The sequence below is a fragment of the Mya arenaria genome, chromosome 10 (genome assembly GCF_026914265.1).
Source record: "Mya arenaria isolate MELC-2E11 chromosome 10, ASM2691426v1".
In the NCBI taxonomy this organism is placed as follows: Eukaryota; Metazoa; Mollusca; class Bivalvia; order Myida; family Myidae; genus Mya; species Mya arenaria.
Genome location: NC_069131.1, coordinates 52,156,051 through 52,215,771, shown reverse-complemented (window position 1 = coordinate 52,215,771; position 59,721 = coordinate 52,156,051). Strand labels below are relative to the sequence as shown.

General features: G+C 35.8%; 4 protein-coding genes across 5 annotated transcripts; 3 read left to right on the top strand and 1 right to left on the bottom strand.

Annotated features, from left to right (window-relative positions):
- Window positions 1-4,564: 4,564 nt before the first annotated feature.
- On the bottom strand, window positions 4,565-11,450 carry LOC128204798 (perlucin-like protein). The gene is made up of 5 exons (XM_052906206.1): window positions 11,438-11,450; window positions 11,088-11,191; window positions 9,747-9,939; window positions 9,282-9,405; window positions 4,565-4,662 (listed from the first exon to the last, which is right to left on the bottom strand). Exons 1-5 carry the CDS (start codon window positions 11,448-11,450, stop codon window positions 4,632-4,634), a joined length of 465 nt encoding a protein of 154 aa, XP_052762166.1. The 3' UTR covers window positions 4,565-4,631.
- An 8,075-nt stretch (window positions 11,451-19,525) lies between these two features.
- Window positions 19,526-27,588, top strand: LOC128206139 (uncharacterized). 2 transcript variants are annotated; one of them, XM_052908414.1, is made up of 6 exons: window positions 19,526-19,709; window positions 22,698-22,852; window positions 23,710-23,903; window positions 24,133-24,375; window positions 25,016-25,269; window positions 26,727-27,588. In XM_052908414.1, the coding sequence occupies exons 1-6, from the start codon at window positions 19,648-19,650 to the stop codon at window positions 26,890-26,892; spliced, it is 1,074 nt and encodes a 357-aa protein (XP_052764374.1). In that variant the 5' UTR covers window positions 19,526-19,647; the 3' UTR covers window positions 26,893-27,588. The 2 variants fall into 2 exon arrangements, with proteins under 2 accessions (XP_052764374.1, XP_052764375.1); XM_052908415.1 differs by lacking the exon at window positions 19,526-19,709 and adding an exon at window positions 22,088-22,171.
- A 5,771-nt stretch (window positions 27,589-33,359) lies between these two features.
- On the top strand, window positions 33,360-36,917 carry LOC128206140 (uncharacterized). The gene is made up of 2 exons (XM_052908416.1): window positions 33,360-34,025; window positions 34,278-36,917. Exons 1-2 carry the CDS (start codon window positions 33,881-33,883, stop codon window positions 34,949-34,951), a joined length of 819 nt encoding a protein of 272 aa, XP_052764376.1. The 5' UTR covers window positions 33,360-33,880; the 3' UTR covers window positions 34,952-36,917.
- Window positions 36,918-44,016: 7,099 nt separating this feature from the next.
- LOC128206138 (major surface trophozoite antigen 11-like) lies at window positions 44,017-53,508 on the top strand. Its single transcript, XM_052908412.1, has 7 exons — window positions 44,017-44,138; window positions 44,544-45,281; window positions 45,643-45,742; window positions 48,778-48,827; window positions 51,174-51,307; window positions 52,008-52,127; window positions 52,944-53,508. The coding sequence occupies exons 1-7, from the start codon at window positions 44,087-44,089 to the stop codon at window positions 52,983-52,985; spliced, it is 1,236 nt and encodes a 411-aa protein (XP_052764372.1). The 5' UTR covers window positions 44,017-44,086; the 3' UTR covers window positions 52,986-53,508.
- Window positions 53,509-59,721: the final 6,213 nt, after the last annotated feature.

Genomic DNA, 59,721 nt, shown 5'->3' with positions numbered 1-59,721 from the left:
GTCGGGGTAGTTTCTTCTAAGGCACAGTCGGCTGTATGGAAGAGAGCTGGGTCAACGCCACCTGTGAAAGCCCGGTTTCACGTTCCGCCGGTAAACAGATGTACATGATGTTTGCGGATTGACGGGGAATGATCCTGTGTTATGCGGTGCCTGTTAGGCGGACGTTAGACGCGGAGTATTATTCGAAGGTAATATTCATTTAGAGTAAATAACAATGATACATTCAGTAGAAGTTCAATTAACTATACTTTGCATATTACATTTTGATGGACATATTCAATAATTGGGGTAAATCCATTTTTCGCAAATCGCTCAATTAAAATAGAGATTATCATATTGATCTTGTAGTTGCCAAACACCTGTCACGAATATAAACGCAAATAAATAATCAAAATTTTCACTATAATTTGACAGTATGACTTTTAAAACGTTTTTAACATTTTGAACAGGTACTCGACCGTGATCTCATCCGGGCGCTTAGAAAGAAGAGGAGTGACATCCCGGTTGATCATTTCACCTTCCATCAGGATAATGCCCCAACTCATACTGCGGCGACCACACAAATTGTGATTAGCGTCCTGGGACTTGAGGTTCTTCCATATACGCCATACTCACCTAACCTGGCCCCGTTTGACTTTATTATTTGACTTTGCTTTTTCCCACGAGTTGAAGTCCCACCTCAAAAGTCGCCAATTTAAAAGCTTACGGGAGCTACAGTCGGCTGCAAACACATTGATACACCAGTACCCGGCAGAGTACAATCGGGATATCATCTTCAACAAATGGTCAAAGAGACACGGACGCTGCATTTTGACCTTTAAATTAGACCGGCTGAGTGAACTTGAACTATATAGACGATAGTATGCACCACTGTACTGACTGAATGTCTGATCATATAAGATGGGTCAAGTTTAAGTATCATATGGCCCTTGAACCACATATACGATAGTTTGCAAAATTGTCCGAACTGTATCTCGGGTTTAACTATGGTCAAGATCGACTACATAGATTATAGTATACAACGTTGTCCTAACAGTATTTCAGGTAACTACTGAAATACTGGGTAATATTCAGCTCGTGTAAGGCTTATGTAATATACAGACGATAGTATTCAACAATGTCTTAACTGTATTTCATGACCCATACATCTTTTCAAACTCAAGTGTCTTATGGTCCTTGCCTACAAAATATTTGGTTTTAAAGTCGTATAAACACGATATGCATGTGTGCGTGCGTGTGTGTTTGCGTATGCGCATGTGCGTACATGCGTTTTTAACTTGTGGTAATCTCTGTTGCTAAAGGCATTTTGCATTGAAATTGTTGTCACCCGCATGTCACATGTAAACATGTTATAAATACAAAATTGTATAAATTATCATATTGAACGACCGTATACTTTGGTTCTAAGTGCCTGTTTCTGATGACCTTTTAAAAAGGATACAACATTCTACATCTGTACATCCTTGTGAAACACAATTGTACACACATATCGTCCGACTGAATCAATGATTAGCCGCAATTTGTATTAAAATTCGTTCATGCCTCAATGTGACCAGAAAATAGTGCCGTGTCGTTTTGAAAATGGTGCAATATGTATAATGACAATTAAAGAGAGGTCAACCATATACATGTACATATCCTTATGAAAACAAAGATGTACAAATAATCGTTCTGAATGAACTATTGGCTAGTGGGAATTTGAATTGAAAATCGTGCATGCCGCAATATGACAAGAAAATAGTGCCGTAATGTTTGGCAAAAAAGTGCCATGTTTCTTATGACATTCACTGGTGTACAACTGGTACCTTAGTTTTAGACGTTATCTGATGCAAAACATTACAATGCGCTAATGCTTTGATGATGTTATATTTCATTTGGTATACAATAACTGATCCATGGTGCTTTGAAATGAAACTAGGCATTGTCTTTATTAGACATTTTCACGATTCGCCCATTCACCAGCCGATGAAGAACGAATGTGGCTTGATTATGGTCGGGGTACAACTCCATCCAGACCAGCTGTACATCGGCATCTGTCGCAAGGACTGGCAATGATACTGTCCTCCCAGGACCTCTCGGATACTCTGAAATGTCTGAAATAATGTTAAATGTTATCATATGTACAATTGAAATAAAACGTGCTATTCCATACGTCTAAACCATTGAGCCCAAATCATGCTTATTAAAGTCTGGCTTAGTGTCCATTGTATATTGAAACTTTATATAAATAGAGGAAGAAAGTGAAACCCTCGACCGAAATATTGCTTGATTAACTTGGCGCTGCACAATTATGTTTTATTTTAATTAACAAAACGTCCATTGGAATTCATCAAGTTCGAAAATAGCATTATTGCAGCGAATAAACGTCACAGAAACGGGATGTGTATATTTTAATGAAACTCAACTACTTATCCGTACAAACATCTGCATGATATACATGGAATTTTTTTGCAATAAAACAAATATTTGCTAAATATTTCCTAAAACGTTTGTCGACCAACAAACATATTTTTACTAAATCTATTATATAAGGAATAGAAATCAGTTTCATCTTTTGCAAGTTTATTAAAGTTTTCAAAGTATTTGTCGTACGAAAAACAAAACAATGTCGCTTAAGATTTGAACGTTAATTATCAAACGTAACGCGTAAAGGTTACTTAAAACCTTAACTTCACCTTTTAAATCACCTAAATGTTTTCTTTTCCTTAGAATATTATTATAATATAAAATCACTTGATGAATATCGCGATTTTCCGCTCTCTCAAGCTTAACTCAACTCATTGAAGACAATATGAGCGATCTCATACGATACAGGTATCGTTTGATAAGTAAACTCAACGGCTTTATATACGCTCTTGATTTGACAAAGTTTTGACAGTTTGACGTATATTGTTTTATTTAAAATCAATCTCTGGCTTAAAATTAAGCTGGCTAATTATTCAAGGCACATAAATGAAGTTTGCGTTGTATCAGTATATGTTCATCCTATAATTTCTCAAGTTATGAAACGTTTCCAAATGATACAAAAATATCATTGGGTCACCAGACCTGTTTATCGGACACCTCAAATACAAACTGCACGGCTGAGAGCTGAATTGATAAAGTTAAAGACGCATTGTTGAGAAGTATAAATAGCCACATTAAACCCAGTCTAGCTTATTCCATAATTTGCAAGGCAATTGCATTTAAGAACGTTTACCAAAGGCGCTATGGAAATAATGTTCTTATTCTTGTAAAGAAAAGACAAAATATTCAAACACGAAGTTCGAAATGGTTTGCATTCCAGAAACGGAAGTATGATAAAACAAAGTTGTATAAGAATGAAACTCACTGACCCCAGTGTGCTACTATTAGATCGGCATGTCCGTACCAAATAAATTGATAAAATGTTCGGTGGCCTTGCATGGGTGCTGTAAACAAGTAGTAATTGTACTAACCGAAGCCTCAAGAATGATATGTCTTAATCAATATGGAATCTCGACTAGCCCAATTTATCTTGGGGACCGAAAACTTATATGGAAGAAGATATAACTTCAGTCATACAGTGGTTCCAGATGGCCCTATTCTCCGTTGTCGTGCCCTTTTTGTTTTGTAATGACGGTCAGGAATCCGGCACGATTGAGCAGCTAACGCAGCAAGACTTCTTTCATGGTACAGTAAATATAATATTATTAAGATAATTATAAAGGAAACATGTGAACATTTCTGCAGCATGTATGATATCAGAGTAGACAGGACAAACTTCAGCGTGTAGATTTCCGTCAGGAAATCACTGGAATTGTATATGTTACGTTGGTAAAGCATATCTGTAGATCATTGGGGCCATGGCATGGCCATATGCCTTGAACGCGTTTTCTGTTATTTGATGAATCAAAATGGAATTGATAGTGTTTACGAAATAATGAAACAGATTAAAATAGTTTTGTATTAACGCATTAAAAATAACAAAGGTCGTCCGAAGCTTGCATAACTTTCGAAAGGTATTTATTAGAAGACTCACGCCTAACGCAAAGGTCTCAAAATAGCATTCCGCCGCTGATCTCATTAAAAAGTGGAACAAATGTCCATATTCAAGGTTTTGCGAATAATATTATCTGCCTTACGTTCGGATACAACATACCTGATAATTGGTATTGATTATACTAGCTTTATCTGTAAGTGTATTACACCACAACTTGCATTAACATACCTTAATGTCGATCCAAATTCAATGTTTTCCTTACATTTTACTACTATCTGCATTATGTTCGGATACAAGACACATGGTAGCTGTTATTCATTGTCTAGATATGCTACACATGCATGCAAAACAGTAAAGAAGAAAAGTTAGAAGACGTCCGACTGACTCGACGGTTCACAAGTTAGATAGCATTCCATCGCAGCTCCCCTTGAAAAATCTTTAAACAAATGTGTTGCATCACAAACAAAATAACTGTTTTTAGTTCGGATAATGCATACTTGATAGTTGTAATTCATTATACTAGCATTGTTTGCAAGTGCATTCCGTTGTAGCTTATAATTAACACCTTGATGCCGGTCCAAACTCATTTATATTGTTGATATGGCCATACAATATAATCATGAAACAATAAAACGCTTTTTTTCCTTTAAATATATGCTTTTATTGACCTTTATTTTCCAAAAAGTTCCAAGTCGTTGTAACTGAAACAAAAAACAAGATGGTAATCACATTTTATGAAGGAAACAGTTTAATAAAAAAAGCTCGTTATTTGATTATTCATCAAAAACATTTAGGAAATGGTATCTCATGACATTTGGGGATTTTATCACATGATACTTGGGGAAGGTATCACTTGGTATTTAGATATGGTATCAAAAGACACTCGGGGTTGGTATGACATGACACCATGGGATGGTATCACATGAAGCGCGGGAATGATATAACATGATACTTAGGGAGGTTATCACAGGACACTCGTATATAGTATCAAATAATACTCATGGATGGTATCACATGCCACTAGAGGAGGGTATCACATGACACTCTGGGATGATATCACATGACACTCGGGGAGGGTATCACATGCCACTAGGGGATGGTATCACATGGCACTCAGGGATGGAATAACATGACACCCGGGGATGATATCACATGCCACTAGAGGAGGGTATCACATGACACTCTGGGATGGTATCACATGACACTCGGGGAGGGTATCACATGACACTTGGGGAGGGTATCACATGACACTCGGGGTAGTATCACATGACACTCGGGGAGGGTATCACATGACACTTGGGGAGGGTATCACATGACAGTCGGGGGTGGTATCACATGACACCCGGGGAGGGTATCACATGACTCTCTGGGATGGTATAACTTGACACTCGGGGATGGTATCACATGACACTCGGGGAGGGTATCACATGACACTCAGGGATGGTATCACTTGACACTCTGTGATGGTATCACATGACACTCGGGGACGGTATCACATGACACTCTGTGATGGTATCACATGACACTCGGGGATGGTATCACATGACACTCGGGGATGGTATCACATGACATTCGGGGAGGGTATCACATGACACTCGGGGTAGTATCACATGACACTCGGGGATGGTATCACATGACACTCGGGGATGGTATCACATGACACTCGGGGATGGTATCACATGACACTCGGGGATGGTATCACATGACACTCGGGGATGATATTACATGACACTCGGGGATGATATCATAAGACACTCGCGGTAGTATCACATGACACTCGGGAATGATATCACATGAAACTCGCGGTAGTATCACATGACACTCAGGGGTGGTATCACATGACACTCGGGGATGGTATCACATGACACTCGGGGATGGTATCACATGACACTCGGGGATGGTATCACATGACACTCGGGGATGGTATCACATGACACTCTGGGATGGTATCACATGACACCCGGGGATGGTATCACATGACACTCGGGGAGGGTATCACATGACACTCGGGGGTGGTATCACATGACACTCGGGGATGGTATCACATGACACTGGGGGATGATATCACATGACACTCGGGGATGGTATCACATGACACTCGGGGAGGGTATCACATGACACTCGGGGATGGTATCACATGACTCTCGGGGATGGTATCACATGACACTCGGGGAGGGTATCACATGACACTCGGGGATGGTATCACATGACACTCGGGGATGGTATCACATGACACTCGGGGAGGGTATCACATGACACTCGGGGAGGGTATCACATGACAGTCGGGGGTGGTATCACATGACACCCGGGGAGGGTATCACATGACTCTCTGGGATGGTATAACTTGACACTCGGGGATGGTATCACATGACACTCGGGGAGGGTATCACATGACACTCGGGGATGGTATCACATGACACTCTGGGATGGTATCACATGACACTCGGGGACGGTATCACATGACACTCTGTGATGGTATCACATGACACTCGGGGAGGGTATCACATGACACTCGGGGATGGTATCACATGACATTCGGGGAGGGTATCACATGACACTCGGGGTAGTATCACATGACATTCGGGGATGGTATCACATGACACTCGGGGAGGGTATCACATGACACTCGGGGATGGTATCACATGACACTCGGGGATGGTATCACATGACACTCGGGGATGGTATCACATGACACTCGGGGATGATATCATAAGACACTCGCGGTAGTATCACATGACACTCGGGAATGATATCACATGACACTCGCGGTAGTATCACATGACACTCAGGGGTGGTATCACATGACACTCGGGGATGGTATCACATGACACTCGGGGATGGTATCACATGACACTCGGGGATGGTATCACATGACACTCGGGGATGGTATCACATGACACTCGGGGATGGTATCACATGACACCCGGGGATGGTATCACATGACACTCGGGGAGGGTATCACATGACACTCGGGGGTGGTATCACATGACACTCGGGGATGGTATCACATGACACTGGGGGATGATATCACATGACACTGGGGGATGGTATCACATGACACTCGGGGAGGGTATCACATGACACTCGGGGATGGTATCACATGACACCCGGGGATGGTATCACATGACACTCGGGGATGGTATCACATGACTCTCGGGGATGGTATCACATGACACTCGGGGATGGTATCACATGACACTCGGGGATGGTATCACATGACACTCGGGGATGGTATCACATGACACTCGGGGAGGGTATCACATGACACTCGGGTGTGGTATCACATGACACTCGGGGATGGTATCACATGACACTCGAAGATGGTATCACATGACACTCGGGGATGGTATCACATGACACTCGGGGATGGTATCACATGACACTCGGGGAGGGTATCACATGACACTCGGGGGGTGGTATCAAATGACACTCGTGGAGGGTATCACATGACACCCGGGGAGAGTATCACATGACAACCGAGGAGGGTATCACATGACATTCGGGGATGGTATCACATGACTCTCGTGGATGGTATCACATGACACTCTGGGATGGTATCACATGACACTATGAGATGGTATCACATGACACTCTGGGATGTTATCACATGACACTCTGTGATGGTATCACATGACCCTCGTGGACGGTATCACATGACACTCGGGGGTGGTATCACATGACACTCGGGGAGGGTATCACATGACAGTCGGGGAGGGTATCACATGACACTCGGGGAGGGTATCACATGACACTCGGTGAGGGTATCACATGACAATCGGGGATGATATCACATGCCACTCAGAGATGGTATCACATGACACTCTGTGATGGTATCACATGACACTCGGGGACGGTATCACATGACACTCAGGGATGGTATCACATGACACTCTGGGATGGTATCACTTGACACTCGGGGATGGTATCACATGACACTCGGGGATGGTATCACATGACACTCGGGGATGGTATCACATGACACTTGGGGATGGTATCACATGAAAATCGAGGATGTTATCATATGACACTCGGGAATGGTATCACACGACTCTCGGGGATGGTATCACATGAAAATCGGGGATGTTATTGTATGACACTCGGGGGTGGTATCACATGACACTCGGTACAGATGGGGACCATATTTCCAGAACGATATATGCACTAATGCTTACTGTATATCATAGATTAGTATTATCTAATTATACACATGATATCTGCCCTATTTATTACCGCGTCTTGCAGATGTGGAAGATCTAGCCATTACAGTCGATATATGTACCAATGCCATGTGTTTTACAGATGGAAAGCGTCTGCCCATTACAAAATATATTTTCACTTATGCAAACAAATCTTTTGGATGAGGAACGTCTTTTCATTACACACGATTTCTGCACTGTATCTGATAGATGGGGAAGTATATTTATTACACACGATGCAGGCATTAAGACTTACTCTATCTTGCAGATAGAGAATATTTCTCCATAACACACGATAACAGCAATAATGCTTAATGTATCTTACATATGTGTTATGTATGTCAATTACACACGATATCTACGCTCATGCCTTCTGTCTCCTACAGATGGGGAACGTCTGTCGATATACACGATATCTGCACTAATGATAACTGTATCGCACAGATGGATAATATCTGCTTTTACGCACGATATCTGCACTAATGTTAACTGTATCTTACATATGGATAACATCTGCTTTTACGCACGATATCTGTAATATGTCTTACTGTGTCTTACAGATAGTAAATGTACATCAATTAAACACGATATCTGCACTAGTGCTTACTGTATTCTACAGGTGGGGAACGAATATTTATTCTACATGATGTCTGCACTAATACTTACCGTGTCTTACATATGGTGAGCGTACATCAATTAACCGCGATATCTGCACTTACTGTGTTCTACAGATGAGGAACGTATATCCGTAACACACGATATTTGCACTTATATTTACCGGGTCCAATAATGGGGAACGTAAATCCATTTTGCATGATGTCTGCACTTATACTTACCGTGTCTTACATATGGTGAGCGTACATCAATTACACGCGATATATGCACTAGTACTTACTTTAATTTACACAGATGTGAAACGAATATCCATTACACATGATATCTTCATCTTCACTAATACTTACTGTGTCTTACAGATTGGGAACGTCTGCCCTAAACACACGATATATGCTTACTTTAACTTGGAAAATTGGATAAGCGTTGTAAGTAACTATCTCTATTATTTATTTCATCTTCCATGAAGTAGCGAACTATTTACTGCACATTATCTGCAATTTAATTCTTACTTTATCTTGCAGATGGGGTATGCATTTATGCTGCAGGCGACATCAGCCCACTGGAAATTATGCACTGAGGCATATATCGCACAGTCTTCTTGATTGTGGTCTCCTAGATCACCCGGCTTGAAATCTGATTAGAATAAACGGTATGTATAAACATTTCACCAATATACCAAGGCTTGTATTCAATAGTGGTCTTAATTGGGTATGAGAACGATATAGCTAATAGGATCACCCAGTTTGAAATTCGAATAGAATAAACGTTTAATATAGCTGTGTCACCAAGCAACCATGGCTTGTATTTAATATTGGTCATAAAGGGATCGAAGAGCTATATAGCTAATCGGATAACTTTTATTGATGACTGATCAATAGAGTAAATGATGTCAATGATGTATTATCATAAGATTAACTTACGTTCAATATTTAACACACTTTTATTAACATTAAGTAAATGAAGATTGATTTCACCTGTAAATGTTGTTTGTTGCTGGCTAGCCACCCAGTGCCAAGAACCCTCAGTGTGTTTGTCCGTCAGTCCTAGCCACCAGTAGGTGGTTCCCACTCTCATATCACGGAGATAGTCCTTGATCCACGCGTTTTCATCCGCGCTGCTAACGTATAGCATTTTCCCCATGCCTCCGCTCTCATGGTCACAATGTTGCTGGAAAGAGTGATACAGCTATAAATGGTACAGTCACACACACGGATATGTCCGTGCGTTGAAGTACGGCACAGATGATATTGGTCCGTGTGTGTGCTGGTGAAGGGCGAAGAAGTACGGAGAAATACAGAGAAGTCGCGGATATATAAGGAGAAATACGGAGAAGTCACGGAGATGTACAGAGAAATACGGAGAAGTACTTCCTAGAACGGCAAATTGGTGTGAAACGGGGACGAAAACTTGCAGGACGAGGATAAGTAGTACGGATAGTTACGGCGTTCATCTGTGATCTCCATTTTACTGCAAAATCTACGTTCAAGTACGGATCAATATGCATACAAACATAGTGAGCTGCGGTGATCCGTACCAAAACGTAGTTAAACGTATAAACGCCGAGACAGCCGTAGTGATCCGTACCAAAACGTAGTTAAACGTGTAAAATGTGGTGAAAGGTGGAAAGTGTAAGAACATTTGTCAAAATATTGATATGTACGTTTTAATACGGATAACTACATTTTAGTACTATTGACTACGGATTAATAATTTTCAACCAGGTTGGACAAAAGTCACGCCCAAATGGTCATGAATCGTTCCAAATTTTGTGCATGTTCACTTCTTTTAGGTACGTTTCATGCAGGCACAGATCGATTCGGATAACTACGTTTTTATCCGTGACATGACGTATCTACCCGCGCCATGTTTGTGACTGGTACATTATTAAGACATACACGTTTTTGTATGGGAAAAATTAAATATAAAACATCTTCTAAAAACTTCAAATACGCTAATAAGCATGGAAAAAAAACAACTATAGCAACAGAGCAATTTAGCGATATTTTGGCGATTTTTAAGCTGGTAATATGTGGCCACGTAGCTATTAATTGAGAACCACCCTTATAAATGCTGGCATTTTAATACAAATTATGTAAACAAATCGTATATTATCGTTCTGTTTTTTATGATTTAAGTAAAAAGTGTTAAACATAATGATGCATTAAAATAAATATTTGTTTTTCTTTTGGGCACAAATCAAGCTCAAAACTGAATTGATTCCCTTTTAAAAAAAAACTTTATTGATACATGTTTGGTTTGCACCATAAAACTGTCGGCAAACCATAGAGCTTACTATGGTCACACAATGTATTTACCTTGGCAGCGTCAAACGTCAATGGCTTATCATGCCGTATCCAGTAACACGATTCCTGGTACGGCACCCACCCGTCGGGACAATTCGTGAAGGCGTCACATAACCCTGTTTGTATAAATAAACACCGTTTATAGGTATCCGCTGTTCCAAACACGAGCCTCTCCTCTTAAAAATGCATCTTGATTTTTTTTCGACGATAATTCATGATATAACAAGAGATGTGTGTTAAGAAACTTACAGCAAATAATGCATTAATGGAAAATATTAATAACTGATAACAAGATTGTAACAGTGTAGTACATAGTTGAAATCGCACAAATATTAAATGACTGGTGGGTCCTATAGATTTACATTGACCAACCATCGTCTCTTTCTTTCAAATTAAACTTGGTATCCTTCATATGAACCATTGTTTTTATACTTATTCATCCTTTTTGGTAAATTAAAACAATTGTATTAATTGTGGTGCACCTTATTTGGGAGTAAGAGTGCATCTTTTGTTTTTGATATGCATTCATCCTTTTCGGTAAATGAAATACTTAATAATAATTATTGAGACTAAGTGGTATTAGCCAATGATGCCGAACGATGTTGAAATAATAGCGACTAACTGAATAATTTCGGCGTTATACTTTCACGTCCAGATTGAAATAAAATTGTCTTATATGAAAATCAATTACTTATCTGTTTATTTAAGGTAAAATGTTTGGAATAATGGGAATTTAATTGCAAAATCGCGTGTAGTCAGTTTCGTTACGACAGAGTGTAGGCTATATTTCATCTTTTACACAATACGGCAATCTCAAAAGCATAAAGCTTGAAGAACTAATTGAAATTGATATTTCAAACGCTACACAATAATATCACCGATAAGCATAACACAAATCAAGTTGCCAACTGAGATATATGTACAACAGAATGAAAATCATGTAAACTCAACGAGATATATGTATAACAGAACAAAAATCATGTGAACTCACCGAGATATATGATTAACAGAACAAAAATCATGTGAACTCACCGAGATAAAAGTATAACAGAATAAAAATCACGTGAACTCACCGAGATAAACGTATAACAGAACAAAAATCATGTTAACTCACCGAGATATACGTATAACAGAACAAAAATTATGTGAACTCACCGAGATAAACGTATAACAGAACAAAAATCATGTGAACACACCGAGATAAACGTATAACAGAACAAAAGTCATGTGAACTCACCGAGATAAACTTATAACAGAACATAAATTATGTGACCTCACCGAGATAAACTTATAACAGAACAAAATTATATTAACTCACCGAGATATATGTACAACATAATTAAAATCACGTGAACTCACCGAGATATATGTTAAACAGAGCAAATATCATGTGAACTCACCGAGATAAACTTATAACAGAACATAAATCATGTGAACTCACCGAGATAAACGTATAACAGAACAAAATTATATTAACTCACCGAGATATATGTACAACATAATTAAAATCACGTGAACTCACCGAGATATATGTTAAACAGAGCAAATATCATTTTGACTGAACGAGACCGACTTGCTAATGAACAGAAATTATGTTACCCAACGAGTCAAATGTACAGCAAAACAAAAATCATGTTACCCACCGATGCAAATATGTCGCAGAACAGAAATCATGCACACCCACTAATATATACGAAAAAACAGTATGAAAAACATGTTATTCTACCGAGTCCGACTTACCGCAGAACAAAAATCATTTAACCTACCGATCCGACTTAAAACAGAACATCCATTTTACCCACCTAGACAAACGTGCAGCAGAACAATCATACAATAAAAAGCTGATTGAAATTTCAACATTGTATCCCTCTATCTTCCTGCCGTTATCCTTCTGACAATCGTTCTCTATTTAAATACTATTTATCTATGTAGGTCAGCTATATGTAACGTCGACAATGTAGGAGTACGCATTGAGTTTATCAGTTACTACTCCCAACAAAGTCATCTTAAAGCGTCAATATAGGCTGATGCCATATTTGTTTGAATTCAAATGCATTCATATGTGTAAAAACTTATTTAATAAAATTTGTGACATGTTTCGGAATAAAAATTATTGGCGATATACTGGCGAATATTTTGCCATGTTGCTATTACTTTGAATATATACTTTTATAAAAGCTAAACATGTTGTTCATGTTATCAAAAAAGAAATGCTATTCTTTTGGTTGCATTTTGAAAGTCAATTACTTTTTAGCATCACCTTATAGTGTGCCTCTTTAAAGCTGCACTCTCACATATTGAACGTTTCGACAACTTTTATTTTTATTTTTTTGTCTTGGAACGAGCCAATTTTGCAAAAATCCATGGAAACCAGATATATAAGACTACTGACAAAAACATAGATCGAAGATTTTTATATATAAGTTCAAAAATTGATGTTTTATGCATTCTTCTTAAACCGTTAGTAACGGTTTAAGCCAAAAAACATTAATTTTCGAACGCAAATATGAAAATCTGCGATCTGATTTTTTGTCAGAAATATTTTATCATTGGTTTGCAGATTACGCGAAAAAATTCTCTTTCCAAGACAAAAAATAAAAAAGTTGCAAAAATGGTATATCTGTGAGAGTGCAGCTTTAAAAACAAGAACATAAAGAAACCACATAACATCCCAAACTGTGACACTTCCTGGTCACTGATGATAGTTTTATTATTTAATAGCCTGGCCCCAATAACACAAAAATCAAATCTCAATCTCAGTCTCATTTAACCACAAAACATGAACAGAATATGTCGATTTAAAACTTTGGTCAAGATTAAAAAGAAAATAAAGATTCTACAGCATATAATGTAATTGAGTTCAACTCAACTGTTTTTGACAATCAATCAAGTTTATTTTTGCCCTAAAATTCATAGAAATATGGACAAAAGGTTTTTATAAACACATTTATTAAGAAAATATGTTTTTAAAATAGTAAAAAACATACAAGGTTTTAAATCATATTTTATGCTTATATGTGGCAAAATAAGTTGAGACTGAGTCTGAGATTCGACTTGAGTACATTGGTGATATATGGGTTTGGTCATGAGTATAAAACTCGTTCACTTTTAAAATCAGCATTTTTCAAAAACGTGACCAAATGATGCTTTAAATACTTAAATACAATTTATATAAAACAAAGAACTGACAAAAAGTTGACACCTTTTGCGTGATCATGGACGACCTATTACCTCACCCAGAACTCTGCAGTATTCAAGATCCGCCAACTCTATACTCGAGCGCGCTCATACTAGCAAACCCAAAATTTGCCATGGATTTGCAGACGATCTTACTCGGAGATAAACATGTTTCATGATACTGGATTTTAGATATTGAATTATTGCAGTTTTTTTAAATAAAAATCGTCTAAAACAAGAAATACTTGTCATAAACGTACATGGTAACTTATTATTTAATAAAGTGAATACATAAATATATCATCTTTTGCATAGTGATAGCAAGTTTTAAAACCTTTTGTTGCATTTTGAACTTGAACTTTTTGAACTTTGGACTTTAATTAAAATACTCATGGCCTATTACAGGCATACAGAGTTAACAAACAAAATGCAATAATAAAATTGAATGACGAACAATAGATACACATAACATACAAAGAATGACATGGAAATTACTCTCTACAACACTACAACAAGACATATGCACAATGAACAATGACCAAATAGTTTGCATGAGAAGAAAAAAGGAAAGTTGGAACTAAATATAATTTATCTTTTATATTTGAACAACATATTTTTTATGATTTTAGCTAATCTAATTATAGTACAGGTGTCAGTGCTTCACATTTATTTCTGGAACTTAAGTGTATTTGGATACTATGAGCAATAATTATCAATCAACTTTTTCCTATATACATCGAAAAAAAAACATCTCATAAGATAATGAAACTCATCACCAAGGTCATTTATATCACATAATGTACACTTTCGCAATGCCATATCAACATTCATTAACGACCACTCACAACAGTAATAAAATTGTTTAAACGTCTAGATTTACATATCATATAAGCAAGATTCCATAAAACATTTGTAAGATAGTTTTCCAACTTAAATTTTGTTTTGAATAATCTGTAGCTCATACATTTAGAAAAACTGTTAATGACACTTGACAAGGTTTGCTTATTCTGATCTTGCAAAGACAATTTTACTTTACTTTTAAACGTATTTACATTTATAAGCGACTGAGAGAGCCAATACTCAGACAAACCTAGATTATTTAATACACTTTCCACTTTAACAATCCATGTGCAACTGTAGACATTATTGATATGCAAATTATACATACATTTATATAGGATAACACTATATTTATCAGCTTTACCGGAGACTAACAAACTCCAAAAGTTGAGCATTCTTCCCTCAATCTTGAGATTAATAGGGTAAACATCAAGTTCACCAAGAACAATAACAGTTGGAGTAGGTTGTTTAAGTAAAAAAGGTAGATGGTACAATGTCATTTGTGCATAGCTTTTATTATGAGTTACATACGTTGTTTTCAATTGATCCCTATCAACTGCCATCCATGCAAAGGCATGCTAGTATTAAGTGCACATGTTATATCTTATTTCTAGAGAAAACCATATTAAAAAGTCAGAGCTGTGGACCCACTCTAGATGTCATTCATCGCAGGTCTCGCGGTATTTTGTGTACAAAATACTCCTTTGGCAAATATTTCGTCAACTGGTGATGGCAAGACTCCCCCATTGAATTAATTTGTTTGTTTAAGTCACACTTGTGGATGTGACGGAGTCAAGCCACAATGCAGCCATCATAGGGCTTGTGAAGACTTTTATAAACTCAACGGCAACTTTTCTGAGTGTCAACTAGCCAGGTTAGGAGCACTCTAAAATATAACTCTACATGGCACTTTGCGGTACTCCATGCCTGTACGACTCACCACCAACAACATGCTTCTAAAATATTACACCAGTCATTCCATTTTCCATTTATCTTCATGGTAGCGCAGTTTGTTTAAAATGTGCAAGTTATTTTGGACACAGTTAGTCATTCCAAAACAGTTCAATGGTTTTATTGGTTTAAGCCTTTATAAACATTTTCGTAATATCTTATTATTAAAATTCAGAACGTCCCAATCTAGAACATTCACTCGAAACTAGCTGATGATGTTTTCCGATTTAATTGAACATTGTCATAAGAATTCTCGCGTTGATCGGACGAAGGGTACCACATAGACCCCCTCAAATATTCAGACATGTATGTCGAAGGAAAAGTATAATTTTATTTGTACATATCGGACCCAAAATAAATAAAACGTGGCAATATTGCGCCGTATGCGACGCAACCCCTGTAGACATATATAGCTCATGTAAATGAGCTTCTTGTCAAAGGCTTTCATCGTAAGAAGTGTTATTTATGTACGGTGCAGTTTTAAGTGACGCTGAAATTGGGTTTACTACGACATGAAATGTGCTATGTCGAATCAAGTTTTTGTGAACGATTCGATTTGACAGACTGATCACTGTGACAATCTGTTAGTTTGTAAGAAAGACTGTGCACTGCAGGCAAAGCATTGGTAAATATCAACAGGCAAAAAACAGATGTAATGTTGGACTATTTTATGATTTGTATATGCGTCGATATCAAAAAGCTTAATTTGTTTGAAGGTTCCATCACATGGATGGCCCGTTGCGGCCGTGTTTATTCATTTTTAAAACAACATAATGGACTTAACAACTATTATCTTGGATAACTTTAGAAACATGTATTGAACTTATTTGAATTTCAACAACCATTTCCATTTCTGTTTAACAAGCATCGGAAATAAGCTACATGCATTGTTAGAATGCTTTATAGTAAAATAGTACTAAGCACACTTAAAAAGCATGTACCCATGTTTTGAGCTGTTAACAATAAAACTATTCTGGAGATATTTTAGTTTTGTTTACCCAACCCGATAGACATATAGTGAGGTATTTAGCAAAGGTCTGATAAGGAATTTTTTAAAAACGATGTTTTATCCAATAAACAAATGATATTTCATACAATCATATGTTGCAAACTTTTATTTATTTAGTGGGTCTTTTTTTCTTAAACCAATGATGGATATGCAATAATCTTGTTACCTTTTTCTTATGAACTATAGGAACAACAATTAGGTTTTATTGGTACTAATAAAGAAATACATCAAACAATATACATTTTTGGGGAAATTTCTACTATAGACTTAAAAAATCAAATTGATCTAATATACAGTAACTAGATTCACAAATCCTTCATAGAATAAAGACACTTTATGGGCACGATAATAGTAGTTTGTTACAAGTTTTTTAAAGTCTCATTATGGTTTAGTGTTTTATTAGGTGTACCCAAAAGACATATCTTAAACTTTTTTATATTTCTAACTCCCAGAATGATTTAAAAATGCATTTATGGGCATAACAAAATGCAGCAAAAAATAAATAAAACATAAATTTAGCGTGCATATCGTCATTACAAAACTTGCATATCACGTGACTTTCGTAATACCAAAACTTCTATGTTGTTATATATCCTTATGATTTCCATTTTTTAACGAAGATTTTCTTTTTTTTTGGAATAATTTATAATCGAAATAAACAAACTTTCATCATAGATATAAAATAATCTACTGAAGAAAGGGAAGTTTTCAGACAATAAGTATTGACAATATTGGTAAGTTCTCATTCAAAAATGCTTGCATCACATTTAAATTAGAAACAAGAGCTTTATTTTCTTCATATGAAATTTCAGTTGATAGTATTCAATATTTCTCTTGTTATTTATCAAGTCTAATCCTGCAACTGCTCAGGAACTGTTTCCAAAGCACTACGCTCCGCCCACATATCTACCTCATTAGCATATAATGAGTCAGTGGTCGAGGTGGGGATTTCGTTGGTATTTCCCATACATTTCTTTTTAATAAAGCATCGTTTTGATCTCTTGATTTTATCAGACATTATCTGATATTTATTTTAATTTTTTATATATATAATGCCTATTAGTTCCCTTTTTAATATCCGATAGTGAAAGTTCAGCAAATCGTATTGAAACATTCGAATCACGCTACTGCTGCTTTCCAAATCCATATCGGACTAGTAGCAAGCACTAATAATCTGTCAACAGTCGTCAAATGATACAAAATGTTATTCAACGAGTTTAGGAAATATGTAAGCATGTGAGCCTTTGACGAATAAATTATTATAATTATTTATATAATGACAAGTGTAAGGTTATTTTCATCACATGCCTTTTCCGGTTACAAATATAGCAACGCAGAACTTCTCGTGTCGGCAATATCTCCCGGTCGTTGTGAGGCAAGCTCCAATTTCAATGAAAATGCGGTGTACCAATAGTTCGTTGCGAACGAAAACAACTGCATTTTAGTAATCCTAAGGATGTCAACAGGTTGAGGGATGAACTTTTAGGTTTCAAGCTGTCACAAAAAAACACGACACTTCATACCAATTGTCACGGAATTCCACCCCGGTCAAAATACATTTTCATAATCCTAAAGTAATAAACTCGTCGAAAGTGGAACGCTATTCTGTCAGTCCCTAAAAATATTAGCATTTCCTAACAGAAAATTACCTCTTGACAACATTAGGATTACAAAGTTGCTTATTTCTTCGTTCAGAACGAACTGCATTTTTTTTAATACACCGCATTTTACATTGACAATCTTGCATGCTGCAATATTGCCTGGATATATTGCCGTAACGTTAGGTAAAAAGTGCCGTGATTTTCTATAACAGCCATAAAAAGGGTTCAATTTTGACATCATTAAGTATGCCGTCAAAAAAACTGTACCTGCTAGTCAAGGCGTTTGTCAATGTCTTCAATAAAAGACTTTCTTTTAAACTGTTAACCAACACATTAAATACGTACATGCTGTCTAATACCGGCTTTTTTAAATGAGATCAGAAACTTTGCTCTTCATGACAGATATATTAAATATTTTTTTTCGTATTCATTTCCTATTTCTGTACAAACTTTTATAAAATTTTATAGTTACATGCTGTCTGATACCGGCTTTTAAATATGCTTTGTGATCTGAAACTTTGGTTTACATGACAGATATATTCAAAATCATTTTCTTATTTATTGTCCATTTAAGGCAATACTTAATCCATACATTTGTTCAATGTTAATACAATCAAATTATCTCCTTTTCTATTAAGTCACAATGAATCTCCTTCACATGTCGTATCATATTCCAGAGAGGTCCCATGAAAGAAACATTAACGGTTAGATTAAATATGCATAAGGGCAATAAATGTGTATTTTAAGCTCATATTCGTTTACCCTTATTTTGTCATGAATGTTTATTTAAAGCCCATGTTCGTTTCACGTTTTTTGGGGGGTAAAATTCAGACCCGGAAGATATCTGTCAGCGATTTAATGTGTACAATCGTAAACCTTTTCATTATTCTTTAGGTCTCATTCAAATACTGTGGCTTCACGTTAATCCTGATCAATCCTGATCTAAATGTTTTAAGATATTTTGTACTCAGTATATCTTTTGATAAGATCGAAAATGTGGCGCAATGCTTTACTTGTTGTTAATCTATGTGTTTTTGGCTTTGTTGCTGGCAAAAGGTTAGTTATTTTATTATTTGTAAAAAATGAAACATAATTGTGCTGTCGTCGATGGTGGTCGTATCGTGCTCAAAGTATAATGTTGGCTATAGTACAATTATTTTTAAAGAACACTTGTGAAACAAATACCTTTTTTCTTCTGATTCAATGGAGTTGAAGAATGAACAAATAAACCTATAATGAGACTAATGATCATCTACCATAATTCACAATTGCATGTAAAAGAATGTTAAGTTTAGTTGAAACATTATATTTTTTACAACGATTATGAAGAATGATATGACATCTAATACTAAATCACTCTTGTTGGCATGATGTTGAGCGAGAGTGTATTCTTGTGTTGTTTGAAAAAGCGGAGTGCCCGGAGAAAACCTTCTATCCGGCTTGGTGACCACTAGTCTAACTCACATGCGCTTAGGCCGAGATTTGAGCCCGGGTCGCCTTTAAGTTTCGAGAACATCCAATCGCAACCAATTATAGGGATGGAATGGTATTGAAGCAAAATTAACATATTGCGTTCTTACTTGAACATATTGCTTATTTCCATGCCAAATTCGTCAATCGAGCAACTGTATTGGTAGCAGCGTGAAAGTTCCCTCGATTTGTTGGTTGATCCAAAGTGAAATGCAATTGTAAACGTTTTCATATACATCAATGTGCATATGTACGTAAATATGTACGTGTTCGGAATTATTTGTAAGGAAATTATCAATTTATATATTAATATCAGACAAAATTGTGTTAAAATTCTATTTAAGCAATCTAAGACTTGTTACTATAGTTATCTTGATAGCTGTCTTCCTACCTCACTTTCTTTTCTAGCTTAGTATTCCAAAATATAACTTAACTCAGAAATGTCAGCAAGCATCAGATAAGGACGAAAACCACATAGCCTTATTTAGATAGCATGATGCCAATCGTCTTACTTATGCTGTTTGTATCTGTTATTCGATCAAGACATTATTGCGCGAATGTAAACATTAGGTTTAAAATTAAGCTGTATTGAAAATACCATCAAACAGATTGACCAATATTACTTATAAGAATGTAACTATACAGTTGATCGAATAAGGAATTAGGTAAACAAGAAAGATGTTCGAGTAAAAAGAAATATGTACAAGTCAGAAAACTTTAATACCATTCATAGTAGGTATGTTATACGGGACGAACCGCTAAATTCCAACATATGGGGAAATGTCCGTTCCGCAACAGGCAAAAACTGCATAAACTGCAAATTCTGACATGGCTTTAAATCCGTCTGTAGGTTTGAATCAGAATATTAAAGGGACTAGATACCAGATGGTCCTTAAATTGGAAAACACATTACTTCCTCAAAACAACCATACAATTGTCAATACCAGATAGTACGAGGCCAACAATACATCACTTTACATAACTTAAATAATTTGTCGTTGTATCAGCTGAGTTTATCCTTTCAAAACATCGCATAGGGCTTTTATTGTGTATATATTACATGTGAAAGTCACTTTACATATACTGACGCTATTTTGAAATTTACTGCGATCTACATGGCAGACAAACCAAGTAAATTTAGACTTTGAAAAACAGACATAATCTGTTAAAGATGCAGGCGATGTGATACATCAGCAATTCCGAGTCAATGCGTTGTACACAACGATATAAATTTTATGTCAGTTTTTGGCATTTTCTTTTGTTCAATGGTATCATCTAGTGTCTAGTCCTATTCAAGTTTGATCGTGATATTGCTGTGTGTAACGGATGTTTATGAAATTGTACACTTCTAATACAACTGTTAAATACTGTTTAAGTGCAAACAAAGTATCAAGATTAAATCATTGCATAACCTTTTCTATTCTGGGTTAAAATTGACCTAGGGATGGCTTGAATTGCAAATTTTATACCGCATAAAGTGCAGAATACTCAAATATCACCCGATCATGTTTTAAAAACTTATTTGTAATATTTCGCACACCTCTGCATTCAACATTTAATTGATAAGACTTCGTTGCGCAATACGATCTGCATTCACTGTTAAGTGGTAATTTAGGTGAACGTTTTATCTGTATATTTATGACTCTCTAGCGTATGAAAGAATACACAGTAAAAAATACGCTTGCGTTATGACAATGTAATCTAATCTAAAGTATGGGAAAGTACACGTCTATTATTTTTGTTTAAACAAATTACACTCTCATTCAACATGTTGACGATAAAGTTATTTAAAGCTTATCATTTCGTAACGGGTTACTTAATTAAAAAGTAATCAATTTCAATGTAACACGTGTTTATTAGGTCCAAACTTAAGAAATAGGTATGTCTAATCTGAAATTAAATTTTTGGATGATAAAAAAAATCCCAACTTCGAATATAAAAGTCAATGCAGCATTTAAATTAGAAAAGTCAAACCTAAAATAAACGAAAATGGCATATGTTCAAGGATTATGCTTGATTTTGGCTCTTGCCTGTGTTGATTCGAGAAGGTACTTAATGAATTTTATAATATTAATTGTACCACACATAAAACGTATGAGTGTTAGAAAGCATATGATTTGCAGATTCAAGAGAATAACTTTAAATGCAATTATTTGTAATGCATAAAAAAGCAGATTTAATTTTACAAACATAATTATATTGCATTTCAAAGTTATCAAAAACATAATATTTAGTTAGTCCAAAATTATTTAAAAAATGAACACTTTGCGCAAAATTCCATATACATTTCATGATATTTATACATATCTTGTTTATCGCGTAAAAAGTAGGCAAACCGCTCTTACAATATTGATTATTTTGCACCCTTCAAAATTAAAAAAAATACCAACAGGAATATGCTGGAACTGATAAACAAAATTTGATGTCGATAAATTGAAAACCATATAGATCACAAAAATATTATCATCTAACTGTATAGTATGCCAATATTGACATTATATGTTCTTAAGACCGGGTAAAATCAGTATTTTAAAACGTAACTGTTAATTTATAACTAGTTCGAACAATTTTTAGCTTTCCAGAGGTGAATGGTGGATGGCACATCCACGTGACACTGCACGTGTTTTCCGGTCGGGTAGATCCCACGTGGACAATACCATACAGTCACGTGGACTACAAAGAAATCATTCAGCTTATGGGCACGAAACCTGACAGCCGTCTTTTTAGCAGTAAGATTGCAAATTCAATTCTAGCGAAACCCACACAATGATCAAATATTTATAATATTTTAGTGAAAGAAGACAAAGGGTTTTAAACTAACTTAAACTTACATACACAAAAGGTAAATATTTATAATATTTTTGTTAAAGGTGCACTCTTACTCCCATTTAAATTGACCGGAATTAATACAATTGTTTTAATATACCAAATGAATAAATGTCGAAAACAATTATTCTTATGAAAGATGCCGAGTTGAGTTTGAAAGAAAGGTGGAGTAAACACGGTATTCATACCTTAGGCGACACTAGTAGATCACAGAAATCTTTTAGCAGTCGCCAATCATTTAATATTTTGTCGTATTCAGCTATTAAACAAAGGGTTTACAATCATGTTATCAGTGATTAATATTTTCCATAAATCCATTATTCAGTAAGTAATTAAAGGTTTATTACTCAAAGATTATGTTTGTCATACATCTGTATGTATTGATTTAGAATAAGAATGTCACTTTAAAGAAAAAAGAGTTTTGAATTACTTTAAACTTATAGGTCTGAAGAAAACTACACCTTTCAACACTATTTAGTTTTTAATGGTTGTTTTCTCTTGCGCTATTGTTGTTTGCATTGTTCGAAAAATGAATCAATGAATAACACTAAAGTCCGACTAGAAAAATCCGGATAAAATTTGAAATGTTGTAAACCAAAAGGCTGAAGGAAGCAGTGGCACGCGTCAACAATAAATCAGACATAAATGTAATATCATTGCTGATATTGGCCTTGCTTTGGAATGTGAACTAATATTATTAAATAAATTGTATCGCATATTAAAACTTTTCATCAGCAAATATTTTGCGTTTCTTTTTCAGGGCTTGGTTACAAGGGATTTACATTGGTGCATGTGCCGCCGGGACATTTTGTCACTTCCGGTTCTCATTACAATGCAACAGTGACGTCATATCCTGAGTTAGAAATGAAAATTCTTATGACGTCACTTGAGAAAAAAGAAGAAAGTGGGATTGACGAATACATAATTGACCATACAAAACAAGCGATATTAGAGGTATTCTTTTGAAATTTAAGAAAAATCTAGAAATGCCGTTAGATTTTTGTAAACCATTACACAAAAAGATGCTGCTATTTCATATAATTAAAAAAGTACTTATTCCGAGTTTATAATACTTTTTATAGTAACCACATGTGCTATAGGACGGGTAATGCTAAAATAGCAGAGTTCTGACTAATGTATATTTTAAAATAAAGTTGATTTTATAATGACTTGTTTTTACTAGTCACGAAGACATCGTCGAAGTTCCAACAATCTTTATGATTCCCTTTACCCGGACTACGGTTACGGTGACCTACTTTTCCGCCCGTCCACCGCAGACCCCCTCAACCTCCTGACGGACAACGATATGTACAAGCTGATCAAGCTTCTTGGGGACGATAAGCGTCTATTGAATAAATCGACCACACCCCCGCCAAGCGGCCCAACCCAGTTTGATCCTCTCAAGTGGAACAAGTACTTTGTGAAGGTGGGTTCAGAATAGAACAAAACATTTATTTAACTTAAAACATAATGATTTCTCATCACATACATACAATAACATATAAATACAGTCGTTATAGGAATGAACATGCCTGTGATGATGTAGAAAATAGATGGTGTAGAAAAAAGATCAATATTTAACTGAAAATACATATGTATATTTTTACAATAACACAGGAAGGTCGTCTGCAACATATTAATGTTTATTCAACTGTTTTATCGCAGTGAGTTGATCTATAATCATCTATCTATTTTATCTTATTTTAAACGTACTTAATTATCGTCAAGAAATTATCTAAAAAGAAGTACTCAAACTGTTAGGGTCTGGAGCAAATAGCAATCAGCAATTAAGAGTTTGTCATGAAGCCGAAAATGAACACTTATCTTTCACTACAATATTAAGGCTCACAAGCTAAGACCGTCAAAATATTATCTGATCAGAAATTCTAAAACTGTTAGGGTCTGGAGCAAATATTAAGGGTTGGTCGTGAAGCCGAAAATAAACACTTGTGTTTGTAATAATATCGCAGGTTGTGTTAGATTGCTATCTACAATTCACACACGTTTATGTAAAAAAACATCCTTTTTATAGGTGTTTAAATAAACTGTGTTCTATTCTTTTTAAGGACCACAACAATTGTTATAACTACGCCAACAACAAAATTACGGACACGTTTGCTCAGCCAGGACGTGCCGGAAGTTGCGAAATTGGCACACACCCTACCGGAAATGACTTCAAGCGGGCCGCTCTATGTGACGGTCTTAAAGAAATACTGACCCCTAGAGACGTGCCCGTTCCTGACAGTGGGTGGAACCTTGTTGCTCTCGTGTTCTGGCCGCCAAAACCAGGAAGCATGTTGTTCGACTTTCATTGGTATAGGTAAGTTTCCTATACATGTATTTAGAGACCGTTCCTAGGCGATAGCCAGTTTACTGGTGTTTTGTTATACGTGTAATGCACTTGTCTTGTGACGTGGTATGTTTCCCTTTTATTGTCTGTTGTACTTTAAATCAGGTTTATTGGTTAGATGTTAAGCTACTTGTCCCTCCTCTGAATTATTAAGTGCAATTACGCGTTCAAAAGTAGATAAAGTATGCCATTTAAAACAAACCTTCATTGATGCCATGAAGAAAACACAGGTTGTTCGATTAGCAACAGGTTAACCGGCTAGCGCAGTAGTTAGCGCACTCACTTCGCACCTAGGCGACCCGGGTTCAATTCACGGCATTGGCGCATATGCGTTTGGTTTGTGGTCACCAATTCGGACAAGTTGGTTTCTTTCGGGTTCTTCGGTTTCCCTCACAAAACAAGACCACACTCTCGCGTAAAATCGTGCAAACGAAAGTGATTGATAAAATGTTGTAAACAGAATTGTTTCGAAATCGTTGTAAAATATCTAAACAAACATTTCGAGCAATGGCATCTGGATCGAACAGCAAACAACAAAAGAGTAGCAACACTATTGACTGAACAAGACAGCATATTGATCAATGATGATAGTTAAAGTGACACTTTTATTCAAAAGCATTACATACACATGTTTAACAAACATTAATTTTGAGTGTTAAACCTTTACTACTTACTAACAAATGCATTTATGCAAAATATTAATTACTGATAGCACGATTGTAACCGAGTATTTACAAGTTGAAAACGCAAAAGTATTAAATGATTGGTGAATGGTAAAAGGTCTACTCTGATCTTCTATCGTTTCATAAGGTAGAAATACTCTGATTTCTGCACATTTCATTCAAATTCATCTCGTAATCCTTCTTAAGATCCATTGTTTATGACATTTATTCATCCTTTGGTATATTAAACCAATTGTATTAATTGTGGTTATTCTTATTTGGGAATAAGAGTGCATCTATAAAAGCATCAAGTAGGCAGTGATTTTACCGTGCAATAAGTATTACAAATAATAAACATATCAAAGGTATTTCAATATACCAACCTGTCTAAATGTACTGTATGCTTAACATCAGGGAAAAGGACAGTTAGTGCAGCCAACCATATTGATTGGAATAACATATAACTCGCGCTTCGCTATAGCCCGTGCAATAATAAATACTTGTTTCACTTGAATACTGATATATTGACGATTTAAGCAACACATATCACTTATTTTTGGCCATGTAGCACAAAAGCCAGCCGATGCCTAGATAAATGGAACCAAAATCTTATAAACGAACACAAAACAAGAAACACATAAAGTGACAATGGTAGTCTTTCTGAATTAAGTTGCTTTAATGGCATCGTTATTTATTGCTTTATTAGGCGCCAAGGCACCTTGATTATTTCGGGCAAATTATCAAATAATGTATATTTTAAACCAGATTGGATGGCAATTCCCGATGGTCGCATAAGCCTGGCCGAACTGTAGCTACGAATGTGGACGACAGCAAGAAAGCAATCAGAGACCCGCGAACTGCCGACAGAGGACCATACACCGAGTTCGTTGCCTTCTTAGAGACTCGCCAAGATAAAGTGCTCCTAATCTAACAGAAAAATCCACCTGAAGCCCTCGGACATTATACGGATTCAATTAAGCTGAGAAATAGCACATGGACATAAATTGATTGGTTTACAGAAATATTGGACAAATATAAACCAATCACAAAACAGAATTACGTCTTTTGCCTACAATATGACAGTAAATGAGATAATATCGGATAGAAATTGGTAACTTATTGTCAGGATTATGCAATTATGGCTAATATTAAATCGATACCAATAAACAACTAGATATTTTTTATTAAACCTGCATTCTCACAGATTTACCATTTTTACGACTTTTATTTTTTGTCTTGGAAAGAACAAATTTTTGCGTAAATATCTGCGAACCAAAGATATAAGATTGCTGACATAAAATCAAATCGCAGATATTCATATTTCCGTTCGAAAATTAATGTTTTGAACTTAAATATAAAAACCTGCGATCTAATTGTTTTTGACAGCAGTCTTATTTATCTGGTTTCCATGGATTTTCGCAAATTTTGGCTCTTTCCAAGCCAAAAATAAAGAAGTTGACAAAACGTTCAATCTGTAAGAGTGCAGTTCTAAGTAAAGATAGTATAAGTTGTTTGCAGTTGGCTGCAGTTGCTCAAATCTTGGATAGTTTATCAAATTGGACAGGCAAAATAATTTCATTCAAATTGTGTGTGTTAGGAAATGCAAAATAAGTTGTCATGTATTTAGTATCGTATTTGTGTTGTTTGGATTCCATTTAGTTACGCTTGATTGTGAGAATAGCTGAAAGCTGCCAGGAATCGCTTTTAACTCCGTTTCCTGGGATAAAATCAGTACCGATATTCGTTTTTAGAAGTTACGTGAGAGCACCTCTGTTTTGTATGGGGGTTTAAAGTGGAATGAATTGTTAAATAATGTACTGAAATTTGAGGGACAAGCAAATTGCCAATATACACGAAAACTTATTGATTATAAGGTAGACCCTTATATTCTGACTGAAGTAGCTAAGGATGATAAACCGATTCAAGGGAAATAGTGCATACTGTTATATATTTCATGCTTTCCGTATGCTTTTAGAAATTCAAAATTGAAATAAATCTGATGTTTCTCTTTTTTGAAACAGTGGAAAAACATTTTAAAACAGTGAAATAACATTTTGATAGTTCACTGTTTTAAAAAAGGAGTTATTTTTTCCTGATTTGTCTCCCTGTTGTTTTTTTAAAAATTAAACTTTAATTACCTTTCCTCCCCTGGTGGTAAACTTATAAAATACTAGAAAATAAAACTCCTTTTTTCCCACCTAAACGTAGTAGCTATCTGACCTTCTCAAATGAGCTGTGATAATCGGCACACCTTTCAGTAGCGTTCGTTCAGGGGGAAATGTCTTGATCAATCCGAAGATAAAACTACGCTGCCAAAAACACGCAAATATTTATATGAAAAAGATGCTTTATGCACACCAATTATTTCACAAAAATCCGAGAAGCTAGATATCATTAAATAATTATTGCAAAGCAAACAAGTTTTTCGGTCATCAGAAAGTCGCCATTCGCTAGTCTGAGTCTTTCAGTTCGATCACACCCAATCCGACAAATACAAACTATTCCTGACGTACAACTTCTCTCAATATTGAAATGTTACATGTTTTTAATAAATTAAAAAGAACAGCAATCTAAGATTGTATTTAGTAAGCATCTGGACAGTCAATTGAATAAAAAGAACTGGCACCTTATTGCAAAACACTTGATGGACCTGCCTTGGAATCATATACATCAATACAATCGTGTATTAACATCAACAAGTCACATTATCATGGGAGATTATCCACTCTGCAAGAAATATTTAAAAATCACAGTTATTTCGCTTTACTAAATCAACATGTTATGCCAGCATTCTGAATTTCAAATCAGCATTTCCAAACATCCCCGTTCCATTTCATATTTTACATTATATTGCTTCTCGGTGGGTTAATCAAAAATGCTTATAACAATGACGATTTCCAACAAGGACACACTAACAAACCTCTTGCACTATCGTAAGCCATTGTTTCAACGACTCTATGAATAACTGCAAAGGGCGGCAGAAACAATCCTAAGTGACCGCTCCAGTTTTCCGCAAATGCATCTATACATAAACAATTCGGATTCCAAAGTTTTGAGTAAAATATCGGTAATTTTGCAACTTGTAATTGACAGTAAATCTCAACAATCTTTTGCAAAATGATACTAGATGTTCCCCAGTCTTCAAAATTAGATACCCTTGACAAATTAGCAGCCTTTTCATTTCCAGACTAAGGTATTCACTTATTCTAGTGAAATAAATGTTTCATGTACCTGGAAAAACTGAAAGCAGCATCCTGTAATTCCCTTTTTATGGAACCTTTAACAGCAATTTGTCGGACGCCTTTATTATCAGTATACCATTAAACCTTTTGATGCCTTACAATATGTACCGACAAAAAACTCTTAACACTTTTTAATTTGACCAGACTTTTGCGAAACTCCATTTACAGTACTAACCTCATACCCTGCGTAACCAATATCACTAGCATCTGAATAAACTAATTTAGTACGGCTATACAGGCAAGCGATTGCTAGAAAAATCACGGCCATTAACCCTTGAAGAGCGTTTCTTCTTGAGGGTTCTGCTCTCAGCCCTGTGAATTTTAGTTTCATCTTCACTGTCGCTTGCTACTGGAATAGTCTCGTACTGACGTTCTGTTTCCTATCCTCTCTCGGAACTATCTGCGATCATTATCCACTTATTTCTCGTGTGTAATTTGTCCGACATCTCACTTAACTGTGTATTGCAAAATTCAATTTCCCCGTGCTGTAAAGCCCATTGTAATTGTTTCACAGTATCTATAAGTTCATTATTATCAAGGATTCCGTAGCCATAACATAGCACGTGGTCGCGCACAATGAAATAAATCCGGTTTTTAAACACTAACAAAGAAGCCAAGTATTGCCAGTCTGACTGTCCAAAGCTGCATAACCAATTCACTGACCAATACTACATTTCCTCGTGCTGACTTACAGTGCCAACTAGTGTTCGTTTCATTTAACTAAGGAAATTAATTTTCTTCTAATTCGTAAACTCAAACTCGGAAAATTACATATCTGCATGCTGTCCGACAGCAGTAACAGCGGCAATTTAAAACTGGTCTACTTCCACGTTTATAATCAGCAGACACTTTGAACGTTAAGTGATACTCCTATTCAAAGTCAATACATACACATGTATAACAAACATAAATTCTGAGTGATAAACCTTTAACAACTTACTAAATAATGCATTGATGGAAAATATTAATTACTGATAACAAGATTGTAACCGTGTATTTAATAGCTGAAAACGCAAAAATATTAAATGGTTGGTGAATGCTAAAAGATTCACTGTGATCCACCATCTTCTCATAAGGTAGAAATACTGTGTTTTCAACACCTTTGTTTCAAATTACACTCGGTATCCTTCATCAGAACCATTGTCCTTCGACATTTATTCACCCTTTTTGGTATATTTAAACATTTGTATTAATTGTGTTAAATCTTATTCGGGAGTAAGAGGGCATCTTTAAAGTTATGTATTTATTTTCAAGTGTATGACATAAACCCATGTTGCAAATTCATCCGTGACTTTCTGAATGAAATATTGATTGATTAATGTATTCGCAATCCGGTTTTGTTTAGCAATTGCAAAACAAAACGTTTATTCAATACTACTCAGCATGTACTGAGTATACTACTTATTTGAAAGATTTTAAACGCACTATTCTTTCATATCAAAACATAGAATTATAATGGTGATAACTTCAATTGAAAGGGAAGTATTAGCTGCGTTGAGTTTTGTTATTTACACCAGCGTTACAACATATTCACTATAAATACAAGCAAATTCGTATTATCGCCTCAAAACACTTATAAACGATATTGGTGGAAATATCTGACTCGTTACTTTTATTGAAGATGTTAGCAGTTAGTATGAAAGCTATTAATTCGATGCCTGTCTAAATCACACAATGTACTCTAGATCATCATGGATAAAGGCAAGTGAAACATGTTGGTGTGGTGTTATGGACAATATTAAAGGGGGTTTACACCGTATGATGAAATAGCGAAAAAAAGAGAAATATTTCGAAAACTGACATACACTTGGTATCAATAAATTAATTTATTTTTCCCAGTTTTTTCGTATTTTTCCAATAAAAAAGATTACTAGGTATGTAGTAGAATTTATTCATATGCGTGATTGACTAGTCTATGTTATCACGTGATATAACCAAGTTAGGTATATATCTTAAATATTCCTAATGTTCAGATTTAACCTCCATAGCACATTGGATACAACGCATACCTGCAATTTTTACGACACTGGTTCGAACCCGGTCTCCGACTCGATTTTTTTACATGTTGGTATCAAGAAGTAAAATATTTTATTGAATAATTGTCCTGAAATTCGAGCCAACAGGGTTCGCCTTTATATAACAAAAACAAATATTTCTATGAAAATTTATGCCAAGTAGAAATATTACTGATATTTAAAATAAGATAATTATTTTACATTATATGAAAATTATCAATCTAAATAAATATATAATAAAATTAGAAAAAATAAATTAAAAGCTTAAATTTAAATAGATTAAAAATCGATTTTTTTTAGTTTCAATCGGATGTATAGTCCCTTTAACAACAAGCGTTTGGCGTATCGCTTGATCATGTCATCCCGGTAATCAATAAATGACCATCAGAATCAAGTATCAATTTTAACTTTCAGATTCAAATATATCATTCTGCTATGTTTCCCACCTAATAATTCATTTCCAAATATATTCCATTACAACCAAGACTAAAACATTCGAAACAAAAGCAACATCACAAGATCATTGATAAGACCGTCATTAGATCTTAAAACTCGTATATAGGACGGTCCCTTATATTTGAAATACATTTATAAGGTCAATCGACTTGCTTATAGGACGATCCCTTTTACTTAGAATTCAAACTTTGGGTAAAATGACTCGTCATAATGACAACTTAAGCCTGTAAAACCATCAAAATTGATTTAATTTTAATTTCTGATTCTGGTAAATAAAAGTGCCTTCTTCATTATTTTAATGCATTTCATGTTGCACATTTAATAGAGTGAAGAAAATGTTAAGTTTACCCTAAATTATGATTTTATTACATTAAAATCTATCCTTCGTTCCAGTCCTCAATGTCTTGCCTTTGTAATTCTTAAATACAAAAACAATCTCATTTAATATCAATACTTTAAATGACTAATAGAGGTTACAAATACTTAACTTTTATTTTAAGTGTATCGTCATTAAAATATCGACATCAAGATATGGGCTTAAATATCACGAACGTTTTCAAGTATACGATTTCACTAACCCATCCTTATGATAAACACTTAATAGGGAATTTCCCTGATACGCATCTTAAACACAACATCCTGTAGCATGGGTTGTAAAGTAGAGCATATCGATGATTAAACCATATTTCTACGCTTCACAAATTTCACTATTTAAAGTTAAAGCGACGCATAATCTTTATGTATTAAAAGGCCCATCACTTATTTGCATTTAAATGAAATAAAACATTGTACATTTACTTAATCAAATTCTTCATCAGGTCTAGTCTTTTTCGTGTCAAAAATATACATAGCTTCGTTGCCCTTCGTCAACCGTATAATGTTACCAAATAAGACCATTCTAAATTCGTTTAAAGAAAATAAAAAGATACATTGGTCAAGACATACATAAAAAATAATTGAGGAAAAGAAGTTTGAGCTTTTATTATATCCTCTGTCCTAAATTTAAAATTATCGACTCATCCTTCAGTATCATGAAACTATATGCATGAACGTAATATAGAAGTTGGACTTTTAATTCGCTGGCTTGTAGACGTCGCAAAGAGGAGTTGCTTTGGAAGAGGACTATGTTATACAGTCGACAACCGATGGGATTAGTAGATTTGTCTGCCCCTCTGTTGAGCCACTGCTAAGATTGCGGTTTTCCACACCATATTATACCATATTTGCTTTATTGTAAACCTTATTAACCGATATGGGGTATATTTTCCAGTCCTTTAGAGTCGGTGTTTTTTTCTTGATGAGGTTCATACATAAGTTATTCATGTTTGGCTGAAAATATGAAAAAGTAAACATAAATTAAAATATCCTTAGGAACACTTAAAACATACATAATATTAAATGGAGAATAACTAATCATCATATTAAAAAGTAAACCAATGGCAAAAATAAGCCAAAACCTCCGTCCAGAAGGTACGATATAAGATTCAATTAAATTCTGAACTAATTATATCACAATTTTCGAAGTGGATTGAAACGTTATCCAAAACGATAGGTAATGGACCTTTAATCAATGTTTGGTTTTGTTTATCAGATAGAACGTATGCCCGAAAGAAATAAAATAGTGTTTTATCGATGCAATTTAACGAATACAGCATGACGAATTTGTGGTATATTCTCACTATTCAAGCTGGAGGTTTAGAAAGAGATGTTAACGTTGAACACTCCCTGACTTTAGACGTAGTAGTTAAATAGATGGTACTTTTGCATGTTATATATGAAAGAAAAGAAAAATCGTCTGTTGATAAACCAATCTATTCAGAGGGCGGTTAAGCCTCGCTACTATATGGAATTACCCAATTAGGAATTACTCATGATACTTATTCGAATAAAGAAACGCAAGGATCAAAGTGAACTCTTTCGAATAAATTTCGCAAATAGTATTGATTTGTTTACTGCTGCATGATACAAAGTTTAAGTAGTATCTGAATTCATTGAAAGGTGATTGTTTACTTGTTACTTTTAATATGAAAAGGAAAAGAAACTTGAGATACGTACTCAAGTAGGCGTGACGCTTAAATGCGTAGACAGAACACTCAAATCTCGAAATACCAATTTGAAACGTATTAAACTTTAAACTGTTGCACCACATAGCTTTTGTAAACAGTGATTTGTGTGTTTTGGATTTTTTCCCGTAACACATATAAGCATGGGTGCTACCTTTTCCATAGTGTTAAGTGTTATTGGAGCTGTACTTGTAATAGCGGTCATTATCGCTGTAATATGTTGCTGTAGACGGTCACCAGGACAGCGAGGTCAAGTCAACCAGCTTGGTAATGCCCCGGAAATGATAGGTAAACAAATTGATGCAACAAGTTAGATATTGTTTACATTATGACATGACCTTAATACTGAAAATGTAGAAATGTAGTTTGCAAAATGCTTTCAAATTGGCTATAAAACAAAGATGTTCATGGACGAGCGCATTCACATTCGATTTATTAAACGCAGGACATCGGTTATTAATTACAATCTATATTGTCATCATGTGAATATATTCAACTCATACATTGTTTCAAAATACAAAAATATTCTTCTTTTTTCAGGGCCAAATGTTCAGGTCATAGCAATGCCACCATATCATACATCAATACCTCCGACATATTATCCACAGACAGTCGTATACAGTGGCGGGACCAATCAACAAACCACAAATGTACATGGCACATCGCCTAGCTTGAATGGTCACACTCACATCGCGCATGCGCAGCTTAAAACCACAGAATCCCCGCCAAATTACGAGTCCCTGTCCTTTCAATCTAACAATACGTCAAACACAACGCATGTTCCACAGCCATCATCAACTACTGAGCATGAAGATAACACATACCAACCACTTGCTCACCGGGAGAACAGAACAGATACAGATTACACCCAAATACCGTCGTCAATCAACACTTATTTAACTCTGACAAACGACGGAGGACATTTGCAAAACAACGACAATAATAACAGGGACAGTTACGAAGTGACCGAAACATCAACTGGAAGTTACCTAACAATGACACAGGCTGATAGCCAAGCAGAAGGCAGTGAACATCCTGCCAGGGACAGTTATTTAGTGCCCCAACCCTCAGGAGGAAGTTACCTGACGATGCCGACAGCTAATGAACAAGTACAAAACAGCATTGCTCCTGCCAATGACAGTTACCTAGTGCTTCGACCATCTAGTGACTCCCAATATGAAAGTATAAACGACTACAGCTATTCGTGTTCATAGTGTGACTCTGGTGTTATAATAGTAACGTTCTTGATAAATGGCACTTAAAACAGAACAAAAGGAAACCTAACATTACAGTAACATAGAACACACTGTAATATCACATCTTGAGATGTAATTAAACTATGAATGTGACATTTTTGATGATAAGTTTTCGAATGGAGAATAAACCTCTTAAAATTCATTCATGGTCTGACGTTTCGCTTTGGACATTTGTAAGGAAATTAACAAACCAGTTCTGCCCACCCAAATAATCAACGGCCACAAGAAACAATAAAACAGCTACACGACCAAACCGATCATTTCCAGGGGTAAGAAAGAGCAAGACATAAACGGCACCCAGGAAAACATCTAAAGTAGCAAGAAGAGCAATACACGAACGGTACCCAGTCAAATTTCTTCAATAGCAAAAAAGCAATACACAAACAGAACCCAATAAAACACATCCAGCAGCAAGAGCGACCAAACCAGTTACACCAAGCAAACAATGTCAGCAGCAAGAATGAACAAATCACTATAGTCACCAGTCAAATAAACTCAAACTTTAACATATCTTAATCATCATTTCTAATCATTTTTACTACCACAAGAAGCAAGAACGAGCGAAACGCCAATGGAGCCAAACCTTTCCGACATCTAAAACGAGCAGACCATCAGTACTCCACAAATTATATCCAGCAGCAAGAAAGAAAAATAACAGCACCAAGCCAAACCTTTCCATCCTAAGTCTCGACACTGAAATAAAACTTGTACTGCAACCTTTCATTCATCTTAAGGACTACACAATTAAAACTTTGATTGTGAAGGTTCCAACGCAAGAAATCGCAAGGACGTTTGTTTCTGATGCGCCATGTTTATTTCCAACATCGATTGGACTGTAATTCAAATATTTATTCTTTAAATGTGTATACTTTTAGTAGGACATTAAATTTTGTTGTCCAGTTCGTGAGTTGGCGTATAGACGAATTCAAAATCCCAACGGAAATTCGACCTTTAGTTCTGAAATCATAGTATCTATGTAAAAGCGTATACATGCATTCACATAAATGGACGAATAAACCACTTATAAGAACATAAAGTTATTTAACTGCTTATATGTTCTATACCTCAATGATTTTAAATTAAAGTCAATCATTATTACTTGCAGTAATCTCGTATGTTTAAGCGCATCCGCTTGATTTTGTTTCTTTGATAAAATGTTAAATCGATCATTTTATTAAACACCCATACTATGTTTTCACAGTTTGCAAAAACGAGTTCGTATTACCGCATAAAATCAAGTATGTTTTACTGCCTAAAATAAAGTATGTATTACTGTCTAAAATAAAGTATGTATTACTGTCTAAAATAAAGTATGTATTACTGCCTAAAATACAGTTCGTATTACTTTCTGCCTAAAAAAAGATTGTTTTACTGCCAAAAATACATTCTGTATAACTGTCTAAAATAACAGTTGTATTACTGCCTAAGATAAAGTATGTACAACGTCAAAAATAAAGTATGTATTACTGCCTAAAATAAAATAAATATTACTGCCTTAAATAGATATGTATTACTGCTTTAGAAAATGTTTTTATTACTGCTTGAAATAAAGTGTGTATTACTGCCTAAAATAAATATGTATTACTGCCTTAAATAAAGTATGTATTACTGCCTTAAATAAAGTTTGTATTATTGCCTAAAATAAAGTATGTATTACTGCCTTAAATAAAGTTTGTATTATTGCCTAAAATAAAGTATGTATTACTGCCTTAATTTAAGTTTGTACTACTGCCTAAAATAAAGTTCGTATTACTGCGTTAAATAAAGTTTGTATTACTGCCTTAAATAAAGTTTGTATTACTGTCTAAAATAATGTTTGTATTACTGCCTAGAATAGAGTTTGTTTTACTGCCTAAAATAATGTTGTTATTACTGCCTAAAACAAAGTTTGTATTAATGCCTAAAATAAAGTTTTTATAACTGCCTTAAATGAATTCATTCCCAAAGAAAACTGACAGTTTGATAAGTTGTGGTTTACTAATAATTCCGCACACAAGGAACACACTCTTAAATCTGTACTTCGTACAAAATGCCTTGTGATGATACCCCCCCCCCCTACCCCACATGATCCTGTCATTGTTATTTGTTTTATAGTAAATCGGATCATCTTACTGAATACCAATACTTTGAATTGCTACTAGGTTGATTTAAATACTAATAAATTATATTAGCTAGGGAGTATATCATAATTAATGTATCGCCATCCAGACAAGATTTTAAAAACCACGAACCGTTTTAACGTGCACTATTTCACTTACCAATCCTTATGATATACACTTAGTTGGGAATTTCCCTGATACGCATTCATACCCAGCATCCTGGTGGCCTTAGTTGTGAAGCATATTGATAATTGAACTACATTCCTATGCATCAACAGTTCCACGTTTTAAGTAAAAGCGACCCTTAACCTTAATACATTGAAAAGCCAATTATCTGTGTGTGTAGATACAATTTATTTCAACTTAAAGCAAAACATATATTCGTGTTTTGAAATAATGTTTAGGTTATAAGATATAGCTTGTGCCTGCTGTTTCCACTATTTTATTAACATTAACAGTCTTAGTGGGACGCTAATTATGTATTGATTTGATATGATTATATGTTTATATAAACCTGTCTCATTTTAAAAGTTGCAAAATCATTTAATCTAATTATAAATTCGTTCTCAGCCTTTTATGGCTAAATAAACATAATTTTATTGCAACTCGTTTGTTGTAGAATTTCACCAAATATAACAATTATTATAAGCGTTATTTATTTGAAAAAAAGATAACAGTTTATATAACATAAATCATTTTATAAGTATTTAGTAGATAGCTCAGAGCTAAATTAATTGTCTATATCCTTATTGTTAAATTTTAAACTTCTTCCGTACCATGCGCCCATGTGCTTATAGCTTGATAAAGATATTTCGCTGACCTGTAGACGTCTCGGGGAAGACGATTTAAGTTAACGGTCGACATCCGGATAGCCTCTACTTAGATTAGTCGGCTGGTCTGCTAGCGGTGTTAAACCATAAACATTTCATAAGTTGCGGTTTCCACGCCATATTTGCTTTGTTGTTTGCCTTAAAAACCGGTGTGGATAAATGTCCCCCTTCAAACGTGCGTCTCGCCGGGGAATGACGACGTGGTCAAGCCATATTGCAGTCATAAAGGCGCGGACATACGTTGTTAACCCAAACACTGATTGACAACTTAAATGTTTTCATCCAAATGGAAAAAGATGTGCGCCAGTCGCAGCGAATTGAAGAAAGCTATAATCATCCAATCATAGTCTACGGGTTAAAGTATTTATAAGCTTTCTTGGCGGTAACCTGGACATAAGATAGGGTCTAAATAAAATTGCAGATTATTGGGCATGGTTCGATACTTTATGTAGTCTGTGTCTGGAGCAAGCACCGTGTCTAATGCAGGTACAAAAGCTTAAGGGCATGGCTTCACCAGCAAACATAAGTCACACATAGCAATGACTGTTTAGATATATAATTGGACTTAAGTCTATAGAATATCAGGCTTGAATATATTTCCGGCCCGAAGCTCGGCTATGTAGATTGGGCAACAGCGTAGTCGTTATTTGGAACTCAAAATTACTGTGTGTTTATGGTTCATGCACGTGCCATGTGGTACAATCAAATGGGTGTTTTGGGTAACATTTAAATGACTGAGCAATTTTCGAACGTTTTCCAAAAACCTCTAAGTACACAATATTTATGCGACCTTGTTATAATGAATTAGTTGGATTTTTTAAATAGGCACTTAAAGTACACAATATATGGCAGAAAAAATCTTCACTTGTTTAGATAACGGGAATATCCCAGAATATGTAAGACCGTGTTTTGATATCTCGGTTACAATAGATTTAAACATGAAATCATTTGGTATCTTTGAAATAACCTCGGCGACATAAAAATAATAAATATCATACAGGATAATAAAAGAGTAAACTGTACACATGTCAATCTCTAGCTAAGACTTCCGTCCAGAAAGTACGATATTATATATTTATTAATAAATTCCCTATCCTAATTACTATTTAAATTTTTAAATTTTCAAAGCGGTTATAAACTACATTGGCAATGGTAGTTAATGTGCCTTTGATCATTGTATGTTTGTGTTTGCAATATGGAGCATAAAGATTGATGAAGTTAAATAAATTATGTAATCTACGAAATGAAGCATGAAACAGTTGTTATATAAGCTCTATACCAGGAAGAGATGCTGACATTGAACAACCCATGACTATAGACTTGAACCTTTAAAAGAGTCGGTACGTTTGAATTTCATATATTAAGACATGAGCACTCTTGCGTTGATTAAACAGCATGCTCATTGGCAAACTATCGTTACTATATGATACGGAAGTTCCAAATTAAGATTTTCTAATGACACAGAATAAACAGACGCAAGTGCAAATATTATATTGAACACTTAACAGGTGACATACCAATTTCAAACAAAACTTCAATAAAGGAATCTAACTTATTTCATTTATAAATAGTTTTAGAATCTTTACTGTTGCATCACACAGCGCTTGTAAGCATAAAACGGTAGTTGGTGTATATTGGGATAGTTTCTCGTAACAGAAACAAGCACGAGTCACACCATAACCATAGCGTCAAGTGGTGTCGGAGCTGTACTTGTAGTAGCGGTCATTATCGTCATAATTTATTGCTGTAGACGGAAGAGCAGGGCAGATTGGTCACGTCAACCAGACTGGTAATGGCCCAGTAATGAATGGTAGGTGTTTTATTCAACATGTAATATATTGATTTCATTATAACATGACAAATACGGACTTTAATTATATTTGAAAACGGAATAGCTTATCTATTTTGACATACATTTGACATACATTTTCTATGTCTTTGGCGTTTACCCAGTGCCATTAAACCGGGTTTATGTTTAAACTTTTTGCTACTGAGCTTGTTTCTGTAGCTTTTCGCAAAAATACATACATTGTTTTGACGAATGTTTGGAAGTGTATTTATGTACTTTAGATAATGCGTTTGAATTGTACAAAGGCATGTACATGAACTTATTCATTAACTATATAATCATTTGACGCAGGGTATCAAACATGGATAACACTATATTTGACAACCATGTTTATGCAATATCCAACTCATACACTGTTTTATCATAAACCGTTTTTCGTCCTTTTCAGGCGCAAATGGTCAGGTCAGATCAAGGCCATAATATAATACATCACTACCTCCGACATATTATCCTCAAGTAGCAGTAAACCGTGTCCGAAGCACACCATTCTATGGCAAAACGCGAGGCACGAATGGTATCAATCAAGTCTGGAAGCGATGGAGCAAACCACACCATTACATGGCACAACGCCAAGCATCAATGGTCTTAATCAAGTCTGGAAGCGATGGAGCAAACCACACCATTCCATGGCACAACGCCAAGCATGAATGGTCTCAATCAAGTCTGGAAGCGATGGAGCAAACCACGCCATTCCATGGCACAACGCCAAGCATGAATGGTCACAATCAAGTCTGGAATGCGATGGAGCAAACCACAGAGGGTCTGCAAAACTACGATCCCCAGTGGTTTCAATCTAACGGCGAATGCGATTTCATGATGTGATTTTGATGTAACAATAATAATTTTATTGATCAACTGGCAGAAACATTACAGAAAAAATACCACTAAATTCAAATATATGTTCTTCCTGAATGTTACAACTGGCATTGTGAGGAAACAATATGAATGTGACATTTTTGTACTGGAATCAAAACTGAAGTACAGGTACTTTTATACCTAACAATATTTGATAAACGTACCTAGTTTTTTTATATAGTATATATGCACTGTGATTTCTGTGGAGTTTTCTGATGTTTTTCCTATTTCTTTGTTTATGTTTTTGTTTTCGTGTTCTTTGTCTTTGGCGTTTACCCTGTGCCATTAAACGGGGTTTATGTTTATTCAAATCTGAAGAACGGCTATTTTCTATTTAAAGTGACAGTCTCATTCAAAATCAATACATACACATCACAAACATCAATTTTGACTAATAAACCTATAAATACTTCTTAAATAATGCATTTAAGGAAACTTTTAATTACTTATATAAAGATTGTAACCGAGTATTTAATAGTGGAGAGTGCAAAAATATTTACTGTGGTGTGATATTACTCATTAGGTAGAATTACCGTGTGTTTTTATGCTGATTTTTTTCAAATTGAAATCGGATTCTTTCATAAGAACCATTGTTTCCGACATTTATTCATCCTTTTTGGAATTTTAAAACAATATTATAAATTGTGGTAAATCTTATTTTGGAGTAAGAGTTCATCTTTAACACCAATGCACCAATAACCTTGCTTGTAGAAAATTTGAATTATAAAAGTGTCGTATAAAAATGCAACAAATGAAATATTATTGTTATTATATGACAATCTTCGTCAAGAGAATTTGTATTCATTTTTCGGTAAAAGGTTTGGCGCTTAGTAATATGAGTAAAATGGCACCTACGTTAAGTATCACTACTTTGCGCTCGTGTCAGTGTAAGGGTTGTATTGCTTTTGAAATCAGGTAACGCCATGTGTTTAATTAACTTATAAGCAATCAATATAAAACAAAATATGACAAATTTTATAGTACAGTCCGTGATCGTGGCTCAAGCCACTTAATTCGAATTTTATATGTGTAATTTGCTTTTTTGTCACCATGTAGATGTAACCAGAACGGTGAAGAGACACAGAAAAAAAACATTATTGTCTGTTTTGCAATTCTGTATTTTTTATGTTTTGCTAATTTCAAAAATAGCACATGCTTCTATATATCTGATTAAATGCTAATGATTGGTGAATTATTCATTGAATAAATACTTGTTAAAAAACGGATTCTTTCAGCTTCAGATTTCGGACTCTTGTAAGGTGCAATTATATAGCAAATTGCATCAGAGATGTCGTCAAATTGCATGCACCGTTAGCATTGGTAAATATTGACAGGAAACCTTTTTACTCTCGACTTTGTAAAATTCTGACAAAATATGATATTGTTTTAAATCCTAAAACAAGTTTTGTCATTGCCTAAAAGTCTTTGAATGGAGAAGTACTCATTGAAATGCGTGCAATATCTAACGTTTGGCTTTGGAAATAAACCAACCAGCACTATCCACCCAAAAACTCTACGGTCACAAGAAAGAACAATAAACCTGCAACACCCGGGCAAAATCCCCAAAGACGATAAAGAGGATACACGAACGGCATCCAGTCAATCATCTCCAGAGACAAAAAGAGGAAGACACGAACGGCACCCAGTCAATCATCCACAGAAACGAAAATGAGGAATACACGAACGGCACCCAGTCAATCATCCACAGAAACGAAAATGAGGAAGACACGAACGGCACCCAGTCAATTATCCACAGAAACGAAAAAGAGGAAGACACGAACGGCACACAGTCAATCATCCACATAAACGAAAATGAGGAAGACACGAACGGCACACAGTCAATCATCCACAGAAACGAAAATGAGGAATACACGAACGGCACCCAGTCAATCATCCACAGAAACGAAAATGAGGAAGACACGAACGGCACCCAGTCAATCATCCACAGAAACGAAAATGAGGAAGACGCGAACGGCACCCAGTCAATTATCCACAGAAACGAAAAAGAGGAAGACACGAACGGCACACAGTCAATCACCCACATAAACGAAAATGAGGAAGACACGAACGGCACACAGTCAATCTTCTCCAGCGGAAGAAAGAGAAAAACATCAGCATCACCAAATAAGACATCTCTAGTAGCAAGAAAGAGCAATTCACAAACAACACCCGATAAAACATATCCAGCAGCAAGAAAGAGCAAAACACAAATAAGACCCAAAAAACATCTCCAGCAGCAAGCACGAGCAAACTCTATCGGCACCAAGCCAAAGATCTAAAGCATCAGAAAATTTCAATCTTTAACATATCCTCTCCAAATATCGCAAGCAACAAGAGCATGCAAAACGCCGAACCTCTTCGGCAGCAAAATAAAGCAGACTACAAACAGCACATAGCAAAACATTTCAGACTAATTGAAATCAATTTTCGTTATTGAAATATAAGGTTAAATGTATCATTACATTCTTCTTAATGGCTGCATAATCAAGATCTTGACTGTGGAGTTTCAACGCAGGAAATCATGTTGAAGTTTGTTTCTCATGCGCCATGTTGGCTCCCAACATCATTTGGTCTGATCAATTCAAATATAAATTGTTAAGTTTTGTATACTGCTGTTCTATATAAGAATACCTTGTTATATATTTGAATATAACACTCATCTATCTAGTCCATCTTGTTTCTGACCAGAATCATATAGCTTTGTTTACCTTAACATTTGCCGTCCCATGAATGCATGTTTGCATATGTATTAGTTTTCACAGACCAGATCATGGCGGTAACGCGAGATTTAAAATATTATCATTATCCTCTCCCACAACCCAGGTAAATTTGGTTTGGGTCGGTCGGTTTATGAAATGTTGTATTAACATTATTGTAAAGAAAAGACGCTGGATGTTTTTGAAGGTTTTGTTTCAAGATGTGTTGTTCAGAATAAAAAGAAATATCATCACACTTTCAAGAATGAAATGTTTTGAGATTTTCTGATTTTTGTCGTTCGACCGTGATAGGTGATTGTTTAATAGTTTATTTAAGACCTTTCCCCAACATTAATTATTAAGAATAAACAATAGTATATATAGAATAATTAGCATATTGCGTATATGTGTCTGTTGTTTTGTTACGTTTTATAACTCCCGTTTATTGTCTTTTAGGTTTTGATCAATGTGCCTCTAAACAGAATATGTGTTTAACCTAGGCTACTTAGCTTGCTCGTCAAGTTAACAGTGACTTCTGGCTCCAGCAGTTTTATAGTATTTCCCCAAATTGAAATCAAAATAAAGGTTGTGTCTACATTGTCACTTAATAAAGCGATTAAATACGAACATGTATTTAAAGATTGATTTATGATACTTACTGTAACGGGACATTAAAGTGGATGTTTCCGTTAAGTTTAAGGATGTTTTTTCGGGAAACATTAATAAATTAGTCAGTTTAGTTCAATTTTGTTATATTTTTTATAATGCTTATGTTAATATTGTGTGCATATCTTGGAACTGGAGACGCTGTCAATGGTAGCTATTATTTTGCTAATGCTGTTTCGCAACATAAATCGAAACGGTTTACTTGCTTACTTATCACTTATTTATTAAGTATTTTATTACATTTTCCTACAAATGCTTTGATGATTAACTATATGTTCCTAAGAGTTTTGGAATTATTACCTTAAAACATATTCACCGACAAACTGTCAAAAGTATTGTATTGGTGTGTGTGTGTGTGCGTGCGTGCGTGCTTGCGTGCGTGCGTGCGTACGTGCGTGCGTGCGAGCGTGCGAGCGTGCGTGCGTGCGTGCGTGCGTGCGTGCGATTAGCTTGGTGTATCATCGTGTTTTCCTAAAAAGTGCGACTTACTATATGTTAACGAATCCATTTAAGGAATGGTGATGACACAATAACAAACTCTTTCTTTCTGGACAGATTGCGCTCCATGTGAATGCTGTAAACCTGGATCAAATTGCTCCTACAATGACAGCTTTCGCATCCAAAATTATTGCTCGGGGGGATGCGCGGACGGATACGGTGGCCCAACATGTGAACACGCTTGTGCTAGCAAGAATTGTATCACGTGCTCACCAGACGGGACATGTGATACATGTAAAGACGGTTTCTATGGCAAATCATGTAGAAGCAAATGCATTTTCAGATGCCAAGCTTGCAAATCAAGTAGATCTTGTACATCTTGTTCAAATGGTTACTACGAGGGAACGCTTGAGACAGGGTGTAATCATAAATGCCAACCAGAGTGTAGATCTTGCATGAATGGCAGCTCGTGTATTAGCTGCAAGAGCAATCAATACTTTGGTTCAACCTGTTCAACTCATTGCCCTAGTCTTTGCAAGCACAAGACGTGTTCAGTTAACGGCACGTGTGTAGATTGCAGAAACGGCTTTTATGGCATTGCTTGCAATGACACATGTTCTCCACAATGCTTAAATGGAGAATGTGAAAGAATAACAGGTCATTGTCTTCAATGTGTTGATGGCTACAAGCTCATTTCCGGGAAATGCGAAGCAAGTCATTGTGACTACTGCAGAGAGCATCTGTGTGATTTTGATACAAAGCACTGCTTGAGGGGTTGCGCTGATGGCTACAGAAGGGATACAAATCATTCGCGATGCACTGTAGACACAAGTCGTCATTCTAGTCATAAAGAAGGTTGTTTTTTCATTTTCTGCTTAATCATAACAGCCCATTAAACCAGTGATTGTAGATATTAACTCCAAACAAGATATGGGAGTTGTTTTATGACATCTCGGGTTTATACCTACATCGTTAATGCTATGATATAATTGTGCCAATCCTGAATCTGAATCTTCTTAAATAGCAGTAGCATGTTTTCGTCATTAAATCCTACTGAATTAAAAATCATTCAATTTTTTGTCATATATTTTCTAAATCTTATGCAAGGACTTACCTTTATTCAAACGTTTGCCTTTTAAAACGCGTATCTGTGTATCTGCTAAGCGATATACCTCTTAAGGCTACATCCTTTAAAATAATTCCAAAAATGTTTCAGTCAATTTGCCTAATGGTAAAGGAGCCATTGCTGGTGCAATTGTGGGTGCGATTTTTATAATAACATTTGTGGTAATTCTCGCTGTTGTTATTCATACAAGGTAAGCACATTTGGAGGGAAGTCATATTATAGCATGTGTTGCCGTTCTCGTTGTCTATACAAGGTAAGCACATTGAAAGTGAGGTCTTAAAATAGCATTTGTTGCCGTTCTCGCTTTTATTTTCCATACTAGGTAAGCACATTGAGAGGGAAGTCTTATAAAAGCATTTGTTACCGTTCCCGCTGTTGTCCAAACAAGGTAAGCACATTGAGAGGGAAGTCATATAACAGAATGTATTGCCGTTCAAGCTATTCTTGTCCATACAAGGTAAGCACTTTGAGAGGGAAGCTACATAACAGCATGTGTTGCCGTTCTCGCTATTGTTGTCCATGTAAGGTAAGCATATTGAGAGGGAAGTCTTATAACAGCATTTGTTACCGTTCTCGCTGTTGTCCAAACAAGGTAAGCACATTGAGAGGGAAGTCTTATAACAGAATTTATTGCCGTTCAAGCTATTCTTGTCCATACAAGGTAAGCACCTTGAGAGGGAAGCTACATAACAGCATGTGTTGCCGTTCTAGCTATTGTTGTCCATACAAGGTAAGCATATTTAGAGGGAAGTCTTATTCCAACATATGTTGCCGTTTTTGCTTTTGTTGTCAATATAAGGTAAGCACTTTGAGAGGGAAGTCTTATAACAGCATGTGTTGCCGTTCTCGCTATTGTTGTCAATACAAGGTAAGCACATTGAGAGGGAAGTTTTATACCAACATATGTTGACGTTCTCGCTTTTGCTGTCAATATAAGGAAAGCAAATTGAAAGAGAAATCTTATTATATCATTTGTTGCCGTTCTCGTTATTGTTTTACATACAAGGTAAGCAAATTGACAGGGAAGTCATATTACAACATATGTTCCCGTTCTTGCTATTGTTGTCCATACAAGGTAAGCACATTGAGAGGGAAGTCATATAACAGCATTTGTTACCGTTCACGCTATTGTTGTCCATACAATGTAAGCACATTAAAAGGGAAGTCATATAACAGCATTTGTTGCCGTTCTCGCTATTGTTGCCAATACAAGGCAAGCACATTTAGAAGGAAGCCATATTACAGCATTTGTTGCCGTTCTCGCTATTGTTGCCAATACAAGGTAAGCACATTGAGAGGGAAGTCATATAACAGCATTTGTTGCCGTTCTCGCTATTGTTGTCCGAACAATGTAAGCACATTAAAAGGGAAGTCATATAACAGCATTTGTTGCCGTTCACGCTATTGTTGCCTATACAAGGTAAGCACATTGAGAGGGAAGTCATATAACAGCATTTGTTGCCGTTCTCGCTATTGTTGCCAATACAAGGTAAGCACATTGAGAGGGAAGTCATATAACAGCATTTGTTGCCGTTCTCGCTATTGTTGTCCATACAATGTAAGCACATTAAAAGGGAAGTCATATAACAGCATTTGTTACCGTTCACGCTATTGTTGTCCATACAATGTAAGCACATTAAAAGGGAAGTCATATAACAGCATTTGTTGCCGTTCTCGCTATTGTTGCCAATACAAAGCAATCACATTTAGAAGGAAGTCATATTACAGCATTTGTTGCCATCCTCGCTATTGTTGTCCATACAAGGTAAGGACATTGAGAGGGAAGTCATATAACAGCATGTGTTGCCATCCTAGCTATTGTTGTCCATACAAGGTAAGCACATTGAGAGGGAAGTCATATAACAGCATGTGTTGCCGTTCTCGCTATTGTTGTCCATACAATGTAAGCACATTAAAAGGGAAGTCATATAACAGCATTTGTTGCCGTTCTCGCTGTTGTCCAAACAAGGTAAGCACATTGAGAGGGCAATCATATTACAGCATGTGTTGCCGTTCTCGCTATTGCTGTCCATACAAGGTTAGCACATTGAGAGGGAAGTCATATAACAGCATGTGTTGCCGTTCTCGCTATTGTTGTCCATACAAGGTAAGCACATTGAGAGGAAAGTCTTATAACAGCATTTGTTGCCGTTCTCGCTATTGTTGTCCATACAAGGTAAGCACATTGAGAGGAAAGTCATATAACAGCATGTGTTGCCGTTCTCGCTATTGTTGTCCATACAAGGTAAGCACATTGAGAGGAAAGTCTTATAACAGCATGTGTTGCCGTTCTCGCTATTGTTGTCCATACATGGTAAGCACATTGAGAGGAAAGTCTTATAACAGCATGTGTTGCCGTTCACGCTATTGTTGTCCATACAAGGTAAGCACATTGAGAGGAAAGTCTTATAACAGCATGTGTTACCGTTCACGCTATTGTTGTCCATACAAGGTTAGCACATTGAGAGGAAAGTCTTATAACAGCATGTGTTACCGTTCACGCTATTGTTGTCCATACAAGGTAAGCACGTTGAGAGGAAAGTCTTATAACAGCATGTGTTACCGTTCACGCTATTGTTGTCCATACAAGGTTAGCACGTTGAGAGGGAAGGCTTCAATATATATTTCGTAGAGGCCGAGTTTAAGCCTTCTTTCAGCGCCCCCCCCCCCAAAAAAAAAAAAAAAAATCGGTGGAAAGTACTCAACCTCTGTGCATTGATCTTAATCTAATTGCCTGGTGTCGTCTTATTAGATCTCCGATATCTCTGAGTATCCTGCTTTGCAGTTTAGGAGGTTTTATTATAGAAATGGACCCTAAATGGCCCTGAGTCAGGAAATTGGCCCCTACTGTGACAATAGTGCAATTAGCAGGAGATGCACAACAAGGGATCGTCATGCCAAACATCCATTAAACAAGGCCTTTAAAAAAAGTAATTACGTTCAAATGGTATGATTTGTAATCAGAAATTTAATGAAAATAAAACATTATCTTTCTGTACCTTTCCTACGCTTAACAACTTTTTTGGGGAATTTACCGATTTTACCAATAACCTTCAAATTTGATTGTTGTTCGCATTTCAGGAAGTTTAAAACCAACTCATGTGATAAAAGCTTATTGATGAATTGTGTCACAACATTAGGAAGTTTTAAAGTAAACATTAATTTTGAACATTAAATCTTTTGAAGGTAACTGTTTATAATTATGATTATTATATTTTTATTTAGGCGACGAAATGCAAAAAGTGGTAGCGAACAAAGAAATTCAGAAAATGAAGGTAAGTTCGTATTCTAAAGTCTTTTTTAAGTGTCGTGTTTTATTTCAATTACTATACGAGTTATATTCTTTTATATAAAAACTGAATTAAAAAATCCCTATTTCGAATTTTTATTATTCACCTTTTTAGGGGTTTTATTCATGTTGTGTACGTTTATTTTATTTTAAATGAATAAAAATAAACCGTTTAACAGTTGTTGGTCATTTGTTTTATTCAAGTTATCAACATAAAGCTGCACTCTCACAGATTGAACGTTTTAACATCTTTTTAGTTCACCAGAGCACGAAGTGCTCAATGTGAGCTATTGTGATCGGTCTTTGTCAGGCGTCCGTCCGTCAGTCCTTCAGTTCGTCTATCCGTCCGTCCGTCAATCAGTCAGTCCGTCCGTCAACAAATGCTTAAAAAACTCGTCTGAAACTACTTAGCCAAATTCAATGAAACTTCCAGGAAGCTTCCTTGGGTGACCATCTTCAAAAATACAACAAGAGGTCACGATTGATCAACAACAACAACATCAACAAAATGGCAGACTTCCTGTTTTGCTATAAAAAACATCTTCTCTGAAACTACCACTCCAAATTCAATGAAACTTTACAGGAAGCTTCCTTGGGTGACCCTCTACAAAACAACAAGGTGTCACGATTGATCGACAAAGACAAATACAGCAGCAACAACAAAATGGCCAACTTCCTATTTTGCTTTGAAAAAACATCTTCTCTAAAACTACCTGTTCAAATTCAATTAAACTTTACAGATAGCTTCATTGGGTGACCCTCTACAAAAATACACCAAAGGTCATGATTGATCAACATCAACAAAATGGCCATTATGTTAAAATCTGATAGTTATTTAAAGTTTACTCTTGAAGCTAGGGCAGCAAGTCTTGCTATATTGTCTCCCTCTTTGTTGGAGATTCCACTACTTTCTATTTTTAGTAACAAGGGAATATATTTTAAATCTCATTAAGTCTTCAACATAGTCACTTAAAGGTAAGTATTGTTCTTGTTTTAGGTTCATAGATTAAAATAATGATTATACACTTAATTCTGTAGAAGAAATTTCTCATTTTTACTTAATGATAAATTTAAAAATGTTTTCCATTGAACTTCATGTAAGCTATTCTAAGCTATAATCTTATCTTCTGTGTGGATAGTGATAAGGCTTGATGTCTTTTAAGAAAATTTTGATTTTGAACATGTGATGGAAGGTGACGTTTACCTAGATGGAAGAAGCAATGATATTAGTGGAAGGTGCTGAATGTGTGCTGATATTTTATTTGTAGAGCTTAATGCAGTTTATTGATTTTATTGGATGGTGCACTGTTTGTTGTTTGTGTATCTATACTAAAAGTTCTCTCAGTGTGCCAGCAATTTGACATAGTTTTGTCAGTGTGCAGGCAATTGAACGAAGTCCTGTGTGTGTGCAGGCAATTGAACTAAGTCTTGTCAGTGTGCAAGCAACTGAAAAAAGTCCTGTCAATGTGCAGGTATCTGTATCAAGTGCTGTCAGTGTGCAGTCACATATCAAGTCCTCTCAGTGTGCATGCAACTGAACAAAATCCTGTCAGTGTGCAGTCAATCACCAAGTCCTGTCAGTGTGCAGGCAACTGAACAAAATCCTGTCAGTGTGCAGTAATGAGAATCAAATTCTGTCAGTGTGCAGTCAATCATCAAGTCCTGTTAGTGTGCAGGCAACTGAAAAAAATCCTGTCAGTGTGCAGGAAACTGTGACAAGTCCTGTCAGTGTGCAGGCAACTGTGACAAGTCCGTTGTCAGTGATTATCCAGGCAGCATGTTTGATCAGTATGTTTTTCAATATTCTTTGAGAAAAAATATCAAGCTATATTGATTACAAAGGTTAAACACTTTTACTCAGGTCAGCTATTTAGGGCCATTATGGCCCTTCTTGTTTTGTCTTGGAACGAGCCAATGTATTCGAAAATGCATAGAAACCAGTGATTTAAGCTGCTGACTAACAAATCAGATCTCAGATTTTCATATATAAGTTTTAAAATTGATGTTTTATGCATTTTTTTCTTAAACCGTTAGTAACGCTTTTTGCCATTAAACATTATTTTAGAACTGCAATATGAAATTCTGCGGTCTTATATTTTGTCAGCAGTATTATAAAACTGGTTTGCAGATATTAACGCAAAAATTTGCTCATTTCAAGACAAAAACTAAAAAAGGTGTCAAAACGGTTAATCTGTGAGAGTCAGCTTTAAGAGATGGAACAGCGTTTTGGTACACAGAAGTTGCAATTATTCATATGTTTTACTAGATGCATATTAAGTCCGTTATTTGGAACATCTTTAATATATCAATTGTTCTTATAACAATAACACAGGGTCCAAAACAGAGGGGGCTCCAAACAACATTGTTCTTGGGAATGTGATGGAACCACATAACTACGAAGACTTATGTGCAGAAACCGGGTGTCAGCCAGAGGCAAGTTACAACAGCATAGAAGACAAAGATAATGTAAGTTGATGGTTTAATGGGGAAAGACGGGTTTTGATCAATGAACCTTTATAGCTGCACTGTCACAGATTAATCATTGTAACAACTTTTGTTTGTCTTTGAATGAGCAAATTTTTGCGTAAACATCTGCAACACAGTGTTAAAAGACTGATGACATAAGATTAGATCGCAGATTTTCATATTTCCGTTCGAAAATTAATGTTTTATCGCTAAAGGGGTTACTAACGGTTTATGAAAAATGCATAACACATCAATTTTTGAACTCGCATAAATTGTCTCGTTTCAAGACAAACAAAATAATATAAAAAATGTCAAAACGTTCAGTCTGTGATAGTGCAGCTTTAAGTGACAATTTCATTTTAACAAATTAAAACTAACTGTACACAGATTTGGCCTAATATAGTCATATCGGGGTTAAATCGACTAAATGGAAAAGCCAAACTTGTAATCGTGTAAGAAACAGTTGGCGCCAGAAATCGGCCCATCAAATGTGAGCTTCGAATTGTGTAACCTTTCTAACATTACGGTTAGATGGGTTACATGCAATGTCGACCTGAAAACTCGAATTCTTTAGTAAGAACTTTGACGTAACCAATGTAACGCCGTTTAAACACACTTTTCAGCATACACGCCTTACAATAAACCAGTGTAACCAAGCAAAAATGCTTAATCTTTAAGCTCAACAATTTTATTATTAAAGGGCGCGTTACACTACGTGACACTCGTAAAGGGAACAGACCAACATAACTATGCAACCTTGCGCACCGAAAGTGGACGCCAGCCAGAGACAAAGTATTATAGCCTAGAAGGACATAACAGCGTAGGTTTAGTTCCGTTAAGTCATGTTATTTGTACCACAATTGCAAAACGATGCACACCAAACTTATTGCATTCGACTGCATACCAGCAAAGACATTCATAACATCGAAGTATGACGTTTACAAGATGATGGTCAGTCAGTGTCAAAGAAGTACAGTATAACTGTGTAAATTGAGTTGTGTTATGTCATACGATGTAAGCGTTGTTCAGTGAACAAAAATGCATGACTTCGAAGCATTCGTATACAAGGTGGGTTTCATTCAGAGGCAAAGTATAACAGCATATATGGCCAGGGCAGCATTACTATTATGTTTCATGTAAACTATATACTACAGAGGTTCGTCAGATCAACATAACCGTGTTTAGTTTAAACTTAATTATTTCACAACGATTGTGAACAAGTTATTGCAACATTATATTAATCACTTTCGTTGGCACGATTTTACGCGAGAGTGTGGTATTTTTTTGTTTGGGAAACCGGAGTTCCCGGAGGGAACTCACTTGTCCGGCATGGTGACCACAAATCAAACCAAACGCGCTCAGGCCGGGAATCGAACCCGGGTCGCCTAGGTGAAAAGGTAGTGCACAAACCTCTGCGCAAGCCGAATAACCGCGAAGTCTTGCGCACTAGGCAACTAATAGTACAGAGGGATAAAAGGGAGTAATACGAAGACGTATTTTATGAACACTCAATATATATATAATTGAGTGGCTTCATGAATACGTTTTACGTTTAACTGTGGATTTTTCGGAGTGTACGTATATACCGTATAGAACTCTTATGTTTTGATAAATGGAATTGATGGTTTTATTTCAGATTGAGAAAACAGACAATGTGTACCAGAGTGTACACATATAGACAAAATAGACGAACACAACTTTGAGCAAGGTTTACGAAGGAAGATGTCTACTGTTATGTTATATGGTTTCGTGATTTTCTTTTTGATTTTTTATTGGGTTGGTGTTTGGGTGTGTTTTCCTTGACGAAATCCCACAAGTCTACAACTTTTCTCCCAATCCACAATGCCCTTAATTGAAGAATCTAACCTGAAAATCATACTTCTATATCTATTGTTGGTGAACATTTATAAGGTTTGGTGGCATAAACAAGTTTTTTTTGTCGATAGCAGGTATGTGTATACAGTTACACATTTGGGTTCAACATAGCATCCGTCGTTTCTTGCTTGTTTTTTATTCAAAAGTCAGATGTACTATGTGGAATTATGTGCAAAGAATAACTGTAATAAATAAATCCTTTTTAATGTGTACTACAAGGCGCAAAGAATACTGTCACTTCTCTTGCAGGTTTAATGCTTACTAGTCCAAGTATGTTTGTAAGTGGGCATTTATTGAAATGTCATAACACATATATACAATAAATATAGAAAACATTATAAAGGTCGAGTTCTGATATGGCAGCAAGGACATAAACAAAGTCTTTAAAACGTCAATCACACCAACGTACTATAAGCTGAATCGAATGGTAGGTGGCCGTGTCCCATACAACACCATCTAGGTAGAACTACGCCTTCTTTACTCTAGTGAGTACCAGAACGAGTTTACGCGTAAACGAGTTTTCCCAGAATGATGAGAGTGGTAGGTTAGCGTGTCTCCTACAACACTCACTGGTGGTTTAGCGCATACTTAACTAAAGTGAGTACAAGATCATGCCGGAAAGCGTTTTTCGTGTCGTTAATGGTCCAATTCTATGCCAATTTACGGCATTTGTGACCATTTTGGGGCCTACTTTTCGAGTGCTTTGAATGAGAAAATGAGTTTTCCCCAGCTGGTTACCTATATGGAATGGTAGTCGATCGTTTCCCCTAAGACAGATAATAGGTGTTACTTTGCCTTTTTGATACTAGCGAGTGACCAAGCTGGAAAACGGACGTTATGTATGACCGATTTTCGAATGATTTCAACGAGTTAACCCAAAATGGTGACCCATTTGGTGTGGTAGGTGAACGTGTAGTTTAAAGTGACACTCTTATTCAGAATCAATACATACACATGTATAACAAAATATCAATTTTGAGTGATAATCCTTCAACTACTTACTAAATAATATATTTATGGAAAATACAAGTTACTGATAACAATATTGTAACCATGTATTTAATAGCATAAAGCGCAAATATACTAAACAACTGGTGACTGCTAAAATATTTACTGTGGCCTTCGATAGTTTTAAAAGGTAGAAATACCATTTTTTATGCTCATTTCTTTCAAATTCAACTCGGTATCCTTCATAAGAACAATTGTTTTCGACATTTATTCATCGTTTTTGGAATATTAAAACAATATTATTAATTGTGGTAAATCTTATTCGGGAGTTAAGAGTACATCTTTAAGATGGAATTCTAAACACTATGAGACGATATTATATACTTAATATTTAAAACAGTTATATGATACACTGAGTGTTACTGAAATTGAAAGTACCGCCAAACTTTGCAGTTTGACGTTCAGGTAATGAATGGTTAGAGGAAAATAGAATGTTGTTCTGGTGCGGTGAAGATAAAAAATATCGACCATTGCAATTATAAATTAAATATATATAGAACCTGTTTAAGACATCACGTCATACAGAACATTGCACATGCATGGAGAATACACCAAACAAATGACAATTACAGCACAAATGACAAAACAAAACGGACTGCTGGGGTGAAGTTGACCTGTCTACACATGTTTTATAGAAAATTAGCTACCAGAGTACAACCAGATGTGTAATTTGAAACACTGTATTCTACCGATAGTTAAAACACTTAGAGATACTGAGAAATCACTATGAGATGTAACAATGTAAGGAAATGAATTGTTATGACAATTTCTAAAATTTAGAAAGGAAGTTTATCCTCAATTTTTTCCATGTCTTTACGTATTTATGGAAAAAAAATGATGTTATATTCGATCAAAGCTTTCTCGGTAAAGGCATAATTATATAAACATACACATGTAAACTGAATTTTAAGGATATGTTGAATTTAAAGCACCTGGTATGAGTAGGGTCGATAATTTCCCGCAAAATATTTTAAAATTTGAGCATTAAAGCTAATATGTTTAAATTGTATGTTTTTTATTGTAATGTTCTCCGCCTATTTCATTTTAGTGAGTATCAGGCCCAGCAAGAAAACGTACTTTGTTTCGATTTTGGACCAATTTGGCGGGTGCTTTAAAGATGCACACTTAGTCCCAAATATGATGTACGACAATTAATACAATTTTACTAAAAAGGATATAGAAATATCGGAAACAATGGTAGAGCCTCGTTTTTGTTTCATTACCGAAGTTTGATTAGGTGGTTAGTTTCATCAAACACTTCGACATCCTGTTTCCAAAATAATGTTTTGACAGTGCTCCGTCAGGCGGCCGTTTGGTGAAAAGGTTTGTCGAAGTGAAGGGCGGGGGGACATATCAATAAAAAGGGAATTTGACCCTTAAATTTCTGGTCACGAATTTATGTGACATTTCAATCAAAAGAAGTACATTTTATCAATATACATGTAAACACATTAACGATTGGTTATCAGAACTGACTTTTACTTTTCCTATAACTTCAAAACTATTCATGCAATTCGTTTCTCACAAATTTAAAACGACCTGAACAAATATGTAAATTTTCATCAAATATGGTTGTATATTACGTAATTCAAAGTTATTTAAAAACAGACATGTCGGAGAAATTGGAGTACGGCTTGGTCTTTTACGCGATCGAATTTAGATGTCATACATCTACTTTACCAATTCAAATAGATCCGTAATATATTCTAGCTAATACAGCGGTAGACACTTAGATATATTACTGGCTGGTATTCCTCGTACTATTATTACATTTACATGTTCATAAACTTTTTATAAGCTACAACCTATGCAGTTACAATCGGATCATCTCAGCCACTTTCCATTAAAACAACCATGGATGTAGGTGACAAACCACTAAATAATATTCCAATATATTCTATAGTCAATTGACCATTTCACGTGCAAGATATCACTGAATTTTAGTGCTTCACGACCCCTAACACCATATAAGAGGAGAAAGCTCCACGTGAAGCTAATGAGTCGCCACATATGAAATATGTATCCGACACGTTTAACACACAGATTAACTTTGTTGACGATTGATTGACTAGGCAGTTTACTATTAATGTGCACGTCATTCGCTCTTATAATATGACATTCAAGGGCTGTATTTAATAAACACCTTAGGAAAAGTGGTTGTTTGTGCGCGCCAAATTGAATGCGAACGTAACGTCATCTCGTCGTATAATTTGTGTCCCAGCCGTGTGCGCGCTGGTGTTGGATATTGAATTGAGAGCCGACTAAAATTTCAAAACAGTGAAAAATATCAAAATGTTATTTTACTGTTTGAAACAGTGAAATATCATTTTTATTTCACTGATGAATCTCTATAAATCAACAAAAATCATATAATAAATAGAATTGCTATATTATTTACTCGCATATGCAAATACGATTATAAGTGTGGTCACCTGTGAAAGACCTCAGAGTGTGCTTGCTCCCTCCAGCGACGGCGTACAGTCGCAGTGTCTCAATGTTGGCGCCGTACATGTGTTAGTAGAACTTGACGCAGTAGTCGCCCCCTGGGTAGGTCTTGGAGTCAAGGTAAGCGGCTTTGTGTGTGTGGCCAGACGCTTCCAGGTAGATGTAGTAATTTGGGTTACGAAGCAGAATCTTTAAATAAATAAATGTATGTACACTCGCTATATGGTTGCACTGCCGAGCAATCACCGAGCGAAAGTATAATATTTATTAAGTTCGAGTAAAATTGGTTTACAAATGTAAACAACTATCGCCTTATAACATAGAAATACTTCTTTTCTGCACGGTATCCTTCACAAAAACCATTGTTTTCGATATGTATTCATCACTTTCGGTAAGTTAAAACAACTGTATTAATTCTGGTACTGATATTTTGGAGTAAGAGTGCATCTTTAATATAACTTTCTTCACAATCTTTATAAAATAAAGTTTGAAGTCTATAGGTAGGAGTACGAATGAAAACATTCGGAACTCCTCGGCCATTTAATCGAACACAAGTCGGCCGAAGAGCTCCGAATGCGAATGAGGGAAAAACAAATACGCACGTGAGGTACTTCCACTATGGCCAGCATTAGGCCCGGTGTGTGTGCTTGGTGTGGTGCCTTTGTTACGGGTCCAGTCCATGGTGTCAGATTGCGAATTGTGCCAGTCACAGAAACCAGATTGGAACGTGCAAACGTCCGCTGCATAGACAGGATAATACTCATCTTATTTCCTTTGGGAATGAAAGTGTTAATAAAATACAGTCGAAACCTATTGGCTCGAATTTGCTTGGCTCGAATTTCTCGTTGGCTAGAACTGGATGTTAAGGGCCGATTTCTTTATACTGAAGGTAAACGTTACCGTTTGGCTTCAATTTTCCGAGGCTCGATGTATTTCCGCCGTCCCTGGGAGTTCGAGCGAACGGGACTCGACTGTAATTTAATTAAATTGTGCTGATATGGGGCGTTGTAGCTACTACCAATATTGCCCATGTACAGCTTCAATTAAACCTAGACTGCTGTCCTTAAGGAACTGGAATGTAGAATCTGCTTCCGAATGAGCTATTTCCTATAATGTATTCATATACAGTCAAAACTCGCTATGTCGAAGTCGTTCGGACCTCGGGAAATACTTCGAGTTAACGAACATTCGATATAACCGAACTACAAAACATGTCTAGCAAAACCCAACACATTCGAAAAGTTCGACATAACCAGAACATTGTGTTAACAGAGTTCGAGAAAGCGAGTTTCGACTGAAATTATACACAAGTGTATGATCAATATGTTAGTCAAGTCCAAGATTAAATCTGGGAACGATTTCACGACCAATCTAAGACGAGAACATATTTTACCGTCTTAAATAATATAATTCGATAAGATGATTACACGCGTCCAATACGGTAGCCTTAAAGGGACTCACTCATAATTTTGTAAACTGCACTTTTTTTATTTATGACGACATAAAGAGTCGCAAATCATGAACGAAACCCTTAAAGTATCTTTCGTCTGCAGATAAAGTTTGAATCCTTAACCATATCTGTATTTAAGGCTTACCCCGTATTCTAATTGTTATTTGTTTTTGTTTTTAATATATTTCGAGAAAAAAACACACTGATATAATTTACAATTTTGTAAAATAGTTTTTTTAAAAATAAGAAATGTTTAGTTATTAGATATGTATGCAAAAATAGCTTATTCCAAGACAAAAAGTAAAAAATAAGATGTCAAAACGGTAAATCTGAGAGAATGCAGCTTTAACGAATTTCGAAAACTAAAATACCTGATTTGATATTATTGTAGTGTATCATGACGTTATTGTCCCGGTCTGGTCTGCTCTGTTCATGGTGGAATCTTAGCGAGTGCAATAGCTCGTGGATGATCGTTTCCGCGCACATCCGTGACCAATTGTGACGTCAGCATTTCTGTTCACGTGACCCACGTGAGTAAGGCAACTTAACGAAAAAACATGAACATATATAAGCAAAAAATGTAGCAACTAAGTGGTGTACATGTATGTTCTCTTAAATGCATTGTTATTGCTCTCTTTGCTTGATTTCACACACCAGTGAATGTCAATAGCATATGTCCTTGGTCCATGTCTTTTTCGTATGTAAGAAATATAGTGATAAACGTCAGCAATTCTTATTTAATTGGTATTCTAATGGCACGGATTTGAATGGTTTCTACACTCCTTCGAAATCGAACCATTCCGAAACATTACACAAATAAACTTCTTATGCACCAGTCAATTGTAACCACGGCCCCTATTACCGAGGAATAGCGGGGACTTTGACTTTCTGTCCAGCCAAGCCCTGGTTAAATCCCCTCCCTGCTGGTAAAATGCCTGACAAATGCCGCCACACCCCTTGGACCTTAGGTATGGCCCATTCCCCGTTATTTTTGGTGCGAAGACAAAACCACCCAATTCACTCGGTAATGCGGTGCCACCTTGTAGGTAAAAACACGGCCCATTTCCCCGGCTATCCCCGGAAAATCCCCGGACTTGGGGGCCCCCGGTTACAATTGACTGGTACATTATGGCACACGTATAGTCAAAGGAAAGTAGCCATTCCCGTGACACTACTTCATATATGCTATGTATTTTGTGGCCTGTTAGTTGACCTGTCCGGTTGTTGTCTCATGTTTAGAAGGAGGTTGGGGAGATATTTAAACACATATTTTGGGTAAAGGTGAACGTTTATTTACACAACATAAAAAACACAAGCTTTAAGCTCGATTTTCAAAGGTAGAAATTGTCAGTCTGATTAAACCCAGAACATTTGTCTTCCATCTAGCGGTCTATGATAATTAACAGCAAGGGAAATTCACTCGAAACGCGTGATATCACATATGTTTCTTTCGCAACAACAGCCAAAGGACCAACTTTGAAATAACGACAGTATAGTTTCCGGGGTTGCTATTAAGAAGGCTGATTGCATCATGTTTCTTTTGTATTTCGGATAAGTCGAATGGACGTTCTCTCGAATATTTCACAAGGTATCGACGGCTTCGACATAACGGATTTAGATTGAGCTACTACCACTT

Coding starts and splice junctions, on each gene's coding strand:
- LOC128206138 (XM_052908412.1), top strand. CDS start 44,087: ATGCTTATGTTAATATTGTGTGCATATCTTGGAACTGGAGACGCTGTC. Junction 48,828..51,173: donor AAGAAATTCAGAAAATGAAG/GTAAGTTCGTAT, acceptor ACAATAACACAG/GGTCCAAAACAGAGGGGGCT. Junction 51,308..52,007: donor GCATAGAAGACAAAGATAAT/GTAAGTTGATGG, acceptor TTATTATTAAAG/GGCGCGTTACACTACGTGAC.
- LOC128206140 (XM_052908416.1), top strand. CDS start 33,881: ATGGGTGCTACCTTTTCCATAGTGTTAAGTGTTATTGGAGCTGTACTT. Junction 34,026..34,277: donor TAATGCCCCGGAAATGATAG/GTAAACAAATTG, acceptor TTCTTTTTTCAG/GGCCAAATGTTCAGGTCATA.
- LOC128204798 (XM_052906206.1), bottom strand. Junction 9,940..11,087: donor TGACGTTTGACGCTGCCAAG/GTAAATACATTG, acceptor CACTCTTTCCAG/CAACATTGTGACCATGAGAG. Junction 9,406..9,746: donor GCAACAAACAACATTTACAG/GTGAAATCAATC, acceptor TATTCTAATCAG/ATTTCAAGCCGGGTGATCTA.
- LOC128206139 (XM_052908414.1), top strand. CDS start 19,648: ATGTGGCGCAATGCTTTACTTGTTGTTAATCTATGTGTTTTTGGCTTT. Junction 19,710..22,697: donor GGCTTTGTTGCTGGCAAAAG/GTTAGTTATTTT, acceptor AACAATTTTTAG/CTTTCCAGAGGTGAATGGTG. Junction 22,853..23,709: donor TGACAGCCGTCTTTTTAGCA/GTAAGATTGCAA, acceptor TTTCTTTTTCAG/GGCTTGGTTACAAGGGATTT.